We start from the raw sequence: 72,089 nt of genomic DNA, 5'->3' as shown, positions 1-72,089 counted from the left end.
AAAATTGTATGCTGCTTAATAATACTCACCAAGTTTGTCCAATAAGTCCATCTATTGGTATCTTAGGCAGAATAATGTTTTATGCCTACTTATCAGGCCTTATATGGTAGACTTTATAGACCTTGCATGACTCCTTTGAGTTGGGATAGGATTGAGGATAGAGTATCCATTGGATCACAGTTAGTCAAAGATATGAAGCAGCAGGTTGATTTGATTAGGCAATGTCTTAGGTAGGCTCAAGATAGACAGAAAAAGTATGCTGATGCTAAGAGGCTAGTAAAAGAGTACATGGTTGGTGATAGAGTACTTCTGAGAGTGCGTCTACACAAGAGCCCAATCCATTTTGGAAAGGGTTCTAAGTTGGCACCTCAATTTGTTGGACCATTTGAGATACTGGAGAGGATAGGACTAGTTGCCTACTGTTTAGCTTTTCCACCTAGCCTATCACACATCCATGCTGTGTTTCATGTTTCAGTATTAAGGAAGTATATTTATGATGAGTCTCACATTATAGATTGAGGTGCTTTATAGGTGGATTCATACAGACACATAGCTCTAGAGCCAATTTGTATTTTAGGCCAACAGAACCTAACACTTCGAGATAGGGAGTTGGACCAGGTTAGAGTCTAGTGAGATTGTTATGATGAGGTCATGGCTTCATGGGAGGACATAACACAGATGAGAGCTCAATACCAATACCTCTTTGATTAACTCCAGGAGGAGGTTCATGCCAAGGGGGGGAGGATGTGAGGCCTCACCCTATCCCATCATAGCATATCATAGCAATTTATTCGCATTTTAGAAACTTTATATTTTGCATTACAGATACTTTATATTTTGAGACCTTGTTATATGTTGGACTATTTTGGACTGTTACTCAGACTATTTGATACTATGACACACTTTATTTTATGGCAATAATTTACGATGTTAGAACTTATTTATGCTGCTTGATGATTAGTTCCATTCATGTGCTTGGTTGGTTATTTTATCAATGAGTAGGAAGTTATACTTGAATATAATTTTTTTAGATGGATTATATATATGTATGAAAATCATGAAATGTGCAAAAGAGTCATGCAATGTTTAGTTCGATAATGATAGTACTATTTATGCACAATCGTTAGAAATGGAAAAATATTATTCAATTGAGAAATACCTTATGTTTTGATTCAATTATGAATATAGAATTGATTGAGGATTTATATATGCATATGTTTTATTTATCTTGGACTACTGAAATATGGTTTGAGTGTGCAGGAAATATCTATGGTAAAATAGAGAACCAAGACTATACCTTTGTATTAATTAAGATTGCCAAGGTTAGATATAATGAAGAGATCTTAACCTCATTGTTAAGTATTTTACTTTGTGAACGTAATGTGAATGGATGTTTTAGATTAGATTCCTTTTTGTGAAAATTGATTTGCCACTCGTAATGTTAAACGTATATTTTTAGTGTCACTTGACACTTGTGTTGTTATGTGTTTAGTGGCAAGTCAGGTCGAGTCATTGGAAATAGACACCCAACCTTATTCCTAACTAGTTAGAAATGTTTAAGTTTTCATTTGCTTGCATAAAATATATTATGAAGGTTTTTAATTAAATTAAATTTCGGATTTCAAGTTTAGGGTAACTTTAGAGGGCTTTGTTTGAGTCATAGAGTGTTCTTTTAGTGAAATTAAGTTACCTACATGTTAGTACTATATTTTAGGGCTCTAATTTTGGTTTTACTGGAGTTAAAATCTCTTTTCTAACACTTTTAAAATCTCATATCTTAAGTATTACGAAAATAGAAGAAGAATTACCCAAATTCCCACCTTATCTCCAAATAGTTGATAATTCCAACCAAATAGGAAAACTTAGGTTGAGTTAAAGTGTTTGTTCTCTTTCATGATGGAGAAAAATTAGAAATGTTCTTCTTTTAGAGGGAAATTGGAAAATAGGTTGGGTATTCACCCACTTTCTAGCTTTAGAGAATTTTGGTTTTGGAGATGTGGTCCTCGCCAGTGAGGCTGTCCTGGGGTTGCCCCCTTAATGCGTGGAGGTGCTATTTACTAATAGTCTGGGCTTTTGGTGCAACAGTTACTAACTCTATAGTGTCCTCCCCTATTTTTTTCCAAATAAAGAAACTTGCAAGCTACTTTATGATATCAATTAATTTGCTTAATAACTCAACATAGCATTTTTTTCAAACACTTGGCACACATACTACAATATATAGAAAAATTTGAAACTTCTTATTTGCTAATTAAATATTAATTTTTGCCATGTAAATGTGCTCATACAATTGTTTAACATGTTGCGACATATATCAGTCTCGTATTCAACAACTACAATGCAAAAGTATAAAAATTTGGTAGAAGAAACCTGGAATTAGTTGCTATAGTATTTTTGTAGATGTAGTTGGCAGCCTTCCAAACCCCCAAATCAGCAAGAATAAATAATAAACTTGTTGCAAATACTGTTCACGCACTGTAGCAAATTCACTATTCATGTGCACTGTAGCAACCACTATTCACATGCACTGTAGCAAAACACTATTCATCTGCACTGTAGCAAAACACTATTCACATGCACTGTAGCAAAACACTCTTCATCCATACTATAGCAAAACACTAAATAAAACCCAGTGTGTTTGGAAACACTGTTAATCCTCTTGACTATGTCTTTCAACAGCGAAGAGAATGCTAGCAAAGAGGGATTCCATCTTCGAAGCCCGATAATCAGATATCCAGCAACATAACATTAATCTTCATCCAAGCATACTAAAAAGAAGCTCTTACATTTCTTTTATAGTGTTCTCACAAGAGCTCAATCCTTTGTTTTCTTAATGTGGGATAAAACATAACTCCCTTTATGTAACTTATGTCTCCAATGTGTTATAAAATAAAGGGGACTCTTTTAATTTAAATATTTCCCACAAACTATAGTCTATGCATTAATAAAGTTAAATATTTAAATTTAACTTTATAAAATAGCTTTATCAATGCATAACAAATCTTATCAATGATAAACAAGTCTTCGTGTCGATTTTAAACAATTACCATTGACATATCGCTACCACTAGATGTCTAACCATGTCCAAGATGACTTACTATAAATAGTAAGTATGCCCAAAGTTGCTTCAAAACCCCTCAAAAAGACCTGCAACTAAAACTATCTAGGCCAAATGGCCTCTAAGTCCCTTTAATGTCCTGGTTAGCCTACAGGACTGTGGGGAAATAGGCTAATGACAACATCATGCTATGAATGCTAAAAAGGGGACATTACAGTCCACCCTTCCCAAAATTGCTTGTCCTCAAGCAATTTCAACTCTGGATGCTGTAATATATACTCATTTTCCCAAGTAGCATCCTCAACTAGTAGATTCCTCCACTTGACCAAGTACTCCTTAATGATCCGCCTACGAAGCACCCTCTCCTTGGAGTCAAGTATAGCCTTGGGAACCAAGATAATCTTTCCCTCATCATCAAGAGGTGGCAATACTACTGAAGGCACCACATTGTGGCCCAATGCCTTCTTAAGGCGTGACACATGGAACACATTATGCACTTTACTATCTGCAGGCAACTCCAACTCATAAGCTACTTCGCCCACTCTCCTGATTACTTTGAATGGTCCATAGTAGTGTGGTTTCAATTTCTCTACTCCACTCTTCTTGAGAGACGATTGTCTATACGACTGTAACATGAGGTACACCATGTCTCCTACCTCAAAAGACCTCTCAACCCTATGATGATTAACATATTGCTTCTGCTGATTTTGTGCCTTTTGTAAATTTTCCTTCAAGGATTTCATAATATCCTAACACTCTTGCAAAATATCCTTGGCCTTAGGCACCCTACTATCCCCAAATAACAAATCCAAAAAATTAGGAGCATCATACCCGTATAGTGCCATGAAAGGGGACATTTGAATAGACATATGGAAAGAGGTATTATAGTAGCACTCCCCTAGATGTAGCCACTTCACCCAAGCCTTCTACTCTCCTGCAATGTAGTTTCAAAGGTACCCCTCAACCCATTTATTCACTATCTCTGCCTGCCCATCAGTTTGGGGGTGGTAATTGGTACTCGGAGTTAGCTTTGTTCCACACAACCTGAACAACTCTTGCCAAAAATGGCTCATAAACCTACTATCCTTGTCATTGACTATGCTCCATGGCATCCCATGTAATCTAAATACCTCTCGAAAGAATAGCTCTACTGTCTGTACTACTGAATATGTGGACAAAATCGCAAAGAAATGTGCAAATTTTGTCAATCTGTCTACCACAACAAAAATACAATCCCGACCCTATGCCTTTGGAAGGCCTGTGATAAAATCCATGGAAATGTTATCTCACTTCTTCTCTGGTATAGGTAGGGGTTGTAGTAAACCGCCTAGAAAGGAATGTTCTTGTTTTTTCTACTGACACACTAGGCACTCCCTAACGAACTATAGCACTTCTAACTTAAGCCTCTTCCAAGTGAAGCGCTCTCTCACCTGTTGATATGTCTTAAAAAACCCTGGATGTCCTGCTAATGGTGAATCATGAAATGCTCTCAAGATCTTTTGCTTCATGGTAGACCTAGGTACCAAATAAATCCTTCCCTTGTAAATGATCAAATCATTTACAACAATGTATCGACTATCCTGAATAGCTCCTTCAATAACACTAGATGCCCAACTATCCTTGGCATACTCTGCCAAGATCAACTCTCTCCAATCATCCATGACTATCCCAACAACAAATAAATGAGGCCTTCTGGATAAAGCATCTGCGATAATATTTTTCTTCCCTTTGACATAGACTATGTCAAAATCATAGGCCTGTAACTTACTCACCCATTTTTGTTGCCTGTCATTAAGATCCTTCTGTCCAAGGAAATGTTTCAAGCTGTTATGATCTATTTTTACTATGAATTGGCTCCCTGCTAAGTATTTCCTGAACTTAGCTAGCACATGCATGATTGCTAGCATTTCTTTGTCATAGATGTTGAAAGTTCTCTCAACACCTTGTAATTTCCTGCTCTCATATGCGATGGGATGTTTGTCCTGCATGAGGATAGCTCCTATGCCCTCTCTCGAGGCATCACACTGCAGCTCAAAAGGCCTGGTGAAATCTGGAATGGCTAAAATAGGACATGTACTCAGTAGCTCCTTGAACCTGTCAAAACAATACTAAGCCCTCTTTGACCACTTGAAACTATTTCTCTATGTCAAATCTATAAGTGGTGCTACTATCTGTGAAAATCCCTTCACAAATCTATAGTAGAACCCGCAAAGCCCAAGAAATCCCTCGAGTTGTGAAGTGTTCCTTGGCGGTGGCCAATCTAGAATGGCCCTGATCTTTTCTGGGTCAACCCAAACACTTCCTGCACTAATAATATGCCCTAGATAGAGCAACTTTGTCATCCCGAACTCATATTTACTCATCTTGGCATATAATGACTCCCTCTCTAGAATGTTGAGCATTGCATCAATATGATTCAAATGTTCCTCCCAAGTATGGATGTATATCAATATATCATCAAAAAAATCAACACAAACTTCCTCAACTGATCTCTGAATACTCTATTCATACAGGACTGGAAAGTGGCAGGGGCATTAGTCAACCCAAAGGGCATGACTAAGAACTCAAAATGTTCGTAGTGGCATCTAAAAGTTGTGTTCTCCACATCCACCTCTCTAACCTGTATCTAGTGGTAGCCAAATCTCAAATCAATCTTAGAGAAGTAGTATGCACGGTGCAATTCATCAATAAGCTCATCGATGTGTGGGATAGGGTATCGGTTCTTGATTGTCTTATTGTTTAGCTTGTTATAATCAATGCACATCCTCATTTTACCATCCTTCTTCTTCACCAATACCACTGAAGAAGTGAAAGGACTCTTGCTTGGCCATATGTGCCCCATGTCAATCCACTCCTTGATTGCCTTTTCTATTTCATCCTTATATCTCTTTGGATGGCGGTAGGGTGTGATGATGACTAGCTTAGCCCCTTCCTCTAACTCAATAACATGCTCGATTCCCCTATCCGGGGGTCTCCCTAGAGGTATCTCACCAAACACCTTAGTATGTTTGGTTATTAGTTCTTGTACATCAAGTGGATACTTTTGTTCATGCTGCTCTATCATCTCAGGCATTGCTCTGAACTTTGCTGCCCACTGTACCTGATCATGTCTAAACAAACTCTGCATCCGCTTGAGTGACACCACTCGAAGTCTCCCATTTGACAAACCTCTAAGCACTATCTTCTTACCATTTGCCTCAAACCTCATTTCCATTTTCTAGAGGTTAAATGTGAACTCTTCCAGAGACTTCGTCCAGTTCATCCCAAGCACCATATCCTGATCACCAATGTTGACCACAAAGAAATCTCCTATCATGTCATAATCTCCCAAATGAAGCTGCAAGTTGGAGATCTTCTTGGTACTGTTGATTTTGAAGCCATCGAAAACCATCACCTTAAATCCCCTATGCTCCTCTATATGTAGCCCTCTGCATGACACAAACTTCTCATCAATGAAGTTATGTGTTGCCCCTGTATCAATGAGTGCCACAAATATCTATCCACCCAAAGTTCCCCTAACTCTGAAAGTGATGGCCTCCTATATATTGGATAGTCGAGCTATCACGTTATCACTGCGTGCTTCCTCATGTGAAGAATTATCATCATCTCCATCTGAATCTGATGACTGCTCTAAATCTCCATCCATTGACTCTTCGGCTGAAAAGTACTCCATCTGCTTAGCTTTTGCTTTCAATGGACACTTATGTGACAAATCCCAAGGCTCCCTGCAATGAAAACAAAAATTATTCTTCCTAAGATCATTAAGTATCTCATTGTCCAACCTCTTACTTTCCTCCTTAGGTGGCTGAGCCTCTCTATGGAAAGGTTTCATGTCCTTATCTTTCCTCGAAGGGAAACTCTTTGCCTGAAATTTATTTTTAGAAGCTGAAGAGGAATCCATGTCACGGGCTTTCTTAATGGCTTCCTACAAAGTGGGAGGGTTGAGAGCTTTAATCCACCCTCTCAACAGATCAGTTAACCCATCCATAAATAGAACCAATATCCTCTGTTCAGATACATCTGTTACTAACATTGCAAGTTTTTGAAACTTTGAAATGTATGTTTCCAATGATCCCCACTGTTTAAGCTCAGCTAACTCCTTGAAATGGAGTTTTGGATCCTTCCTATCAAAACATTCAATTAGTCTCTCCATAAACTCCACATATGAGGTAATGTGTGCATGACCCATAGTGACCATACCATGATGCCACCACTCGTGTGCTAACCCATCCAGGTGAATTGCTGCATACTTAATAGCTTCTTCCTCAGGCATAGGGTTCAATTGAAAGTATATGTCAAGCTTTTGAACCCAAGCTCTTGCTATAGACTTCCCCAAGCCATCATAATATAATAACTGGAGTTTCCCTACTTTCTTTCGTAGCTCATAGCTCTGGTTCTTGTCATGTCCACGTGGCATATGCTTCATCCGCACATCCATATACTCCCTAAAGGTTATTGGAGCAGTAAAATCTAGACCTCCGGCTTCCCAATATCTCCTCAACTGGTCCTATATATCAGTGATCTAGGGCTCTGGTATGGGCTGCTCTGGAGCTCTAGGAGGAAATGTGGGAATCATGGGCCTTGAACTCACTATCCTAGTTTGCTGGGGTGCATGACCGAAATTGTTCCCAACTTGTTCACCTCCATTATGTGTCCCATCCTTATTATTACCATTCTGATTATTTCCTCCACCCACATTAGCATTCAACCCCATTTGACAAGCCATCATCTACATCATAAGCTCCAATCTCTGACTCTGTTCCTATGCTCTCTGCTCTGCTAATCGCTATCCCTGTGCCAAGGTGTCTAATAATTGTAAGAATCTCTCCTCTCCCTGATCTGGATTGGTATTCCCGCCTCTTCCTAATCCTGTATTCCTGTCATCTCGGTCACCCATATTGTTGTCTTGATCAAAGAATACCTCCTATGTGTCTGTATGACTCGATTCTATGTCCACCTGCACGGATGAACTAGACTGTTCACTCTGCAGGTCTGAAATCCTATTTTGTCTTGCTATGGTATTGCAAAAATTATAAGGCCCCTGTCGCATGCTCAAACATAAATGCTCTAATTTTAGTGTTTTGACATTTCGTCAAATACTTTCCCCTCTATCTGGCTGTTCCAAATTCGCTATAAGACCCCCACAGGATGGCAGGACTTATAGCTCTGATACCACTGTAGTATCTTCCCCTATTTTTTTCCAAATAAAGAAACTTGCAAGCTACTTTATGATATCAATTAATTTTCTTAATAACTCAACATAGCATTTTTGTCAAACACTTGGCACACATACTACAATATATAAGAAAATCTGAAACTTCTTATTTGATAATTAAATATTGATTTTTGCCATGTAAATGTCCTCATACAATTGTTTAACATGCTGCGACAAATATCAGTCTCGTATTCAACAACTACAATGCAAAAGTATAAAAATTTGACAGAAGAAACCTAGAATTAGTTGCTGTAGTATTTTTGCAGATGTAGTTGGCAGCCTTCCAAACCCCCAAATCAGCAAGAATAAACAATAAACTTGTTGCAAATATTGTTCATGCACTGTAGCAACCACTATTCACACGCGCTATAACACAACACTATTCATCCGCACTATAACAAAACACTATTCACACACACTGTAGCAAAACACTATTCATACGTACTATAGAAAAACACTAAATGAAACCTAGTGTGTTTGGAAACATCGTTAATCCTCCTGACTATGACTTTCAACAGCAAAGAGAATGCTAGCAAAGAGGGATTCCGTCCTCCAAGCTCGATAATCAGCTATCCATCAACATAACATTAATCTTCATCCAAGCATACTAAAAAGAAGCTCTTACATATACCAAGAATAGATCAAATCACCAAAATCATGAGATAAAGTCAACGAAAGAAATCTATCTCAAGTCAAGAAATCCATCATTGTTTATAGTGTTCTCACAAGAGCTCAACCCTTCGTTTTCTTAATGTGGGATAAAACATAACTCCCTTTATGTAACTTATGTCTCCAATGTGTTATAAAATAAAGGGGACTCTTTTAATTTAAATATTTTCCACAAACTATAGTCTATGCATTAATAAAGTTAAATATTTAAATTTAACTTTATAAAATAGCTTTATCAATGCATAACAAATCTTATCAATGATAAACAAGTCTTCTTGTTGATTTTAAACAATTACCATCGACATACCGCTGCCACTGGATGTCCGACCAAGTCCAAGATGACTTACTATAAATAGTAATTATGCCCAAAGAAAGACCTACAACTGAAACTATCTAGGCCAAATGGCCTCTAAGTCCCTTTAATGTCCTGGTTAGCCTACGGGACTATGGGGAAATAGGCTAACAACAACATCATGCTATGAATACTAAAAAAGAGACATTACAATTGGGTTGTAGATTTGAGCTCGTTCATCGAATTTTGCAACAACTTAGTTTTTTAGAAACAAGACTCCATTCTACACACTTTGAAAAAAAAAATTGATTTTATATTAGTTTTCAATTATTTATAAGAAGAGCACACAAATATTTCACATTTTTGGGATGTGTCTAGTTAAAAAATTCATTAAAAAAAAAAACATATTATAAAACTACCCGAAAAATCTGGGATAAACTACATAGTGTTAAGTAACTTTTGACTAGAGCGATTGAAGAATTTCGAAAAAAAAGTTAAAATTTTAGGGGGGGCACACTTTGTACTATGTTATTTTTTTTGGAATAAACAATAACACTTTCTGTGGCCCCCTTTTTTGAGACCTAAAACTAAACCATTTTGAAAAAAAATTAGTAGTTTAGAAACTAGATTCAAAGGACTACAACTTTTGTTTTTGTCATAACTTAAAATTTTGAGCGTAAACTATCTTCAAATTCTTGTTGAAGTTCGGAAATTGTTGATTTCAAGAAAAAAAGGTGTCCACTTATACCCCCCTTTTAGCACTACAACTTGGTGCACTTACCCTATAGTTGTGATGTCTCTTTTTAATTTGCATAACACTAATGTGTCGCCTATCCTCAAAAGCTTAATATTGGCTAATGTGAAGTGCTGCATAATAGGTCAAGGGTATTAGAGCTCTTTATATTGTTTAATTCAATAAGGTTGTTGACTCAATTAATTTAATGGGTTGTTGTCTTTAGTTGGAAATTGTTAGTTAGTACCACCATCTGTAGGAGTGACTTTCTCTGAGTGGGGACTAGATGATATGTAGGTTGGCAATGAGGTGACAATGGGGAACAACATTGAAATACATATAATACTTCGAAAAAATAGTTGTACAAATATAAATAAGAATTACAAATGTAACTTTGGCATATTAGTAGAATTGTGAAAGAAGTAAATAGTTAACTTTAAAGTTTAAAGCTCAAACTACAGTTGTAAACACATGCAATGCTTGCATTAAATTTTTGAATTTTGAAGTGAACATTAATAATTAACAATGGAATTGTTGAATTTGAAATTTATATTTTATTAAAAATTTCATATTGATGATTACAATTACAAATGTTCAAAATAATACAATGGAGTGAAGTTTGGGTTCTAATCATTAGAAATCTCCTTATCATTAGAATTGTCAAATACTTTTTCTTGGAAGTGCTATTTTTAGTTGCTTGGGTTGGCAACCTAGCGTCTCTTATTTGCATCTCTCATTCATGTATCAACCTCTTGTTGACGCGGTTCTATGAATATGAATGGTCATGTGAGGAAGTTGTATAATCGTGGGCTTTGGGTGGGGCTCATAGGTTATTAGTGTTTGGCCTTAGGTAAGAAGTTCAGAAAGGCAATTTGGCCATGAGAGACATATAGGGCCTAGGAGATGAGAGTCTCTTGAATGTCTTCAAAATGTCTCAATGCCCTTGGCCTTGTGAAGAATTTTTAGAGACGACAAAAGTGTTGATGGGGAGGCCCCATCAAGTTCTTGTGTCTTAAATATATCCTCATCCTCAAAATGCAAGCTAGAAAAGCTTGCATAATGCTTGAGAATGAAACACTTTAGGCATAATCTTAAGTCCTCTTGGGGACAAATTTATAGGCAAATACATGTTGCAAGATATTTCAGAGTTGCATAGAGATTGAAGGATTGATAGGACAAGAAATTGCATGATTGCATGTGTTAAGAATGCTTCAAAGTGTAGAATTGCATGTTGGGTCTTCTCCCAATGAATTGTAGTAGCTTTTTGCCCTCCATTTGCATGTATGCATTGGGTGAAAATAATATAAAAGTTCTTTTTGGTTAGAGGACTTCTAGATAGGATTATTTTGTATGCATTTAATCTAGGACACCATAGTTGTTTAAGCTAACATCTTGCTAGCCTGCAAATAATAGAAGAAATTAAACCCGAGACAACCATTGCAGAGGAGATAGACACAATATTAGCAATAATTAAGTGAAATAGAAGATTTAGAATATGAGGTTTAGATGCCTAAAACACAAATCCTAATTTCTTGAATCCTAGTAGGAGATAGACACAATATTAGCAATAATTAAGTGAAATAGAAGATTTAGAATATGAGGTTTAGATCCCTAAAACACAAATCCTAATTTCTTGAATCCTAGTAGTCTTGATATCATATTAAAGTGGATAAATTTATTATGACGACTTTGTCTCAATTTATCCTAATTTTCCCCTAATTATTACCATATAGTTCAGTGGTCTCTAGTAGTGTCCAAAAAACTTAAAAAGCATATGTCAAGATCTTAAGCTTTGGGTATGAAGCTGATAATCCAGAACAGCAGCGGGCAATGGAAGAGGATTTATGTTGACTATGAGGTTTCATAGTTTCTGGAGGACTTCTTTGCACTCACTATTTCATGCATCAAGGGTGTAGCCATGCATCACAATATCATAAAGATGCTAGACTTACTTTTTCACCCTTTTTCATCATTGAGGAAGCAGCAAAAGCATTTGAGCATCAACTTTGAGTGGCAATTGGGCTGAGCTTGCAACAGTTGTTTGGCATGGTAAAGGTTATAATTTGCAGAAAATGGTGTCGTTCCATTTTCCCGAGTTCCAGCCCCTTTCTCCTGAGTTCAGATAATTGTTCTTGTATAATGGTTTGGGATCTTGGTTTGTTGGAGATAGCTATCAGCAGGGGATGGACATGGGAAAAGAGCAAAGATATTGCGAAGTCCAAAATTGCATTTACTAGTGGACAAGAAATTACAATAAGGGCAGATCTGTAATGTCTCCTTTTTGACACTGATGCAGAGAATCCATTGCTCTAATACACAGCTACTCAATAAATGCTCTCTTAGTGTTGGAGTAGCATAGTTGGAATTATGGTTATTTTCAGTTATTTCTGGAGGAAAGTTAATTAGTTAAATGTTAGGGATTGCATTGATTCAGTAAAGGCCTTGACAGCTAAATGTTTACAACTGCCTTAAATGGAGAGCCCAATTGGTAGTTTAACTGTGCAATTTGAGGAGCTAGACTTGTCACTTAAGTTGCCTAGATTATGCCATTTGAGGCATGTTTTGGTTTTGATTGTGGTCTGTTGGGAAGAGGAGAATCCTAAATATATGATTTGTGGAGAAGAGAGGATACATATGCTTGATCTTTGAAAAACAAAAAGAGCATTTCTTTCAAGGGTTGGATGATTGCTTTAGTTGTTGTGGCCTGGAGATGGAATAATCGGGGCATATAGATCGAACTTCTCATTGTCAGAAACTTAAGCAACAGACCAGCATTCAAACTGACACTTGGTATACCAGTAGTGGCCAGTTTTACATTTCGTCATGTTTATTAAGCTGCATTAGTTTCTTGAATCTACTCTGATTTATACCAATGTTTAAGAAATATTGAGAATACCAAAAAAGTCTTAAATCTAGAATTTAACTGGTGACAGCTAAGAAAGGGCAACAACTGTTAAACCTGAGTTCACCCTATGCAACCCTCTATGCAAAATAATGTGCCCTCTGCAAAATATTTGTGGAAACCAAAATACTATTTACACGCTATGGTTTACATTTTTAAAATTATGAATTTTTTATTTACCTGGTAGTCCCAAGGCCTAGATTATGAAAGCCTTGAAGCTCATGTCGCTCTAAGTATTGTGTCAGTGACGCATTATTTACACTGAACATTGACATGTTTCTTTTATATTACTTCATATTTTGTGTTTGCAAAAAATCATAATTTTGGATGTTGTATATAGCTTTGAAATTTTTTAAGGCTTTTTAAAATTCTGAACTCTAGCAAGCCTTTTATTTTTTTTGGAACGAATCAAATATTTTGAATCGTTTTGCTTTAGGTGCTCAAGTTTATGAACAAAACAGGCTGGTAATTTATTTAGATGCTAACTCTTTAGCATGTCTTTATCTGGGCTCTATGTACGAGGAGTCATTCTTGGGTACAAAAGGTACGTTGCCTAAGATTCTACTTTTTATGTTTATTTTTTGACTATATTTGTTGGATATAATAATGGCTCTTTTCTAAGTTTCTAATGAATTACGTTTGAGCAGGTCCAAATCAAATCAATACCCAAACACCTCTCTCATTCAAATCGAGGGAGTAAAAACATGAGAGGAAGTCAAATGGTATCAAGGCAAAAGAATGGCCTATATCTACAAGGATAAAACAAAGAAAAATGGAACATTCTTCAAGTCTTTTTAGGGGAAAGTAACTAGACCACATGGCAACAATGGCATCGTGAGAGCGCAGTTCAAGAGAAATTTACCTCCAAAGTTTAATGGTATGCTTTTAGATATTGAATTTGGTTATTTTTAATTCAGCTTGCAGTTTTGTTTCTTTGTCGATGTATTTTGACAATATGAAAATGGCAAGGAGGATGAGTTAGGGTTTTTATGTACCCAAGTAACATATAAGGTACTTTCCACTGGTAGGGAATATTATTTTTACAATGCTGTTGCATGTTTTAGATTTTGCTCTATACTACTTAATGTTTGGTACTCTTAACAATGCAAAATGCAAGATTACTGTAGAGATTTCAGGACCTAGATGAGTTTTCTATTGCCTATAGCTAGTGTTTTTTTGTATTCATTAAAGAATCACTTTTAGAGCTACAAGGGTCTGTCAGTTTTTCTGTAGATCAATTAGATTTGAGATGACGTTTTATTGATGCAAGACCAAATTAGTCCACATTGATTTCATGATAACAAAAAATGTTTGTTCAAGTTTTGTTTCCCTCTGTAAGCATATTTAGAACAGAATACTCGAAAGGTCACTTCTTTAGCCACAAACCCATCTATAATTATGGTGCAGGTTAGAAACATGGGGTCTTGAAGTTTTCTTAGGTGTGAAATCATTTGTAAACTTGGTTTTTGGGTTGATAGTGTTCAGGTTGATAAGTAGGAGATAATTTCCACAGCAAGTCAAATTGTGATATTGCTATTAGGATTTAACTGTGTGATTTTGAGTCAAACTCATTGACGCATGTTTCATGAGTAGTGATTCAACTTGAATCCATCTCTCATGAGAATAAATGGAACACTTAGCACTCATTGGATCTAGGTGATGCTCACAAGGGTGAAGCATGGGGACTTCCCAGGAGATCACCCATCCTAGTACTACTCTAGTATTGATTCAACATGAATCCATCTCTCATGAGATAAATGGAACACTTAGCACCCATTGGATCTAGGTGATGCTCACAAGGGTGAAGCACCACGACTTCTTGGGAGGTCACCCATCCCAGTACTACTCCAGCTTGAGTGCACTTAACTATACTCTTGGGGTTGCAATTAATAGAAGATGATTTTTACAGTCTTCAACAATTGAAGACTCATGTGGAAATATTGAATTGGAGGGCTTGCTTATCATGAATACTCTTACAATTGGTTGAGTTCACCTTTTTTATTGTTGACGTGGCTATAGTGACGGGACTTTCTCAGCTTTTGGTGATTGATTGGCTTACAAAAGGGTTGTGTTCTAATCACACTCTTCATTGCAATCATCCATTCTCTACACCATATAAACATAGGAAATCATGAATACTCTTGCAATTGGCTGAGTTTACCTTTTTTATTGTTGACGTGGCTGTAGTGACAAAACTTCCTCAGTTGTAGTCGGTTATGTTTCTAGCGATTGATTGGCTTACGAAAGGGTTACTCTTTGTTGCAATTGTCCATCCACCATATAAACATTAGGAAATCATTAGGAAATCATGTTGGGGAGAGGAACTAGTAGTTAGTCAATAATGGATCATCCTCTTTTGAATATTTTATCCAATCTCCTCAAATATCTTTATTATATTGTAATTAATTGATCTATTTTAAAATTAAAAAAATTCAAATGTTGATAGGAAATAGACCAATACTTAAAACACATGAAAACTCATAAATGTTATAGAAAAAAAATAAATAAAATTTCATTAATAAGTGAAATAAATAATTTTGTGTCAAACAAAATATCATAGCTATGCAATATATGTGTCACTTGGAAAATAATATGCTCATTTAATAAAATAAAATGCTCACTTAAATAAATATTGATATGGTAGTGAACAAATACTATTCTTATGTGGACAACTATTGTAGTAGCAATGTATATGGATAGAGTAAATCATATTAATAATGTCAAATAACAAATTTAAAAGGTGAACTAATAAATGCTTTGTATTTTCTCATGAAATGTTTGAGAAACTTTGTGTTCAACTACCCATCCATTTGTGTTAGTTATAGGTTGTATTTTATACAATAATGTGCTAATAAATTGTGTTAAAAGTATGTCCTTTTGTTGAATATAAAAGTTATTTGTAACAAATATTTGTGATTAGTAATAGCTATTTGGTCCATTTAAGTTTCATATTTGTTACATTTCATATACTTATACAATACTCTATTAATAACAAATGATATTTTCATTTCAACTATTAGAGATTTTTAGATTAAGTTTTGGTTGAATGTTTAAAAAGTCATTTTTTGGACACATTTCACTTGGTGTGCTATTTTAATGAGTTGAATGACAAGTCACTCATTCAAACTGTAGTTGTAGGTAGTTTAATGCCCATTTTACATTTCTAAAAGTGACTAAGGTCTTACGATATCTCATGCAATAGATACATCTTGATGAAGTTAGCCCTCACATCTATAGGTCTATCTCCTCTATGTTCTTGATATAAGGAACACATTTTGTGCTACATTCATGCAAAGTAAAAATTTATATAGTGGGGCCTTAATCTTACATGTAAAGTGTGTATAGTTGTTTAAATTATTATTAGGATTTGAATAGAAACTTACAATTGTACTTTCTGTGTGAGATATTCTTGTACGTGCAACTTTGTGCAATACTATACTTTATTTTCACCATAGAACTATATGATTGATACATTTATGAGAATTCGATGATGTCTACAACTACTCGCTTTACAACTATGATTAGAAGATGTGGTATTCTATAATAGGGGAATGTAATATTGCATACAAAAAAACTAATATTACTATACACATCTAAGTTGCATGATTTTCATATATTTTTGGCTTCTTGGTTACAATACTTTGAAATTACTCTGTAGTCTCACTTTTGTTATAGATTTTGTTTCACTAGGATATTACTTTCCAATGCATAATCCATTGGTTCAAATTTCTTCACAATTTCTTTTATTCTCTCTATATTGTTGTACATCTCCTTTTTGCATGCTAAAGTGAGCATACATACCTCATTTAATACATATCTTATCACCTATTGCATGCCTTTTTCCATGTGTTCAAAAAATTGTAAGGAGTATAGGCTTTTTTTGTAGAGATTCCCATTAGTTGTGTCACCCCCTTGTTGAATGCTATGGCCCACATTTTATCAATGTGATCTTGTATCATGATTTGAAGTATATATTTGTAATCGAAGTCCATCATTCTCTTGTATCATGATCTGAAGTATATATATGTAATCAATGTCCATCATTCTTTACACTTTGACAAATCAAATTTTCTTCCTTATCTTTCACTAATCCTTTTCTACATTGTTTCCTACTTGCTATTCCTGGGCATGTTGGATAGCAAAAATTGTAAGTTTTTATAAATAGTATTGTTTCCCTTACTTTGCATGGTAGGGTTTTCATTCCTTTTGGACTTCTCCCAAATATCTATGATGGTCATTCTCATTGCAATCATTGATGTGGTATTGGCCCTTGTCTTGGAGGATAGCATATTAGATCCACTTTGCATAGACTAAGTCTTTAGATTTTTGGCCTCTTCTATGATTGGATCTATTGCTAGGGTATTCCTCTTGTTGTTGCCAAAAAATTCCATTATACTCACAAACATGTACAACTTTCATTGCTAGGATGATTGGATCCTAAAGCTAGATCTTTTGCTCTAGATGAGAACCTTCCCTTTCTGCAGCCGAGCGTCACAATATGATATCCAAAGATTTCTCAGGCACATGTTACTCATATGGTTTGATGAAGGGTTGTTCATCACTCCTTATTGTGGATGGTGCTTCTACTAGTGTAACAATTCCCAATGCGTGTACAATTGTATTATTGTTCTTTTTCACAATTTCATTGGTAGGTGTGAAGCGGAACTTTTATGAAGGAATGGAAAGATCACCATCACAATATGTGATCTTAGATTAAACATCTAACACAATTTCAAATATGCTATTCAACTTGTTGTAAACCCTAATCACACCTTTTATTGTCCCCCTTGATATTTGTATACCTGCCTAGCATGGATCTTTTTGGTAATGAACATTAACATCTTCATTGAAATAGGTAACTTGTGTTTTACAACCTTCTTTATTTATTAAATTGAAATTGAAAACTTGGCTAGGTTTGCATTGGCCACTATATTGGTGAACTTCCCTCTTCATTGTTACATGAGCTTTGATGTTCCATGTTGGTTGGAATGGGTTTAGATGCTTTATGGGTGTGATTAGTGGTGACTATTTTGGATGATGAGGGCATTACTATTTTAGGGTCGCACAAGGTATTGACCACAACTAAGACAACATTTTTGTCTTCTTTACTAAGACTTTCTTGCTCTGTTGCAATCAAGGCTGGCTCACCAACAATAACAATTGAATCTCATATAATGACATGCACCATATAATAATTATATATTTTTAAAACTAATTTAAAAATAAATAGATACTTTGGACTATTCCATTCTTTTTATTTTCTATATAAAATATTAACTAAGATCCCAACACTCAAATGCTTGAATATGATTTATTAAAATTTGACAAAGTAAAAATAATCTTATAAAATATCACTTCACACAAGCCTAAATTTAAAGCTAATATATACAAAAAGTACCTTAAGAGCAATTTTCTCTTATGTTGTCCTTCCATTGGAAAGGTATTACACTAATATTTAAGAATACTAATTTACTAGCACTTGCACCCAAAGGAGGTGCAAGGGATATGCTGATAGGTGTTTGATTTGAAAGCATAATTTAAGATTTGCATAATAAAAATAAGTATCACTAATAACCCTTCCCATTGAATATACATCTTCCCGACATCAATAAAATGAGAGAAGAGTTAGTCTTTCATCTAGTATCTAGCAAGCATACTTTAGATCTTGTTTGTTTATTAAGAACTTATTATTATTGACTCCAAAATAATTAACAAAACCATGTTAAGGTTCATTCTATGTACTCATTCACTCTTAATGTGAACACATTTTTTATGTAGATTCTTTCAAAATCTGTAATAGTAGAATATATACTCTATTCTGTTTCGAGCTTAAATTCAAAATTTTAGTTGTGGTTGGTGGGGTATGATGAATGCACTTATATACCAATTCATATTTGATTCATGCCAATTAATGAACAAAGTTAATGTTTAAGAGCTTATGTAGGAGCTATCTATAGATTTGGTTAGGATTGATCCATAATTAAAAGTTTCACTTGTGGGAACATATGTTTGGTATGTATTTCAAGCCAAATATGATTAACCACAATTTGATCATTGATAACACGTGTCTATTAATCTAGTAATAGGTTATTGAAAAAACTACAATTGTAATGATTGAAATTTGAGAAAAAAAAAATGGGGATAATGATCTAGACATGGAGCATTGACTTTTTCTTTATCAAATTATTAATTTCATTGGGTCCCAAAGATTTAATAATAATAGGGGCAATGAGCTTCATGATAATTTTTGGATAACATTGTAAAAGAAGATTGACAAACAAGTGAAATTCATCATCATTTATAATGTGCAAAAAGAGGGGTAAAAATTTATTAAGACAGAAAGGAATACAACAAGGAGAGCTCAACAAGGAGCTCGATCCTGAGCAACAAGATCATCAAATTCTTGCACCATCTCAAAGGACAGTCGCCCCCTATCCCTAATATTCCAACCCGGATCATGACTAGAAGCCCATTTGGCTAAACAATCAGCAGGTCTATTCCATTCTCGCAGAATATACTTGAACCTAATGAACTGAAAAGAGGAAGAGAAGAAAAGAATCTGCTTAACAACAGTGGCCAGCTACCAACTAACATCCTCAAGCTCTTGCGAAGAAAGCATGTTCACCACCACCTAGGAATTAGACTCACAAATAATCTTACTCCATCCCCACAAGCAACACTGTTCCACAGCATATAAAATAGCCTGAGCTTCCATGAGATTGTTAGTATAATCACCCTTATGAATTGAGAAGAAAAATTTAACATTCCCAGAACTACAACGAGCCACTCCGCCAATACCAGTCGGACCAGGATTCCCACGAGAAGAACCATCAGTGTTAATTTTCTGAACTCCACAAGGAGGAGGAGTCCAGTGCCCATCCCGGTTAACCCGATCCTTCCTCTGATGGTGAAGCTGCCTGGACATAGAAGGAAACCTATGAGCCGCAACCCCATCCTGTAGATGAAAATTGAGGCGATTACAGATAGCAAGATCAACCGGATCCATACCCCCATCAAGCTCACACTTCACAAGAATAGTTTCCTGGAGAGAATGTGATATTTTCCACCAAAGATGCAAAACACCAAGCCGAACATCTTGGAATATGCGACGATTCCTCTCCAACCAGATATGCCAAAGCATGAAAGATGGGCCAGCAATCCAAGCAGCATGGAGAGAAGAAGACTTGGAGGGAGCACTACCCAAGCGAGTCCAGAACTCAGGCAAAGAGGAAGCATGCCGACAAGAGCAACCCCAAGCGCTCCACCAAAGGTGCCATATCTGAGTAGAATAGGAGCAATGGAAGAACAGATGGGAGACAGAATCCTCTCCATTACCACACAAAACACAATAAGAGGGGCCCTGAAATCCACGTTTACAAAGATTATCCTAGGTAAGACAACGGTCGTGAGCCACTAGCCACATGAAAAAATTGCACTTGGACCAAGAAACTTTATTCCAGACTTGCTTCCACCAAGGGACCTAAACATCCCCAAATAATTGTCTAGTTATCTCCTGATACCCAGCAGAGACATGATATTTACCAGACAAGGTACCGCCCCAAGCCAATACGTCTGGACCAAGCAAAGAGGAACACTCTCTAGAGGCCAGAATTTGAGAAAGCTCCTGACGATCCATGTCTGTACCCCTAGGAGGCCAATCAGAGGAATGCTTCCATCTATAACCAACAATAGGTCCCAATTGATAAGGAGTCTTGTAATGAGCCACTTTATCCCATCCAGCGGCAAGAAAAGAGTCGCACAAGGGTGGTGAATGGCAATTTTCTATGAAGCAAAGGTGAAAGATATCCCAAAAAATGGGATTTGGCCCCACCACACACTTGCTTAAGTTTGAGCAGGTATAAAGTTATAGTTTTAATAGGTCACCATCCATTTTTGTGTATACCAAAGTTCTTGAGTAGATTACTTATCATATTGGATGAGAACGAATATGGAAAGAATGTGAAAGAGGTGGAATCTCAAATAATTAATGGCACAAAAACCATAAGAAAGAAAGTGGAATTATTTTAGCATAACATATGGATTTTTTTTTAAACAAGAACTATTGACATATATACAAAAGGAGCAATCTGACAACTTAAGTTATTGAAGATTGGACCATGCCCAACATTAAATAAAATAAATAATAACACGTGGACTATTGATATGAAAGAAAGAGTCACTAGTCCTACTATTTGATGTTTCAGGTGTCTGTTCTTACCATGCCAATGAAGAAGAATCTACTTGTACAACAAAGCCTCAAGATTTAGTAATTGGTACAAACAAAGATTTGGGAACAAATTAAGAAGTTCTAGATGCTAAAGTGCTTTAACAAGAACACATATTCATAGATCATATTTGACATAACAAAAAAAAATGTTTGAGTCTGACAATACATAGATGAGAACAATTGAAGTCACAAAATTCAATCATGATCTTACCATAAGCACCAAATCTAGGAGGTTTGGTTTTTTTCACAAGCACAATATGATGTGGTTTTAAGTGAAGGTTGTTGGTGCAACCATTATCTATCCAGTTGTTGTTCTTGAAGCAGTTGCAATTTTGCAACTGCCTTTGAATATGAAAATCTTTTCCTTTAGAGGATGAGTTTTAAGTGATTTTGGGATTTATTCATTTTACCCATAAATCTAAGGAGAGAAGGAAACTGGTCAAAAATAGTTGTCTCTATCATCTTCAAATTTGAATATTTTCCCTACAAATTTAATTGCATTTTCCTAATTTGCGTATAAGAATAAATATAACTAGAAAAGAGAATGCATCACTTCCTCCTAGGAAACCAAAAAGTTTCATTTGAAATGAAGCCCAAAATTTCTAGGAAAATATTCCTAATAACTCTAAAGATTGTTTGAACATACCACATTCTTTGTCTCCGAGCAATGTTCATCCTTGAAATGGTAGCAAAGAAAAATGATGTCAAAGTCTTCATAACAAAGTGGGCAAGTAAAATCTCCTTGTATATCATCATCCCCCTCCAAATCATCAAAGCCAAAGTGCCTATCTATAACAGTACAAGAAGAAGCCCACATTGCTTGGAAACAATAGAAAAGCTCACAAAATTAGAATTCTCAAACGTAAGATTTTCAGAAATTGAAATCATGAACTACAACGTAAAAAATCAATGAAATGTCAAAGAAAGCAATTCACCAGCAAAGGCTATGCATGAATAATCCCCAAAAATAGTCACATACAAAACTTAGACCTAATAGTGAGAAAGAAAAAGGGATTTTCAGTTCAGTGAGAACAACTTGGGAGACATTTAGGATGGATCTTAGGTTTGAAGAAAAAATGAACAACTTATAATTTTAAATTTACCATTAATATTATTACATGTAAATTTTTAAACTTTCAAACAAACTTGCACTTGTACTTTTCCAAAGGAATTCTCTAAAATCAATAAGAAAAATAGAAAGAAATAGTATTACAATGGGAGCAGATAGAGACACAAAAAGAAGATGACAGGAGCATGAGGGTGACAATAATATGAAATGAATAATAAAAAGAATATGCGATGCATGCAGCCAATGGCCAACTACCATGAGATTCATATTGGTTGTCCTTCTCATTCGACTAGCACTTCAAAAATTTATCACACATGCACACACTTTACTTGTTACAACACACAAACTCCACTTCAAACCCACACTGCCACTGCCATTTCCACTTTCCATATTGTGACCGTCCATTCATCAAAAGATGAAGAAGCATAACTCTAGGGGGGGCATTAACAATGGCAATGGAAACCTTGTTTCTTCTGCTCTCTAGTAGGGAAGCAACAAAGAGCAAAATTAGTGGCCCGATCCAAACCATAGTATTTATGGTCATGAAGAATTTATCCTTCATAATTAAGGTCATGAAGAATTGATCCTTCGACCACATGGTGGGCTAGATGAAGTAGTCCAACCCTGAAATCCATGGCATAACTGGACAAGGATGGAATCTTTTTTCTCCAAAGGACCCAAATTAGAGAAAATCTTCTGCACAGAGGAGGTAGAGAGTATGTATCTTGATCAGATGCATTCATCTAGAGCCATGAGGGAACAAATCTTCAACTCCAATGACACCTTTACAAACCCCCCATCCATGAACATATTCATTATGTAGGCCAATTCCATGGGACCCAACATGTCTCACACATTCATGAATGGCTTCCACCTTGTTGTTGTCCTTGTTCACAGTACACTTATGAATAAATGTGCAGTGTTTGATAGATGGTGTTCTTTTTTTCCTTATCAAACACATCCCAACAGGCTCTATGTCTATTCTTGTGGACACACTTGTATGGTGTACCTCAAGATGAAGCTCCATCAATGTCCCCATCAATCTAGCAATGGGGTGGTTCTATTTATGGTACTAAACTCTAATAATTTCCTCTAGATGCCAAGTATTCAAACCTCAAGTTCCATTCTGGGATTACTATTTCCATTCAATCCAATACCTTTAGTGTCAAATAAATTAGCTAATGCATACTGGCCCTTGATAAAAAAAAAATCAAACCCAAAAGAAGCCACACCAATTTCTCTCACCACCATCATTTCCTTCTTTAATGATTCAACTTGGGCAACTTTGCATCCCCCAACTCGCCCAGAAGCTTGTTAATGTAAGCAATAACATCTCCCAACGGAGAAGCTTTTTCCATCTTAGATGCGGTAGGAACCACCACCTCTAGTGCATAGAACCCCTGATTTAACTTCTCTCATCTCTATCTCTCATCTTCCAAATGAGTCAATCACTCCTCTTTTCCATTTGTGGGCCTCCTACCCCTTTTTTTGGGATGTCTCTCCACAAAGCTAGCCTAGGTGCACTCTGCCTCTTTGATGGAGGCCTCGATATCATACATGAGGGGATCCATAGTAATGGGTAGTTGGATCGATGTCTAAAGTTGTTGCATAACTGACATATTGGAGTTCTACTTCTAGGATTCTGCTAATCATTAGGTACATGATAATTCTAGACTATGTGTCCAAAGTTGTTACACTTATAAAACACAATCTATCTTCTATCTTCATAAGGTCTTCCTTCTCTCGATGTCCTTTCTTTAGATCTTCTTCTATCTATAGGGTTAGTATTTCTAGACATTCTACTATTCCTTCTATCATTATCATACGTAGGTTTCCTACAATCAATTGCTTTATGACCCATACCATGACAATTATGACAATACAAATCCTTAACATGACTAAATGACTTATTTATACAATCTCTTTTCGTATGACCTATTTCACTACATGAAAAACACTTACCTCTAAATTAATACTTGATTTCCTTAGGAGATTCCACTTTCTTTTGTTCATCCAAAATCTCAACTTCCTTGTCTTGTCCAACTTCTTTAGGTTTATTAGAAGATTGACTAGATTCAATCTTATCATCAAATTTATCTTTTTCTTTTAGATCTAATCTAATCTTAGATTTCTTTGCAGACATGTTAAATAGATAACCAAGACTAGTCTTATCATAAGTAGGTCTCTGTATTGGCATTAAATCATCAATGTTTTCTCTGCTAGAATAAAGCTTCTCAAGTTGTTGCTTGCATTGAGTTAATTTTCCTTTTACAATAGTATTGTACTTATGAAGTTCTTAATGATCTTCTTTGAATGTTTCAAACTTAGATGTCTTCTTTGCCAAACTTGCTCTAAGATCTACATGCTCAATTTTCAAATCAAATTCAACTTTGCTAGGATCACTCCTCAAAGTCAACTTCAAATTCATAATCTTCAATTCATGCTTCAAGATCTTATACTCTATCTTCAACTTTCAATAGTCATCATCACTAGTTTCAAATTTAGTAGATTCATGATTGGATTTGAGATGTTCAATCTTAGCCTTCAATTTTCCAATGTATACTTTGGAGTCTTCATATATGTCTTTCAACTTATCTCTTTCTTCAGCAAGGAGATCAATTTTTTCAAGTGCCTCTTCAAGGTTCTTCATCAATTGTTCCATATCCATAGGGATCTTACTCAAGTTGTTAAGCCTTTTTCTGAGTAACTGTGCTCTGATACCAATTTTTAGAAATAGGAATTACTAAGAAGGGGGGTGAATTAGTAATCTACAAAATTTAGTCGCTAACTGGAAATTACTTGATACTTTAAACCATACATAACAAAGTAATAAAGTAATGTTGAACAGTAACAATAACCATGCACAAAGATAACTCATAACACTATATTTTGCTAAATAGGGAAATCCTGGCCAAGGGAAAACCTTAGCGGGGATGATACCCACTAGATAATATTTTGATAAATAAGTTCCTTATTGACATTTGATTTCCACAATCCATTGTTAATATGTTTGAGTTTGTTTGGAATTTGATTGTGTAAAAAAAATTTGTGCATCAACGTTTCGGATCACACACCATGATCCATCATTAGGATGAATAGCTAGAGAATAGATACTTATTTTTTCTATTCTCTAGCTATTCATCCTGAAGATAGATCATGGTGTTTGATTCGAAACGTTGATGCAAAAAAAAATTTACACAATCAAATTCTAGAAAATCTCAAACATATAAGTTCCTTGTTAGAGGATGGACCATGTTAGGAGTCAATGAGAAAATTTGGTATAGAGAGTCCCTGTTAGGAGACTTTGAATCCTTGTTAAGAGATTCCAACCCTGTTAGGAGTTGTACCAACCTTGTTAGGAGTTGTAGGATAGTAGATGCAAGATGAGCCCACTACCCAAACATGTACTTTCAATTACAAGAAGAGCTCACTGCCCAAACAAGTAATCAAACATCTAGAATATAGATTCTTTCTCATGTCAATCTCGGAGCATAGAATAGCTTCACAAACATCGCATATATCACTTTCACAAGAGTTTGCATACAATTGTTCAACTCAACTTATCCATGATAGCACACTTGCACAATTGCACACTTTAATTCGCAAGATGTCCTTTGCATAAATATCATGTCTTAACACAAATTATTGCTAGGTCGACTAAGGCCATAATACATTTTTCCAAATTAAAGTAAACATCTAGGATGTTGGTCCTAATTGGATAGGTAATTATTTTGTAAAAAAAATAATTCCTTTCCTTTAATTTCGTTGTTGTGTTTCATTGCTAAAACACAAATATATATTTTCTATATAGTCAATACAGACTTCTAAGGTTATACACATCATCATCAACATGTATACTATCTCCATATAACTTCGCTAGTCATAATATGACATTAGAAAAAAGTTACACACAGAACAATACATTGTTGTATACCAAATTCATACTTAGACAATTTTATGTGTACCAAAAGCTAAGTATCTTTATTTCCAAGGTTTCCTGTAAGCATGTACATCATGTGTTGCCATAAATGACAAAAATTACATATCTTTATTAGCTAGTTGTCAACATATAGCCATGGAATGATCTATCCAGTCTTGTCTCTATCTCCTCCATTTTGGCCTCATTCATGAATGAGAAGTGTTTCATTTCCTTGGAGATCTCTATACCTAAGGTACCCTACATGGTCTAGACTATCATATTTCCTTGATCTATGCTTTGCACATCCATTAACTTAGGCTTATTAGTTGTAGGAGCCATGCTCCACACTGCTAGAGATTTGGAATCAATATTAAATCTTGATCTCCTCTAAAGTCCATCAGCTCCAAATGCTTCATAAGATAGAATTCTCTTGTCTTCTTATCTGGTCAAGCATGAAAGCTTGTTCCAAATCCCATCCAAGCACTAGAAGCATACCACTTCTCTATACTAGGTCTCTAGCATCTTCAAGAGTCATCACCTCACTCTCTAGGTTATAGGCATGAAGCTTGTCAACCAATTCTTACTTCTCTTCATTTGATTCTTTTGACTTCATTTTCAAGACAAGTTCACTATGTTTTATTTTGTAAAGAAAGATTTGAAAATCAATGGATTTGATGAATTCATCATCCTCTATGAATTGCTAAGCTTAGATGATCCTATCATCCAATCTTGATGCTGCCAATTCTAAGCTAGTCAGAGAGTTCTCTACCACATTTACCCTATCCTATATATAATTCTACCTCATATCAAATAAATATTGGTTTCTTCCAGGTAGGATCTACAATGTCCTTTGCTTTACCTTTTCATGTATATGGACTACCTTCTGCTTTTGTTACCCTTGGTAACTCATGATGCTTTAGCAGACTCATCTTCTTCAATTTCCAAAGTTACATCTGGCTCAAGGTTGTTAGGATTCGCCCTTTCTTCCTCTCCAATTGGCCTTTCAGACATTTGTGTTATGATCTTAGCATGATCATTCACCATTTTCCTTATTCTTTGTGGATAATGGATATCCATATAAAACCCCTTGAAATCTAGGTTTGCTTTCTTCATCTCCCTTTCTACCCTTAAAACATCATCAAATTTTGCTAACTTATCAACAACCTCCCCTTCAGCTACAATGTTGAGAATCAAGCCCTCATGTGGTAATTCTTTAGTACTTGGAAACACATAATTCCTAATTTCTTTCAAGGTGTTTCTCATCCAATTGTCTAGGTCATACATTCTATATGGAGTAGTTGACAAATTAAAATGATGAAAGAAAGAATGGATTTGATCCAAGGATTCTTTTCCAATTGAAAAGTCTCCTACTCTAAAGCATCTACATAAAAACATGTGCCTTTATGCACTTTAGGCCCCAAGTAGTCTTTATTTACCATCATCAACTACCACATGAATTCAATGATGACTAGTCTAGGAGGGATATATCTAGGTAATATATGGGGAGGTTGAGGGCAACCATAGATTCTCATGAGGGAAAAATTTGGGAACAAGAATATTTGTCCCCAGTTGTGGTCTAACCTCTTTCTCTCAAGCAGAAGGGCTGGTGTTAACAAATTTTTCAGTATCTCTGGAGCCCTAAAGAAACTAGGGTCTAGCATTTTCATTATTAAAGAGATAATATTATTTTAAAAATGAAACAAAATTAGAATAGTCATAAGAACTATCCCATACCTGTGTCCATAACTTAACTAGTAGCTCTCCATTAGCATCAAAGGTGTGATCAATGAAATCTGGGCTAATATAACCCACATTCTTGTATAAAATCAAATGCATCAGCAACGAATAATGGTGGAATTTAAAATTACCCATCTCTCCACTCTGTGCCAACCCAATATTTTCTTTCATCTTCTCTAGAATATAATCTACATAATCATATTCTCCACCATGATATGATTCCTATACATCTCTAACCATAATGTACTCTGCCCCATACACCATATTAATTAGAAAAGTACCATTTTACTTACAATCAATATAATAAAGATCGTTATGAAGATGAATATGTACATGCATATATGCATCTTGATCCATGAATGGATATATATATATATATATATATATGAATCAAGTAGATGACACATCTATGAAAAGATATTAACTTAGTCCTAAATATTTTTGATTAGGAGGGGAGTTAACTTGCTCTAATTAACATGAACTTGTTTCTAAGAAAAGATTTTAACTTAGTATTAATTACTCTTGGTTAGGAGGGCAATTAACTTTCCCTAATTAGCATGAACTTTCTCTATTTAGTATGATAGGTGTAGTGTAACTCAACTTAGAATTGATAAGTGTCAGTCACACAAATTAATTAGGAGTACATGAATTGACACACCTATCCAAGTATTCTTAAATAGAATGAAAAAATTGATATATTTTATTCCAGTATAGTGAAGTAGCTTGAATATAGTCTAATGAGAATATTTATATCCATAATTATCATTTATTTATATTATATTCTCATTTCAAACTAAATTCAAAACCTTAATTAATTTACAACTCAAGATTTAATAAGAGAAGTTATTACTCATAAACAAAAATTGAAGGAAGTTTTGTCCAATTTGAAGTAACAAATAAAAACATCTCTATGTGTAAACTCAGCCATAGATTTTATTAGTTTAATGAGGATCTTCATCCTAATGATGGATCATTGTGTGTGATCCGAAACGTTGATGCAAAAAACTTCATACACAATCAAATTCCAGAAGAACCAATCAGATTTCAATAATGGATTGTGGAAATCAAATGACACTTATTAAAATATAGTTATTTAACTTTCTAATTAGTTGAAAGGTTACTAATAAATAGATAGGATGATCACTTTTAAGAGAAAATCTTGATCACATTCTTAATAGCTACCATTTTTATAGATAAATATTTAGAGTTTTCAACTTGTCTTTAAGTAAACATAATGGTCTAATACATTTTCCAAATGAGGTTTACTAGAGTAGAAAGTGAATCCATACACCTTTTCTTCCTTACAAGTGCTATCAGAGCTTGACCAACTTTGTTTCTATTTCTTGATTACAATGTTTTTTGAGCTAATCAAGGTCTGAGTGGGAGCTTGTGCAAAGTACTTCATTTTCTATTATTGTAGAATAGTAAAGATGGTAAGAATGTTAGGGAGGATTGATGTGGAGAATTTTTTTAGAACAAAAGTGGTGGATGAAAATGTCTTGAGGCCTATAGATGCAACTTTAGATGCACAACAAATAAAATGGATAGAAAAGCTAAAGGTCTCATAAGATTGTGTCTTGCAGACTCAATTATGATAATGTCCATTAAGAAACTTTTTCAAAGAGTCTTTGGAAGAAGCTAAGTGAGATATATCAAGAAAAATCACTTGTGAATAAGACTTTCTTGAGGAATAGGTTGTATTACCTAAGAATGGAAGAAGGTAGATGAATATTTAAGTATTAGAAAATCATTGATCCAATTTCAATCTAAGATATAATGAAACTTCAAATGTATTTCAAGTCATGGATAGGCTCTAAAACTTGGGGATATTCTAATTTCAATAAAAAGGATTTCGTTGTTCAAGTATCACTATTAAATTCCATTGATTAGGATAAATGATGACAAATTGAAAATAACATGAAGAAGAGTAATTTATTCATTGATTTTACATGTGTATAACAATGTATTAAGAATATTGTGAGAAGTAGAGTCTCATGATCAACTAGTGAAAGAATCCATACCCTTCATTTTCAAAGGTAGTTCTTAAAGAGGTAAATTTATAGTAATGAAAATTATGTGAGGATGCATACATGTATATCTATAACACATGTTATGATTTATATAATGAGCTAGAAACTTTCTAGAGCTCTAGATAACATTCACATTTTGTACTTATACAATGGTAATTAGCTAGGCTTAGAAATAGAAGGCTGATGTTATCATGTCAAAATGTTACACTTTCCAAGTGGATGTGTGGATGAAAAATGTTAGAAATATATATAGTCCTAGTTGGATGGTTGTGTATTAGCATGTTAATGTAGATTCTTGTGTACTCATGTGTAGGCTCATTCACATTTTAGAATAATTTAATAGAATTTGTCTATTTTATTATTGGATCTTTGATATAGACTCTCAAATTATATAACTTAACTAAGAAGTGCATAGACAATTGCCTTGCATATTTATGTAGAGTTATATGAACTAGTGCTTGCAAAATGGTGTGCAATGTCATTCTACTAGAAGGATTTATGTCCAACATATCCTAACATGATGACATGTACATGGGGGAATATTTTAATAGGAGTTATAGATTCAAAAATTGCATGTATAATTTTTTATGATGCATGAAATTATGTATAAACAAATTTATGATACACAATTTGTTCTATAGAATTGATATTGATTCTATCTAATGTGAAACTAAAGAATTTAGCCAATGTATATGTCAACAAATTTAGCCATGTTGAAGCATTGTAAAAGTGTATCTAAACCAATTTGTCCTTTTTTATTGAGATTTGTCCTCATGAAAACTTGAGGTGATAGCATAGAAGGTGAGACTTGACGCACTCTCTTAGGTAGAGTTCTCTCCTTGTTATGCTAAGAATACTCGAGGGTGCTAATAAGGAAAAACATGAAAACTTGTAAGATATGAAACTTGGTGATGTGCATGCATTTTGATAAATTACAAATGTGAAGCCAACGATAATTTATGAAGATCAAGAAATGTATCTATTTTAGGGAATAGATGTTCCAATCTTTAGATTTATTAAACCCAAGTTAAAGGAAACATCAACATGTTGCATCTTTGTGAGTAAGTGAACGTCCTAGTTTTTTTAAATGTTAAATATAGATAAATACTTCATTCTTTGGATGACAATTAGGAGTCCTTTTTTTGAGAAAATTTCATCTTCACATCTTAGTTTTCTATCTCATGGTGTAGAGGAGGATGAAAGTACCAAATTTTTTGTTGAACTTGAATAAACATGTCTAATCACGAATAATATGAGTTAAATCATATACAATTGAACACCATTGAGCCAATTTCTACTCTAGTCAAATGAAATTTTTGCATGTAGAAGTTATGGCTAATATAGTGAAAGTAGGATTACTTATAGTAAAAAACTTGAGTTGCAAAGACATTGTATACAAAAAAAGGTTAAAGAAAAGTGAGGACATTGCAATCACATGAAGAATGTTATCCCTTATTCATTAATGTAACATTAAGTATAATATTTTGTAGTTGCTCTACCAGGTAGCAATAACTCATGAGTAAGCAATGAAATAATGCATACAAAGGTACCCATTAAAGTATGATCCATTCTAATAGTAATTCTATGAGGCTGAAATCATAGGCCTATAATACATTACATTTATTATACCGAGTTGGAAACCTTCCACCCAAACTATGTGTAGATGTTAAATATAGTGGTTGTTATCTAGGATTGCAAATGAAATGCCTAAAAAAGTCGTGCATATATCTGAGATACTTTGAACGTGGATGAGCAGAGTGACATATGTTAGATAATATATGTTGACATTAGGATGGTGTATTATGTGGTTGTGTGTTACCACATGTAAATATATAGTGCTAAACTACTATGCAAAACTTAGTATGAGTCGTACAAAATTTATAACAATATTGTAAAAAATTTCATATTATTATTGAATATTTAATTTCTAGCACCTAAAATTGTCTAGTGTAACTAGTAAGATTGTGGGTATTGACTTGTAGAATACTCACACTATCTAAATTGGTACATGTAGATGTGCATAAGTCCATTTTGTTAGACACATATTGACATGTAATGTATATTGACTTGAATTAAATGTCATGTGCATATTGTAGCATGAGATGCATTAAAATTTTTATTATGTAAAAGTGCATGATGCATGAAATTGTGTAGGATTTATAAATTGCAAGTACCTTTCAAATGCCATATAGAGGGGTCATTATAATTACAATAACTTGTAAATTTGTACAATAGGTCTAGTAAATAGGAAATAAATTATAATGAACATTAATTTCTAAATTAAAAAAATTATATTGTTAAAAAAATGAGTTGATTTAATGTAGTTTAATATTTTATAACAATTTTTAATTTAGAAAATTATGAAAATATATAATCTAACTTGATTAATAATAACATGTATTATCAAAATTTGGTACAATAAAAGTAATTTTAAATTATCTATTATATATTTTAAATTTACTAACTTCAAAAATATGTTAACTATTCTAATTCTAATTAAGCCAATAGGTTGCTCCCGTAATTTACAATTTTCCATTGAAAAGTTGTGAGCCCTTGTTGTACTTTTATATTTTCTAATATGTAACTTATTTTTATGTTTTTCTTCATAATTGATCTTTGCCTTTTATTGGTCGATTTCTAATTCTTGAACATATCTTTTATATTTCTAATTTAGTAAAAATCTCTATTTTATATCTCTAGATTTAATAGATTTTCTTTAGACTTCATTTATAAAATGAATTCTTCCATTCAAAATGGAACAAAGAGATTGTCATTTAATATGGAGGAACAATTTTTTTGAAAAAAAAAATAGAAACCAAGGGAGTTTCCCAAATATTTCTTGAGAATGGTTTTTTTTTCTATCACCTACACTGAGCATGATTGTAGAAAGACTCTCATCTTTGGACATCATCTATGCTTTGAAGAGGAAGGACAAAATCCTCTGTCACTTTGAAAACTAGGCTTCTTCATCATTTCCTCGCAATTTTATGGTATCTTTTGACACCACCGGTTGTTGATAATTTTTTTAGACTTTATTGTAATCAAGAGTTATATCTTTTTTTAGGTCTTATTTTTAGTTTTTTTTAGGGGCTTTTTATTTAGTGGTTGGATTACATTTCCTGAGTTAGTGGTTATCATACATGGTGTTGCTATTTAATCTAAATTCTAGATCTGCCTAGCTTTTGTTGTAAGTTTTACTGTTGTGCTAAATTTAATATGCCTAAGATTTAATATTTTTATAGTTCTTACAAGGTTTCATTTGAGGTCTTTTGATTTTATGAGTTTGATTTCGGTTTTGTGAGGGATTTTTCATGTTTTGTACAAATTTCTACATTTTCAAAGAAATTAAGTATGAAATATTTTATGAGTTGGATTTCAATTTCTTATTTTGTGGTTAATTTGAATAGTAGAAATTTCTAATTTTCCCACCTCTCTCAACAACTTTCATTGGATATAAAAATTTCTATTGTAGAAAATCAATTGAAAAAGTTATTTCTAAATGCATTGCTTTATTCGTACATTTTCTTTCACCTTTTCCATACATTAAATGTTCAATAATAAGGGCAAAACAAAGATTAATGTAAAAGATGCGCCAATTCCAAATCTCAAACAATGTTTTGCTCTCCATATTTTCACCATAGTAAACAATATTGCAGCTTAGATAGCTTAGATATTTTTTGTTACATTCTCTTTTATGTCTAACCTAAAATGGACTGGGCTTGAATGCAAATTTTCTATATTGTTTCATCTCCTGCACTTTATTCTATGGGGCCTGAACTTTATTCAAGCAGAAAGCTTCATGCACATAATGACAACAAAATATCTTGTTGTCTGAGCCCAAATTTAAGGATATATGAATATTTGAATAACATATTATACAATGATAATAATTAAGAATAATAATGAATAGATAATAATAAATATTATAATTACATTATGAAACCAAAGAAGATTATAATATATTCACATTTGAATATATATGATATTAATAACTAATGATAATTATTATAAATTGATTAATAGACTAATCAATATAATATATATTAATGATACAAGAATTAATATAAATGATAATACAATATGGTATTATATTTGCATAACATATATTTAATATGTTATAATAACATACAATATTATATAATGTATTTAATGATATCAAATACCCTATAAAAATATATCAATTATTCAGTATACATAAGCTATGATTACAAAGCACATTTAAATATAAATCAATAAGACAATAATATATCTAACTATTATCACATTTAAATACTATTTAATGAATTGATTGCTAAATTTAATATAATATTGTATCTATTAATACATATGATACAATAGTGATAATAAAATATAAGTATATAAATATAAAAGTAATAGTCTAAATATATTCAAATATCATAGCAACATATAAATATATATTTATTATATGAAATAACATATATATTAAGCATAACCATAACTAATCGATTAATATCTACAAGTTGTGACTATTGACCTCTCTCAACAACATGTATTAAAGAACAAACATAGAAAGAGGAGGATCAGTTTTTACGCCATGGGGAATAAATCATTCGCAATTACAAAGACATGAATCATCACCGAATAGGGATATCCACCAAGTTGCGAGTAGTAAAGAGCCACATTGGAGGAATAGAAGGAGATAGTATCAGCTGTGACAGTACCGAATCCCATTCACAAAATACAAAGCATGGAACGACATTAAAGCAAAGTATGGAGGGAAGGATATACAACTAATCACGTAGAGAGAGGCAATCACCAACTTTAGTGACCCAAGCACATAGAAACAAGGAGTAGCAGTTATCTTGGCTTGGACATACAATTACAAGTGTCATAAAATAGTAACAATGCCATAATCTATTGCCATCGTAATCAAACATATCAAGTAGGACATAACAAACATTGGAAGGTCATCTCAGACCATAACAAGTTCATCTTTGCTTATTAATAAAGTCATACCAAACAAGACAGTCAATAGTGATCAATGAATTAGTAGTATTTTCCTATTTCACGAGAATATTAGATTAGCAATCAGATAGAAATTATCAAACCCATCCAGAGAAAATATGGCGAAAAGAATTTATTTAAAAGAGAAGACGTAGATAAATGATGGACCCCCAATTTGGGTTCATTACACTTGTTCTTAAAATTAGAATTTGGTATACATTTTAGAAATTAAACTCAAATGAGTGTGATTATAGGTCGTACTATTTTCTTTTTCATTTATTATTTTCAAATATAACTTAAAATTAAATACAACTATATAATTACATTTTTTAACAAATGATTTTACTAAAACAAGAGGCTTAAAATAACTTTATAACAACTTTTTTGTGTACCATTATGCCCTTGTTAGTGGCGTAAAAGATAAGTAAAATCTTCATTTCCTTTTTAATTTCCTTAACTATTATTAAATCTTAATGTTATAGTCGGTAGCCATCAGCAGCATCATTATAAATATAAAAAACTACTTATTTAAAATAAACAACATACAAATAGAGTGATAGTTTTATTTGGTCAGTCATTGGTAGTGGCGACTTAGTCCCATTTTTCTTATGTAAAGAGTTTTAATGGTTTTAGTCATATAAGAAAAAAGTTTGTAAACATTGAACAATAAAACAATTGCTGCTTATATTTCGTGTTATAAGAACACACATAACATAACAAAATGCTTACTTATTGACTCTATGGCTACATAGGATCTAATTAGAAAAGGGAAAATACAAAAGAAAAAAACTGCACCACATAATTTTATTGATCTCACCATATTAACGTCTAAATTACAATGAATATATCAATATTAATTGCCTATATTATGCATGAAATCTCAAAAGAGAAAAGTGGAATTAAAAACAATAGATGGCAGTTATGACTGACATGCATGAGCTGTTAATAGGAATCTATCTGAACTAACGGCCTTAATTTGCATGAGAAACGATCCTCAATAAGGCAGTCTTAAATCACCGCCATAGCTAAAGTTAACTACAGGGTTGGATTTAGGGTACACTAACAACTTGCACATTCATACTTGTAATTATAAGCAATGTACTTTTAAAATAAAATAAATAAAATAAAAACTCATTATTACAATGGAAGTGTTCTCGAAGAAGTTGCGGAATATAAATACCTTGGCATCGATTTCAACAAAAAACTAAGCTGGTCTAGCTGCAGGTATAAAAGGACATTAGGTGGATGGAAGGCTTTCTACGCTCTTCAGAATAGGTGCCGTGAAGCGGAGTTGTGGGATTGGAAAACTATTCAAACCTTGTTTGGTCTTCTTGTGCTGCCAGTTGTTCTTTATGGGTGTGAATTATGGGCCAGCAGCACTACTATAGCACAATGGAAACAAATCGAAGGAATCCAAAAGCGCTTGATTACAAGCAAGTTTAAAATTAAAAGCACTGTTCCATATGACATCATGCTAAGTGAAATGGGGGCTGCGCCTATTGAGGCACTTGTTATGGTTCGCCTTTTAAGCTATCTAAAAAGAATCAAAAAAATGGAAGAGGATAGATGGCCGAAAGTTGTCTTTAGTGACACACTATGTAAGCGAAAAAGGACATGGATGCAACAAAACATCAAGTGGATGAGTAAATGGAATATTCATTTCAATATGTGCCCCACAAGTAATAAAGAAATAAAGGTCTTTGTTATGGAGAAATTCTACAAGAGAAATTGGGGAAGTGAGATTGGGAGGAAGAAACTATATTATATAAATGAGTTCAACCCCACTTGTGATCAGCTCGAAAAAGTGTACATAGGAGCCAACATTTCTTGGAGAGCTAAAATTCTTATTGCTCAGCTGAGAACCAACTCTCACCAACTTCGTTGTGAGACCGGGCGTTGGAAGAGGCCAAAGGAGGCTTGGGAAGAGAGAATTTGCAGATTTTGCAATTATGGGAAAGTGGAAACTGAACAGCACTTTATTCTAGAATGTGAGGCCTACAAGGATAGCAGGGATAAGTTTGCGGATACTATATGTGACAGTTCTTGGCATAACCTGTTCAACGAAGAGTACATTGAGCAATTGGGGGGGCTCATCATTAGTCTACACAAGAGGCGAACAGCGCTACTTAAGTCTGCTTGAGTTGTCTTGCTGTCCCATAGGCTATTTTTGGCCTCGTGGATGTTAAAATTTTATCTATCTATCTATCTATCTTAAACTAAACATCGTGACCAAAACGCATAAGCTACACATGCTTACGTTACATCCTTCACTACAACCTATTTATGTAGCTTCTAATATGCAAGATGCCTCTTCTTATAATATATGTTAAAAACTGCTAAATTTGGAGCCCCATAAGACTTCAATATTGAGATTCCTCTGATAATATGTGATAAAGACATTTGCTTTGACCCAGACGGATCTAATTGGGTAGATGGCTTACCAATATTAATTTATCTAATAAACATTAGAAATCCCAATAAATAAGACATTTGCTTTGATTGAAATTCTCTAAGGATTTGGTTTGGGGTATTTAAAATATGATACAATTAAAAAGCATTATCCTCACTTTCAAAGATGTCTATTATTCTCTCCGCGTGGGGGAATCCCACTGAAATGCTGAAAAGATTGGACGGGATTATTCACTTAGGAGTTGGATTGATATTTTTTATGGTCTAGAAAGCTCATAAGGACAAACGCTTCCTTTTTGTTGACAAAAGATTTAGCAATCCTTTACTTTAAGGAAATTAATATTAGTGTTTCGCCCATTACTTGATAAAGAGTTCACTTGGGAGTTAGAAAATTAAATTTGTGGATATTATATTTCAATATTTCAAATTAAAATAATAAAAAATTTGAATAATCGTAAATTTTGTACATTATAATATTTTTTCATTAAATTCTTATTCTTATTTAATATTTTATTATAATAATTTTGTAAATAATATTTATTTTTCTTATGATTTCAAGTAGATTTTATTTTTGCAGTTATAGATAAAAATATAAAAAGAATTCGATTGTTTGGAATATATAGTATGTTTTAAAATGTAATAAATAATATTAAATAATAATAGAAATATAACATTTGTAGAGAACATATTTATTTCATTGAATTTTAATGTAAACATATATGCACATACAATTTATACATGTTTGTAGTATTATAGTCTCATTACGTTTTCCCCCAATATAAATGCACACATTTTCAAAAAGAAATAGATGTCCATTAAAACATTTGTTATCCATTTTTTTAATCTATACATTATGAAAATAATTGATCTCAAATTAGATGTCTTATTGACAAGTATATATTTAACAACTTAATAAATTTATTGAACTCCAATATGAAGAACTAATCATTCAATAAACCCTAATATTGTTCATTCAACTTATTAATTTGACTTAATGCAAAACAACTCAATCCTTTTTCAAATTACATTTGATTTCCAAACCATTAGAAAATACTTTATCTTTTTGAATGTTCATGAACATTTTAAAATATTTTTATTTTTTATTATATATCATCTGATTGGCTTTGTTTTTTGCCATTACATTTGCCTATTCATTTCTATTAGTGTTTTTTTTTTTTTTAATGTCCATTTATATTCAAGGAAACACTTGCTCTCACAATAAAATTACATGCAAGAGAGGGGAACATATTTATACTTATAATTAAATTGATAATTGATAATGTGAAGTCTAGAGAAAAATATGACTTCTTTTTTACAATAAGAATCTAAATGCAAATCAATTTTTGACGTTTCTTATGTTTTTATCATGTTTTATTTTGTTTTATTTGTTTGTTTGTTTTTTTCGATTGAGGGATCAAACCTACGAGGCAACCCAGTGATGCACGAAGTCTGCAAACTACTAACCAATGTAGGCCACCACATAGACTTTTTAGGGGCCCGATACGAGCCCACTCGTGCCTAAAACCTCTTTGTCTTAGAGCCAAGTACTGAGGGTCATCCACACTGTCAAAATCACCTGGGGCACGATCCTGACCTCACTTTGGAGTGGCAAGGTTAAATTGAATGTAAAAAATACACACAACAAGGTGCAAACTCTAGAGCATAAATAAGAACAAAAGAACTGACTTTGTATTATCACCCATCAATACATATTGGCCTTTCCTATGGTTTTATTATGTTTTTTTTTTTCACTTTGGAGTGGTATGGTTTAGTCACAAGTTTTTTTTAAAAAAGTATAACAAGGTGAAAAATCTTGACTAAATATACACTTTGTAGTCTCTCTAATATCTTCCTTGCAACCTCTTTATGATGAGATTGAGATGCAAATGATCTTCCTTAGAATGACTAACACATGCGATATACTCTTTGTGTTTTATAGTTTTCTTGAGCATAAAATATGAATCCTTGTGATATGTTTTTTAGTGTGTATTTTGTTCATATTAGTTTGCTTTAGATGACCTTTGATGCTCTATTGGTATGACACAGAGAGAAAGTCTATCGTGACCTTCCTTTATGTGTACCATAATTTTTTCATTTGTTGTAAGTGTGCTTTTATTTCATCTTTTAAGGATGAAGCAAAGCATTTAGACATTAAGGTATAGATTCTATATCGTTTCCAAAACTCCATTGTATTTTCCCACATCTTTTTCCTCCTTTGTATTGATTAAAAAGATGTTAGATATTTATTACTTTACAATATTTTACATAATATTGTTATCTTTATGATATAGAAAATGGTTATTTAAAAAGACACAAATATTATGTTAAAACAGATAAACAATATAGTGGATGTGTCTATATAAAAATTATTTAATAAAATGATTTGAATAAATAGGTTATAATAATTAAAAGAATAAAAAATTATTTATAATAATAATAAGATATTATTAATAATATAAATACTATTCCTCAATTTAATAATATTAAAAATAAAAAAACATACCTTCAATTAATTAAATAAATGCAACTAATGACTTTTGAAAAAGTCGAAAAAACGCAGGCAACTAATAAATTTTAAATCGGTAAAATAAAATACATGCAACTATCAATTTTTTTGAAATGTCAAAGTAATGAATCTCCACGGCATAGGAGATACACAAAATTTCATGAGAGTCGACATCATACAAAGTCAACATGAAGCTTCTTTTGCTTATTAAAGTCGTCCCCGTTGAATTTATTGAAGTATTTGTTTTGGGGAACTTTTATATTGCCCCTATTATTAAAAGGTGATATTAATTACCCATATAATAGTATGAACACCATACACAGCAGTGAAGTGATCACTAACAAAAATAGCTGCTAATCAATACTTGATTGGATTATATTTTGGATCATGATGTATTTGTTATTATATTTTTGACAAATCAATATGATAAAGATCTAAATAAATTTAAGAATTAAAATGTTATATGTAATATATTATTTTATTCATGGGATACAAATTCTCCTAAAAATATATATGAAAAAAATCAAAGTAAACATGTGCTCTCATTAAATAAAAATTATCCAAGTGATACAAATAGGTCTTTTCATAGTTTTCTTATGATAATGTTATAAAGAATGTAAATGAGATTAGATTAGCATTAAAAGCACACCAAGAATATTTGTATTGAAAGCACACCAAGAACAAGAATAAAGAGACGTCAGTTAAAATTTTGAGAATTCAGAGTGATTAAAACAAATCTTACCTGCAAATTCGAATTGAAAAAAAAATAATGCAGGAAAATTCAACCCGATCCAAATACGAATATAAAAACTTAATGGACAAATCCGGTCGTATGTGGCCATCAAATTCATATGACGAGTCACATCAAGAGGTAGGTAAAATACATAAAAAAAACAATATGCAAGAAAACAGTCTACAGGGTTCTGCTGACGCACTTGTCACAACGGTCCGTACATCGACTTAATTCAGTCATAATAATAACAAGTCTTAATGGAACACGCCTCTTTTGTTTTCTTCGTTCCGTCATATAACACCAAAATCATGCCCACAAAAATCGACTGCCTCATTCCAGAAACGAATAAAAAACATTTGAATTTCGACGTTCTGGAAACGAATCAAAAAATTTGAATTTCAACGCCCAAACCATTTACAAAACATCAGGGAAAAATCAGCAGTATAACAAGCCAACAGCTCTCTCTTCTCTGGTTTTATCAAACAAAAAATTCAACAAACCATATAACAGAAAAAATCTGGTAAATGCCGGCGCCGGCAACGAAATTCTACATTACAAAATCCGGTCGGAGAGCGGCGGAAGACGTCTGAAGTAATTGAGCGTGGAAGAAGGCAGGGGATTTCTGAATTTGGGGTGCCGGAAAAGATAAACGCCGACCAGAATCCCGACGACTCTGAAGGGAGTGACGTAGAGCAAAACGGCAGCGAACAAAGAGAAGAGAAGAAAGATGGCGGTGGCGCGAGGATCTCTCCAGCTGAGCAGAGCCCCAAATCTCTCACCTTGGCTCGCCAGATCCCCCAAAACGGACTGAATTCTCGCCGCCAGCGACCTCAGCCGGTCGTACCTCTTCCGTACGACGTGGTCGCTCCGCGAGGTGGGGAAAGTGTCGAACTCCTCGTCCAGCTCGTCCGCGTTAACTCCCTCGACGCACGACAGACGCGTGTCCATGTGCGGTGGCATGCGCGGCCGGTACCGGTAATTCCAGGCGCCGATGAGGAACAGGTAGAGGAAGACGGTGGGCAGGATGAGATGCGGGTACCACAGGAGGATCAGGTAGAGCATCTGAAACAGCACGGTCGTTAACGGACTCTTCCACTTGCATATCTCGTCGAACCAGCTGATAATGGCGATCGGCCCGGACAGGAGGTTCATGATTCTGAACCAGTTCGCCTTACTACGACGCATGCTCCACATGTGGGTATCGGAATCGAGCATGAAATGGACAACTTCTTGTCTCAGCGCCGGCTCAGATCGGGCCAGTCGAAAACTCACGATTTTCATGGCGGTGTGTCTCAGAACGTCCTGCTGAACGACTCCCAGAGGGTGGAGATAGTGCATTTTCGGTAAGAGCGGCTGTGTGTAGATGTTCATAACGTTGAGGAGAGAAAACGTGGAGAATCGAACCGCCAGCTCGATTTCGCCCATTTTCTTGATCCCCGTCGGGTGGAGGACCAGAAGCGGGTACGAATTCGTGTATATCCGGTCGCTGTCCAGCGTCGAGACTCGAACCCGGACCTTCCCGAGGCGGAAATCCTTCCGAGGCTTGTCGTGTTGTCGTTCTTCGAGCTGCGAGTTGTCGAATACGCCGAGCGTGAGGAGTGTGCATGGGTCGTAGACTTCCCAGGTGTACTGCTCGTTCCATCTCGGATCGAAGCTGTCGACCACGGTTCGAGTCCTGATCCACTTGGGCCCGTATTTGGCGACGCAGTACGCGTCTGTGGAGCCCCGCCCGCCTTTCGATTTCACGGGGAGGAGATTCTTGGCGCCCAGGATGCCCACCTCGAGCACCCCCAATGGCGGCTTCCACAGCTGCTTCGCCGTCGGCCGCACGTCGCTCGTCAGATGCGCCGCCTCATCTAATACATGGTAGCCACCTTCGAAACACAGTCGAAGGTGCAGCCTCCCATTGTATTTCTCCTCCTTCTGCTTCTCCTTCTCCTCCTCTTTCTCTATCTCCACCTCCTCTTTCTCTTTCTCTTTCTCTACCTCCTCCTCTTTCTCTTTCTCTTTCTCTTTCTCTACCTCCTCGTCATCCCCGCTGCCGCCGACTCTCTCCAGATTGAACCAGAGAGAGCTCACCCGCCTATCGTCGACGCGCCGTTCTATTGCATACAGAGAACTCCTGACCTGCCCAACGACGTCGTTATTGCCGGTCACGACGGTCAAGACGAGCTCCTCCTCGAAGGGCTCTGCCGCCACGAAAACAAGATCCTCGTTCCAGAACGGGCACGTGCCGGTACCGGTGCTCTTGCTAATGGCGGCCGGGCGGGTCCTGAAAGACTGACCCCCGAGTTGGGCCTTCACTGTAAGATCTCCCGCTCCCCTGATGTCCTGCGCCTCTATGACGTTCACGCGTAGATACCAGAGCTTGGGCGAGAGATAAACTTTAGACCGCGTGTGGACGAGAAGACCACCCGTATCAGACTGCCAGGCCTCAGGAAACGCCTCGTCCGCCTGCGTGCCCATCCAGACCGCCAGCATGAGATCGCCCTTCGCCCCTTGCCCCTCCAGCCTGTACCATTGCGGTGCCAGGGGGCTGTCTGGCGGCACTCTCCTCGGAATCTCCTGCAAGTCGAAGGTCACCAGCCCTAAAAAATCGTCCTTTTTGAGGACGTCTGAATCCCAGAGACTGATCTCCAAGGTCGACGAGCTCAGCTTGTCTTTCGACAGAGCGAAGACCTGATCCCAATGGGGATTCAGGTTCTTCGACACCGTCCGCGTGCGGATTGTGTGGTTTCCCACTCTGATCTTCGCGTACGGGTCCGAGCTCCCGTCGAGATCCCTCGCCGCCAAATCCCTCGCCTTGATAACTCGCACGTAGAGATAACCCATCGGCTCCACTAGATCGTACGTGCTGTTTCTGTCGCCATTGATGACGGAGCCCAATGTCTCCGCGGGGTAAGGCTCGGGGAGTTGGTCATGGTGGCGGAAAATGGCTTGCTGCTGGTACTTTGGCGGCGGTTCCGTCAAAACTACCACCTTGGTATCTTCTTCAGCAGATTCACTAGATTTCTCTTCCGGCGGGTCGGGACTGGGATTAGGATCAGGATTGGGATTTTCTTCCTTTTTCTCGTCTTCCGCACCATTGTCATCGGCGGGGGGGCCCTCTGGTTCTGAATTGGGAGCTTCTTTCTCGTTTTCGACGGCAGCAGCAGTCTCGTCCGCCTTCGCCTCTTCTTCTGGTTTGGAGGCTTCTCCATTATCTGGCTGTTGGGCTTCTTTGTCATCCTCTTCTTCGTCGAGATAATATATCTTGAGACCCAGTTCGCCTTTGACCCGAGAGAAGACGCTCCTCTTGTCGAGCGGGTAATACACGAGCTTCTCGGACCCCTTCTCGACGAAGCTGCTGCCGTAGATCTTCAAGCGGCCAAGAAAGTTGCTCCTTTTCGCCTGCTTCTTGTCGTTGTAGACATTGATTTCCAGCAGCTCGGAAGCCATGGTTGCCGGATCGTGGACAACGAACTCCAGCTTCTCGTCCCATTGCGGATTCAGCTCCTTCAATTTGGTCTGCGTGCGAAAGCGCTGCCCGTCGAATTCCGCAACCACGAAAGGGCTCGAAGTGCCCTGCCCGTCCTTGGGCATCAAATTGTGCGCATTGCAGACTTCTACCACCACTTTCCTGCCCATCAGTTTTTTCTGATTGCGTAGGTCTTCCTCTTTTGGCTTTCTTCGCTTCCCTTGGCGTTAAAGGCCGGCAAAGCAATGCGGGGGAATACGATTCCTATTCTTGGTAGGCGAAACGAATCAATCTTGCACCTCGGTTCCACAGTCCCTGTCAAGCCGACGTAATATTGAGGAAAACGAGCCTTTGAGAGATTGGATAGGGACGGGGGTGAGGGGGATTCAGATTAAAATACAAGGAAAGGGCGTGTGCAGGTTTGTGCACGTGCCAACGACTAGAAAAACAGGGAGCGCATTAAAAAGGCTGCGGATGAATAGGGGGAGAAAGTTGAAACGACTAGTGCGCATTCCGAGGGGCCTTGCATTCCTCCAAATCTCAACGGAAACGAGGCATGCTTTCCATCCGTCTCACGCAAATCTTAAACCGCAACGTATCCTTTGCCGGTGGGGGACCTGCCTTGCCTAAAATATTCTAACGACATCAAAATGTGCATGGCATGATATTCTCCTACGTCATGCTTAATAAATTTGCGTACAACATCTCAATTAATACACTGCGTTTCCAACAGACTTTGTCGCCTCCAATGTAACGGTCAAGAAATTCAACCGTTTTTCGAAAAATACGACCATCAAATTCAATGGCTATCGCGCCGGCTAAAACCTTGCGTGAAAGCAAGGGATAGATATAAGTAGTCGGTCTTTCTTAATCGGGAAGTTTCGGGGTCCCGATCAGGGAGGGGAATAACCTACTGAGAATTAAAGCGACGTGAAACTAATCCAACATTTCACGACCAAATGTGTCCGTTATGCTGCACTACGTCGAATTGTGGCGACGCCATGCAAGCCATGCAAGTCGCATTGAATGGATCAGTAGTATTGGGTGGGCCCCGAGGCCCCATTGCTGAACGTCCAGAAGCCGCCAAAGTTTTTGCTACAGCGAATCCGCATCATCGTCTGCGCATTTCGAATCGAACTGTCTTTTCAGTTGTATTGTGCAAATTTTGATATGTGAAGATCGAAAACTTGATTACTAAGGAAAGAACAGAATTCTGGTGGGGTTGCTTGTGTGTTGGAAGCGTGACAGCATAATACAAAATGTCGCCTCTTCTATAGCCGATTGAGAGTAGGAAAGATTTGCATGCTCAGGTCTTTCCACATATAAAATCAATTATTTATTTCGTTAGCAGACCAGTGTAGAACCGGTAAATGGTAGGTGCCCACTGCAAATGAGCACAACAAATTATGTGCTGGTAAAGTGCTGTGATTTTTGGAGATTTGATGCAATCCACGTTCCATTTTTTTCTTGGTGGGGAATATGAGAGCTATTCTGAACACTAACTTTTTTGCAGTGGTCCATAAAACCCAACTTTTATTCTCTTACACAGTTTTGAGCGTGCAAGATTGTCATCTCACTTTCTGTAGCTTTCTCTAGAATTATAGAGGAAAAAAGTGGTTCATTGTTTTTTCTCCTTTCCCCTAAAAGCCTTGATCATGGAGGAGAAAAGTGCATTGTTTTTTTCACTTAGAGGCTTCCTTTCATAGATTTTTTTTTTGAAGTGTGTTCTGTATAGTTTGATGCAATAGTTAACTATTCATTGAGATATTTAGAAGGTATTAAATAGGAGTCGACAAGTATATATTAATCTTCAACAAAATAGTACATATGGAGCACATTCTCTTTATTGATTATTATTATTATTTATATAGTTTTTATATGTGCCAAAACAATCTATAGAAAACTCTTTATTTAGGCCTCATGTCTCTTCCTTTCACAATAGACACATGTAAAAGGTGACTATATAATACCATGGGAAACAATGTTATGAGTCAATAAAATGACATGAATCAAAGGATAAAACTCATCAAAATAAATTTTTCCTATGAACTCCCCTCATGATACAATATTTAGCTACACAATGTGTCACCTTCAACTCTAGTTGAGGTGTCAAAGGATCAAGGTGGGACCCTTCAAACCTGATAATAACATTCATAGGATTGTAATTAAATATCACATAACTCTAATAGTACTTTACATCAACAATCAAATATCAACTACAACTTATCTATGGCTCATCTAACTAAGTAAACTACATAACAAGATAAATACATATCCATTGCTATACCTCTAACCAACCACATATCCATTGTTATACCTCCAAATATCCACATATCCTTCCCAAAACATCTGTGAATTCTTTATATCTACTATCTTGCTCAAAATACTATACTAACTAGTACTAAAACAAGCACTTAGGAACAACTAAAAGATGCCTAAAAAATCTCTTTAACATCTAGCCCAAGGCTTCTTACATCTAGAATGAAAACGATTTTATTAGGATTTCAGTACATGAGTAATATCTAGTTTATAAATGGGCTATAAAATATTACCAACCAAACTCGCATAAAAATTATGGCCAGTGTACTCAATGTCAATTGGTGTAAAAGAAAAATCAACAATTACAACCTTCATTTCTATATGAATAAAAGAATGCGCTAGTTTACAAACTTTCATCTACAAAGAGATCATTAAATCATGTCCTTGTAATACCTTAAAGTGCTCTAGCTATGCCAAGTAGATCTCCTCAAATAAATCCCTCGATCTCTATATCTAACCATTGAACACCAAGATTAGATCAAATAATTTAGAAGGTGTAAGATTCTCAACATGAGGGAATATCAAGCATTAAAATCTATTCCAAAATCTAAAGAATTAGCCTCAAGCCACTAAATGTGGCCTATACTTCTCAAGATTATCTTCAAGACTTGTATTTCCATAACCCTAAACAAATAAATTACAAGATGAAGCAAGACAAAGTGTGCATCTAAAAATGGGAGCTATAACTACTAGGTTTTAATTATCTTTTAGATTATATATTGCAACAACTCTATTCCAAGAGAATTTAGACATCATAAATTTGAGCCAAGTTGAATTTAAGTCCTATTTTGTATGTTTTTCTAAAAAAATTCTTATGTAAGAGTATTACTATGTAGGAATAATTGTCTAAGTCAAAATTTGCACCAAAAGAATGTTTGAATGATTGAATTCATCATCACAAACTACAAGTTCTATTGACAGAGGGTAATCCCCTTACAAATTCAACCCACACTCTGATACTACTTGATTAAGGGCCACAACACCCTTACAAACTTATACACAAAAATATAACAACATGGAGACAAAGAGAGAGCCAAAATACTCCATAAAGAATAGATTCACAATGCTAAAACATACTTTCTTTCATATGCTTCCAAATATTTAAGCATGTTTACAATGTTCTCAAATGTTTGAGGATGAGATCCTTGCAATTTCTTGAGGATGAGAGATCCTTACAACTTCTTACAAGATGAGATTATTACAACCTATTAGAGGATGGGATAATTACAACCTCTACAAGATGAGTCTGCTACAACTTCTTCAAGAAAACAAAGACCCTTACAAATTCTTATCTGCCTTGCTTATATAGGAACTTTCCACCCAAGAGGTTACAATCACAACCTTACAAATGTTTATATGCCTTTCTTATATAGGAACTTTCCACCCAAGAGATTACAATCACATCCAATGTGAGACAAATCTTGGAACAAGTAGATATAACTAACCTTCTACAAATATTAAATGAAACCTAATATGATCCTATAAATTATAACTAAATGATAAGTTACAAAAAGTAATTTTATATTAAATTTGATTCTTTTCAAAATCACTTTTTTCACTGCTTATTATATTTTTTTGGGATTCCCTAATTTTTTAGATCCTCTTTTGTTTTGATAATTTTCATTTATAAAAAAATCCTCTTTTACTTTGTTTCTTCTTCTTCTTTTTCTTCTTTTCTCTTTTCTCTTCTTCTTTTATCATCTATCTCCTTTTTTTGGATGATGCAAGATTCATATTACACCATAAATTCTCTTGCATCAAACACCCAACACAAGAAATGTTTTGTGAATATGTCCATTCCCAAAATAGAGTCTTAAACTCCATAAGTAAAATTAGTAACTTGAATCTTTTTTTTTTTCCTATTCCAACATCTAGCTAGAACACATATTCTTCCCTGACAATGTTGTACTACACTCAACGTACTACATATAAATTCAATTTCATCATAAATCAACTCCCTCTTTCAAGTGTACCTCTCATTCTCTTCCAATCTTGTAGATTTCAACACACCATTTTTCGAACACATCCACCAAAATGCAACTACATTAAACTCTAAAATACCATACAAAGGTTTCTTTGCATACTACATATTCCTAGCAATATACTCTTGAACTAATTCACCCATAACATGAAAATCACCATCATTCTATTTCACTTCAATAAAATAATAATATCAAATTCAACATCACATGATTCATTAAAAATTACATTTTCTAGTGCAACATCTTCTTCTTCATGTTTCATGGTGACTACTACTCCCTTAGGTAAGTCGTATTCTTTCTTATTCCCTTGACTCAAAGTGATCTCCTCTCTGAGAATGGGTTCATCTTTACCAGATCTTAATCATCAACTTCATTTACTTCTTTCATGCCTTCAACAAGAAATTAATTGTTTCACTTCTTTGACCTCTAACCTATTGGAAATGTAAGAGAGTAACTTAGAGGGGAGGGGTGAATCTGTTACCACAAAAACAAATCCTTGTCCCTTATATTTCTCTACAAACTTTCACTTATCATGAAATATTGAATGATGCAGCTTACTGTCACTCAGTTAACATAGCAATCTTAAGATTTCTTAATCAATTCTATTTTTTAGTAACTTAGTTGCAAAAACATAAAGCATAAGCAAATAATCATGAACACAGATGACACCAAGATTTAACATGGAAGTTCTTAATTTGGGAAAAACCACCTTGCAACTAGTCACAATAATTTTCACTCTTATGAAGTGAGCCTTATTAGGAGCAACCCTATTAAAGGTTACAAAACGTACTATCAAGTATGACTCTATTAGAGGATTTAGATCACACTGTTAGGAGTGGCTTGGTTAGAGGTCTTCAAACACTTCAATCTTGAAATGTCACCTTGTTAGAGGATTTATAAATGACTATTAAGTCAACTCTATTAAGAGATTTCTTTGTTGCTACAATGGTTAGAAAGCAACAACAATTTGACCGGATTAGTGAAACAACTATCTTTGTAGACTTAGATCTTTGTTCTGGCTTGACCTTTGGATCCTTTCTAATCAAATGTTTCTTTGCAACTTATCTTTCACACTTTTATGCTCTACCTTTTTGCCTTCGCTCACATATCCATTCTTTTCATATTCTACTTGTTACCTTTTTGTCTTCTCAACTTGACCTTTCTTATATATCATAAACTAACAAAAGTCAGCTTGAATACCCTTTCAAAATATCAATAAACATCTAAACACTCAACCTCAATTAATTAAACATTTGACAATTTTATTATATTGTTAGTCGGTCAACACTAGGATGAACACTCGGTTGACACTGTGACTTCTTCATTGCCCAACCACTCAGTCAATAGTGAACTCCTTTGATGTCCAACCACTTGGTCAATATTGTAAGCATGAATCCTTTCATTAACCAATTTCTCAGTTATTATTGGAATGTCTTCATTACTTGACTACTCGGTTAATACTAAGATTTACAAAGTTAATATTGCAAATTCTACATTGCTTGGTTAATACCAACATTTGTGTAAACATCAATGAAAATATACAATTAAAGAATTGATTCCAAAAAGCTCCCTCTTTGGCATTGATGGCAACACAACATGCCAACATAGACTTGATAAAAGTGTAAGCAATTAGATAATATCCTTAGTTTCATTCTTATTCTCATCCATACTAACTCCCTATGAGATTCTGCTTGGATTTGTCTCTGTTGCTTTCCTATCACTGCCCTTAAGTCATTTTTCTCCCTCTTAGCTATACATTCCATCATCTAAATATCAAGACTTTCCCTCTTTCTCATTGATACTGAACTTTCTTCAATCTCCCACATGTTCACACTAACTTCTCCCTCTTTGACATCAATTGCCAAAGGATATAAACACTGAAATTATAGTGTACCTTTTGTACTGATTCATATGCAATATGTTATGTATTTCATTGCATCAACTTGATTGATCTTCAATGGAGCTTGGTTGATGCCACACTATACTTTGCTTTTAGTGAGCATTAGATAGGGGAACAACCCCTAGTTTACCTCTTAGATACATAAATACATCCTTAGGTAAGTCTTTGGTAAATATATCTTCTATATGCTCCTTGGTGGTCACATATTTCAATCTCACATCTTTAACTTGAACCAGTTTCGTTAGGAAATGATATTTGATTGCAATGTGTTTTCTCTTTGTGTGTATCACTAAATTTTTGGATATATTGATTCATTGGTTCATTGATTTCTTTATTCATTCCTGACATCAATTTTTTGATCCACATTATGTTAGAACAATTAGCTACTACTGCAACGTACTCTGCTTCTACTGTGGGTTGAAAAATGTGATTTTGCCTCTTGCTTGTCCAAGATACTAGCCTCTTTCCAAGAAAGAATGCTTCTCTACTAGTTTTTTTTCTATCATCAATGCTTCTTGACCAATCTACATCAGTAAAGGCTCTTAACTCAAGATTTCCTCCTTTCTTATACCATAACCCATAATTTTCAGTTCTTTTAGATATCTCAAAATTCTTTTGACTTCCATGATATGAATTTCTTTAGGATTAGCAAAAAATCTTGCAACTATGCCAACTATTAATGCAATGTCAGGTCTAATGTGAACTACATATTGAAGTTTCCCAATCATTGATCTGTAAGTAGTTTGATTAACCTCCTTTGAATCATCATTTTTTGAGAGCTTATGTTCGATAGACATAAGTATTCCAATTTCTTTTGAATCTTCCATTCCAAATACTTTCAAAGTTTCCTTGATATATTTTGATTGAGTGATTTATATGACATCCTTCATCTAAAGAAATTGTAGATCCACAAATAACTTAATTTCTCCAAACATAGACATTTCAAATCCTTTTTTCACTACTTCAAAAAATAATTTGCATAACATTTCATGTCCACCAAATATGATATCATCCACAAATATTTTTGCAAGTAATATCTTGTCTTGTGGTCTTTCCTTAATGTCAAATTGCTATTATCATTTACCTTTTCAAAACCAATTTTCACCAGATATCCATGTAGTCTTTCATATCATGCTCTATAATATTGCTTTAATCCATATATAGCTTTACGAATTTTACATACCATGTTTCTTTGGCTTCGATCAATGAAACATCCAAGCTGTTCAATGCAGACTTCTTCTAAGACTTCATTCAAGAAAGTTGATTTAACATCCATCTGATACACTTTGAACCCCTTTTTTGTTGCATACTCTAGAAGCATTATGAATCCTTCAAGTCTTGCAATAGGGGAAAATTTTCCCCCATAATCAATACCTTATTCTTGAGAATAATCTTTTCATACTAGCCTTGCCTTGTTTCTTGTTACTTCTCATTTCTAATTCAACTTATTTCCGCATATCCATTTTGTACCAATCACATTCTTATCCTTGGGTCTAGGATCAAGAGGCCATGTTTTATTCTTCTCTATTTTCTCAAGCTCTTCATTTATAACTTCTATCCAAGTTTCATTCTCTTAAGCATATTTTACAGATCTAGGCTCAAATTGACTAAGAAAACATGTACCTTTTAGTTTGTTCATTGTTAATATGCCTTTTGTCTCTCCTCCAATTATTTAATCAGGTGTATGATTCCTTCTAACATATTTGGGAAGTCTTGGATCTTTCTTTCTTTGCTTTGAACTTGGTTCACATGGCTCTCCAAGATCTTTATCTTTTTACCTGGGATCCTCTAGCTGATCTGGCTATAATTTAGGTGCCTATGTCTATGTATCAAGTTGCACTGCTTGGGACTTGGGTTGCACTACCTGGCACTGCAACTCAGGTGGAACTAAATTTGACTCAAGTGCCTTTGTCTATGACTCGAGTTGAACTACTAGTGAATTGTTAAGTACACTTGATTACTGATTGGCTTCAATCTTCTAAGGTAAAGTACTAGGTTCTTCTTCATAATAGATGAACTTTTTGTAATCTTCAAGCTCTTTGCTACTCTATTCTTCACTTCTTTCTACAAACTCATCAATCTTTGCATGGGAACTTTTTATGACTTTTTGAGTAGTAAGATTTAGACATTTGTATGCCTTGCTTCTATTGGAGTACACTAGAAATATTCCTTCATCACTTTTTGCATGATTCTTTCCTTTCCTTACATCTTTTAAGATATAAATTTTTCTTCCAAATACTCTAAGATAACAAACATTAGGCTTATAACCATACCATAATTCATAAGGTTTTTTGTTTGTACCTTTCTTCAATTGAACTCAGTTCAATTTATGAACTATTGTACTATTGATAGCTTCTCTCTGGTATTTTGGTGCAACATTCTTCTTTTTAAATAGTGTTCTTGCACATTCCATGATGGATCTATTTCATATTTCTACTATTTCATTTTTCTCTAGACTTCTAGGTGTTGATACCTATCGTTTGATTCCTCTTTCCTTGCAGAACTCATTGAATTCATTTGAGATGAATTCTCCTCCTCTATCTAATCTCAGACGTTTTAGATTCTTCCATGTTTCTTTCTCAACTCTAGCCAAATACTTTCAGTTGGCTTGTATTAATTCTCCTCCTCAATCTAATCTCAGGCATTTTAGATTCTTCCCTGTTTTTTTCTCAACTCTGGCCAAATACTTTCAGTTGGCTTGTATTAATCAATTAATTAACAAAGCTAATTTTTTGATAGTCAATTAGCTCTAGACTAGCTACTCGGTTAATACATAACTTCCTTTGATGACCGACCAAAGTTGATTAAAACTAGCTTTCTTCATTGACTGGCCAAGCTCGGTTAACACAAACTTCCTTCATTGATCAACTAGTCTTGGTTAACACTGACTAATTCTTGACTGATACTAGAATCTCCTTTAGTACCTGACTAAACTCGACTTACACTATGCTCAGTTAACGCTAGACATTTGTGTAACATCAATGATAATATATAATTGAATAATTATTTTCAACAATATTTTCTCTTAAAGGTGGGGGTGTATTTCTAAACCTTCATTCCAAGTACCTAAGGTTCATGATGTAACCCTTTCCATTCTTTGGTGGATGCTAAAATGTAAAACAAGGATGAGGACATATATAAATTGTGAGAATCAAATAAATTCCCTAAACATTCATGCAACTTGTCTGATATCACTTGTCCCCAATCTAGGAACTTTTCCCCTCCCAACAATTCTTAGATGAGAAATTACATTGAGTTTTTTGAATAAAAGGAGTATGGATTAATTTTGACCCGGTTAAGTAGTATAACTATTTCCCTTACTTCAAGAATCAAATTCTCTCTAGCTAAAGGCTTGGGTAGGCTAGAACCTCCTTTCTGCAACTTTAAGAGCCAATTCATAGCTATAATACTTCTGTAGATAGTTTTGTTTTCTTGGAAGATGGAATATGAGTTTTAAATTGACCAATCTTCATAAGGCTCTCTTTCAAGTATACCCATTGCATCCATCACCACTTCTCTATTATTTTTTACCTACTCACTACCATCATCTTTGTGGATACACCATTTTTGTGAGTCATATTTATTCATACACTCCAATACCATGATGATACTATTAGAAAGGCTCCTACTTCAACTAGACCACTATTAACTAATTTCTTCATCATTGAACCTTTTAGGGGATTCTTCACCTTCTCAAGGAGTTCCTCCAAGTTGGCTTGCACCATGGAGGTATCACTTAGCTCTAGGAGAGTGCTTACTAAACATGAGGTTCATCCCAATTTAGGAACAACATGTGTCATGGTTTTACTAGAAATTACAAATGATTACAACATAAAATACAAATTTAGCTAAACAAAAGATAGAGTAGCCAAAATTTTCCTTACAAATAAATAAAAATTGAGGAAAGGTTTAGAAGAGCTCACCTTCAGGATCCATCATGGGTAAAAGCATATATATGTGTCACCGTTTGTGATACAAAAACCTATTTTGGTCAAATCTCATTTCTCTATCAAAACTCAATTTTTTTCAAAAACTAAAAATACCCTTTTATAGATCTCAGATTCAATATCATCATTATATAAATTTTTGAGTTTTTTTATTAGTTATAATATGTTATAATCTCAAAATATTATAAGTTGATATTTCAACATTTCAGAAGATGCTCTCTCAAAAAATGAAAAAAAAATAGTAAATCATATCAAAAAAATAAAAAAATAATATTTACCACTAGGGGAGAGAATCCTCTTCATGAATATGTAATTTTTTTTTAAGAAGGTATAGATTTGATAGGGAAGTTTTGATGGGAGGAAAAAACTGTTGGATTCTGACAAGGTCGAACTTGAGTACTTATAACAAAGAAAATATACATCAAAAATAATTATTTCTTTTTTTGTTCACTAGCTATACATGTCATCTATAAACTATTTTCAAATCAGAACAAAAAAGGATGATTTCCACATACTTGTTTGACGGGAACTACATCCTATATTTTTTATAGTTAAAAAGGGACTTCAAAATAAAATAAAATGAATAAATTCTTAGTTTAAAAAATTATAAAAATTATAGGCATAAAATTCATACAATTCTACACATTTCATCAGTTTACATCATCTTCATATTTGAAACACAAATACCATTTTTTTTGTCATTAATGTTGAACTGTCACATTCTGATATCATGTTTCTTTATAAAAGGTGACATAGTTTTGTGCTTTTACCCTCATATATTTTTCAAAATTGCGCATACTTTGCGTAATTAACTCTGCTACCTTCCACCACAACCCTTAGTTCTATAATAACTTTAATTTTACTTTCTTTGCATGTAATGATGAAAGTAACTAAGGTCGATATATATATGATGATAACTCATTTGTTTGTAGGGAGGTATTTTCTGAAAAGATGATAATTTGATAGGGTAATTAATAATACATCCTTCACACAATGGTCTCACTTTTCAATTATTATTTATAATGATAGAATTTACACTTATGGTCAATCAAAATATTTTTACTTGTGTGTATTTCCTCAATAGTACTTGTACTCATTACCTTCATTATCCAAGTATGGGAGAACCTTGAATCATGAATCTTTTGAAAGAGCCATGAGTTCATGTGTTCAAGTTTCAATGACTATTGGCAATGGGCTAACACCAAAGAAAAACTAAGAGTCGAGACATATGAATAGATAACACGCTAATGATAATGGAGACTTTAGGTATGAACTTTAGAACTTTGAACCTTTACAAAGAAGGTTCAAAGTTCAAGTTCAATCAAGCTTAAATTTCTAACTTTACATTTTCCCTTGAATAATTAAAATATAGAGACCGATGGTAGAGGTTGAACCCAAAGTTGTGAACCTTAGGAAGTTCAACGAGAAAGTAGAATTCAATAGAAAGGTTATAATTTAAAATAACTTTAGGATAACTGGAAGACATAACTAGAATAAACATGAAAATTTTCAAAAGGAAGATGATTAAAAAAAAGAGGAGACCCAACAAAGGATGGGGATAAAAATCCCAAAGGCCCATCCACATCAGATATTTTTAGGGAAAGGTCAAGAGATACCTCACAAATGTCAAGCATAGGTTGGGGTTCATGATGACACCTAAGATCTCTTCCCTTTCTATGTGTAAGGAAACTTGCAATAAAAAAATATAACCGTTTCCACATAACCCATAATAGATCTAAAATAAATATGCAATTAAAATCTGCATGCAAGAGAATAGACAACATACCCACAAAAATGTGACACAAGATATACCCGAGGGAAAAAAACCTGGAATTCAATAGAAAGGTTATAATTACAAATAGATTTAGGATAACTGGAAGACATAACTAGAATAAACATGAAAATTTTCAAAAGGAAGATGATTAAGAAAGAGAGGAGACCCAAAAAAGGATGGGGATAACAATCCCAAAGGCCCATCCACATCAGTTATTTTTGGGGAAAGGTCAAGAGATACCTCACAAATGTCAAGCACAGGTTGGGTTCATGATGACACCTGAGATCTCTTCCCTTTCTATGTGTAAGGAAACTTGCAATAAAAAAATATAACCGTTTCCACATAACCCATAATAGATCTAAAATAAATATGCAATTAAAATCTGCATGCAAGAGAATAGACAACATACCCAAAAAAATGTGACCCAAGATATACCCTAGGAAACCCTCATCGAGGGAAGAAACCTAGCCTCCAAAAGCATCCATCGTCATGTATTATTCAACAAAAATACCATTGCAATACAACCATGGAAGCTTTCAAAGCCATAGCTAGAACCAAGCAATCCATGTGAACAAGCATGAATCCACACATCCCATGCCATGCTTCCAACCTTCACAAATGCTCCCTTGGCTAACCTATCAAGCCTTGTCTCGCTCAACTCTTTCCCTTTTTGCCTTCTTCTTCACACCAAAAACTACCCTTCTAGTTGCTTATATAGTAGCAAGTCCCACAAAACCACCAAGTGGTATTACATAAACCATGTGCTACCTAACTCATTGACCCCACATTTAATATTGGAAATTTAATTCTTTTCCCCAATATTAGATAATTACATGAAATATTATCACAATGTTACAATACAGTTCTCATCAAGTATATCCCATAGAAATCTTTACATGTTGCACGTCCATCTAGGTGCAACATTACATAATAATAAAAAATTACACAATATAACAATAGTATGCAATATGTGCAACACCCATTATCTCAACACTATGACTCCCCCAATAGTTTGAAGGGGATTTCTACAACCTTCTTCCATTAAAAATCCATTGTCTAACATGAATATGAAAGTACCACCTAAGTCCTCATTCATGCTTGTGCTTCTCCATGTATCTTTCATATTAATGTTTATTTTATTCCATTATTTCATATTGCATATACTTATTATTGGTAGGATTCTACATTATATGTAGTCCATCTCATTTCCTCTCCACTATCACTATATAAATTATACAATTTAATTTGAAATTTGAAAATTATAAAATCTATCATCCATCACATACTAATAAATATTATTTTTTATTAGGGAGGCCTTACATAGGGTGCCTTATAGAAATACATTTTAATATTTCAAATCTTGAGGGTTATCTATATGGAGAGAATTTCACGTTTGTATGCATGCTTTTGAGCATGGTTAGAGGCTTGTTCATTAGTCTTAATCTTATAAATTATGATTATTATATATATGTTATTACCTTTCTTGTAAGGTATGACTTCATTTTTTTTTAAAGAAGGCACCAATATAGAGGGTGAGAAGCCAACACTTTTAAATTATATTATCTCTAGATGATATTAGCTTAGGAATAGTTTATTTATTTTTCATGATTATACAATCCAAAAACCTATAGTGTATCTCATATTATCTTAAGAATTAATTAATTATTACAGGTCCATGGTAGCACATTTTCTTTTCCTACATGTGTACCTCCTAGGTATAGAGATTCGCTTATGGGGATAAAATGTTGATATTTTTTTGTATGTGCAAAGATGTACAAATTTTCTTATTGAAGTTCGCATAGGACTATTTTCACCTAGTGCTAACACAAATTCAAGGACAAACATTGTAGTCCATAGCAACTTGGATATGGTTGTTAATGCCTCATGTACACTTTTAATTTCTCTTTGATTCTCATGATAAAGACCTCATAGAACAACCCAACTAACCTATAAAATGCCTAAAATTTAAGATGTTCCCCACTCTCAAGATTTATCTAATTTTATGTCATTGTCTAATTAGAAGTCAAAGTAGTCAGCTAGAGAGATTTTTTTAACTAATGGTGTATATAGGATTTGTGGAGAAGGAAAATTGCACCAATCTTGAGACCTGTTAGAGTCTCAAAGGATTAATTATCCATTGTGCCACCTCACTTATATTATTTCTCTAGTGAGCTATGGGATCAAGACACTAACATGGTCAAGAGAATTGATGAACTAAAACACTAAATGTAAATATATTAAAACAATAAGATAATTAAGATGCTAATTGCAAGTAAATAAAAACAACTTGAAGAAAGTAAAAGATTGTGATATTTTGATTAAACTAAAATCTAAAAAGGAAATAAACATGGCAAAATAGCTAACTCTACAATCTCATTGACCTAGAGAACTGCGTAAGTCAAGGACAGTAATGCAATTTAGGATGAATAAATAACACACATTCATCTTATACAAGAAGAGCGTAGAGATAATGACATGAAACTAAAAAATAAACTAGAAATTACATGAATATAACTATGTTGATAATATAAAATAAAATGATAATAGAAAATATGATTATTCTATGAAAATCATAAGAAAGGGGAGAGATGATTTCACAAAAAATAACCTTGATTTGATGCAACAAAAAACCCACTCTTCTCTTCATATGAATTTTCTCACACAAAGACAGATAAATTTTTTGGGTGTTTGTTTCAAGACCTACCTTAGTTAGATACCTACTCTGGAATTTCCACCTCTATAATAACTAGATGCAAAAATAATGGAGACATATAATCATATGGACAAGATAAACAACACATATGCTAGAAAGTGATAAAGAACGTGATATGCTATCAAGAACACAAATGAAATGAAGTGTAGACACTCCCCTCAATCATATAGAATGTAAGTGATTAGATGATAAAATAGAGAGTTCCTAGAATAGAACAAAATTACACTTTTAATATTTTATAAATGATAAAATAGAACAAAATTATTTAATAAGTATATAAATTTAATAAAATGCGTTTATAGAATTATTACACTCTCTTCACACACAGACCCGAAAGGAGAAATCAATTTGTTTAAGGGGCTATCAAAAGGGGAAACTTAAAATCAGTTTGCATCATTTTCACATTGGAAGGATGAGAGAACAAAAAGGGTTGAAACTGTAGCCAAACATGGAGAAACTTTGGTTTTGCGAGTTTTTTCTGCACTTGGATCTTGTTCAGACATCATGATTGCTGGTTGGATGCCATGAGCCATTTCCTTCACAGATTTTCTTTGCTATCCGTGAGCCATACTTGGTTGTTGGTTATTATTTTTGGAGCCATATTTGCTGTTATGGATGCCATGATAGCTGGGTCTTTATTTCATGGCTTTTATTCTCTATGTTAGCTCCTTCTTTGTTGTTAGTCTTCATTTTTTGTTGTTGTGCATGTCATGATTGCTTTATTTCATAAGCATTTACTCTGTTGTTTCTCTGTTTTGAATGCCATGAGTGGTTGGAAATGTCGTGAGATATCCATGCTTTTCTGTAAGTGCTTGGACTGTTGTTGTTCCATGTTGTGAATGTTTTCTTTTCATCAGCATTTACTCTATTCTTATGGTTGTTGTAACTATTGTTGTGTCGTGATCTTCTATTCCACTGCTTCTCGTGAGCTCTTTTTATTTATTTCATGGCTCTCATTCTCCATTTTGCTAATTACAATAGAAAAACATGTACAAATCACAAGACCAAGGCAATTCATATAGTGATGCACAATAGATGTAGGAGCTTGAAGAAGCTCCTAAATGTTTTTTCTTTTTCCAATATTTTGATCTTCTATGTCTTCTCCATTGTCATTATTTAGAAGTGGAGTTTATGAATCCTTTGAAATAATTGGCTCTTCTCCGTTGTTTTGCATGTCCTTTACATTTTGAAATAGCATGAATCTGATCATAGGCTTTGTGATAAATCCAAATACCATTGTGTTGAAAATTACAAAAATTATGGTGCTTGTAATCATAAGAGCATGGCCTTGTAACTTTGTAGTTCCTGTTGTTGTAAACTGTTTATAAGCCAATGTCATTGAAACTAGACCTCTCATTAGACCAGACCACCAATTAATGATCTATTGTTTAAACTCAAGTTTGGCATAAGTGTTCTACAACAATTTGATGACCATGAAATTAGGAAGACAAATGTTTCTCTTCCAACTAAAATTAAGCTCAAGAGAATGATACCAATTTCAATAGATTTAGTCAAATTTGCATTGTTTTCCATTTATCAATATCCAATGCATCCATGCCCACATAATCTAGTATTGCTTTCAATGTATTATCAATATCCAATGCATCCATGCCCACATAATCTAGTATTGCTTTCAATGTATTTTCCACACTATAATAGCATTCTTGTACTGCATACTTCATATAGTCATCTCTGGAAATTATATCCCAAAGTTTAGCTTGTGAATCCTTGCATCCTGCAACCAAATCTATAGCCAGAAATACCTTGCTAGCTAGAAAAAATAGGGGCCATTATACAACAGGTATGTCTTATGTATTTCCTAAGATAAAATGTAATTTCATTTCCCTATTTGTAATAAAATCTTCCTTCATTTTATAAAGTTCTTACATTTGGGGTTAATTGTTCCATCCAAACAAAAAGAAGAATCTTTACATGTTATTTCTTCTTCCAATATTTTGTGGTAGGATGATAGTACTTGTCCCCGACAACCATTTGCAAGTCCATGTTTGACTAAAATCACTTGTCCTTGCAACTTTTATCAAAACTTTCAGCTTAAACATTGGTTCTAAACATGTTTCAACATCAAAACAAAAGGTTTCAAACTATAACAACTTGTCTCTTTAATGTTTGTTTATCTGATGAAATAAAACTTACTTATTTTTATGAAACCTTTCAGAGTTTGGATATCATTTCTTTTTCTTTTTCTAGAAACAAACCAATAGTATGGCTATATCAAAAAAATTGCATTTTCTGAATGCTCCATAATACATAAGTATTTGCATTTTTGCATTATGAAATGATTGCTTATTTCTTTTATATTTGTACACAAGGATTTTACTTTTGAAAATGTTGAACAAAGAATCCTTGTTTACATAATTCTCTGCCTAAAATTGATATGAATCTCCGCTAACGAATCTTTGGTAATTTTTTTATATATAAAACCCTGTAGTGTTATTTGTGTACATATATATTGATATGCTTGTTACTTCTGGTTACATGCTGAAAACTTTATCTCTAATTGTGCACTTGTAGACTTCCAATCCCTCCATGATTCAACTGAAAGGTTTCATACTTGTAATTTATGTATGTCCCTTTGACAATCTCCTTGTGTCTTCAGTCAGCTACTTTGGTTCAACCAAAAGGTCCCATACTTGTAAAATATACATATGCCCCCTCAACGGTCTCCACATGTCTTCAGTCTTCGCCTCTACATGATTTGACTAGATGGTTTCACACTTGTATTTTATGTGTGTCCCTTCAATAGTCTCATTAGTCCTTCAGTCTCGGCCTCTACAAATCTCAATTGAAATGCTTCATGTGTGTATCTTATGCATGATCCTTCAACAACCTCAAACTTCATACATGTATCTGCACATGAAACAAAATTATTAGCATAAAACCTACTTTGTTTTCAGATATTTCTCTTGCTTTTCCATCCTTTTATGAAGTTATCTGAATAATTACATTGTAGGAACACTAAGTAGTGCAGAAATATTTGGAATGGTTCCTATTGCTCGGTTCGTATGAACTAACCCCCGTCTTTACATTTGCAGGTGTATTCAAAGATGGAGATGTGAGCTCAAATCTTCGTCAACATTCAAATCAATGACTCTTCCACTCAGGCAATAGAGGCCTTTCCCCTTATCTCTCCAGTACTTCTACGTTTATGCAATGTGTTTATTCAAATATTGTATTAGGAGCTACCATGACTTGTGTGGTAGCTGAATGCATTGTATCAAGTACTGTATAAAATTTGAACATTTTGTATCTTATGAAACAATTTTGAAATATATTTCAATAAAAGTGTGTTATTTTGGTGCTTGTATGTAAATTGAATTAAATGGATCAATTTCTCTTGTTTATTGATATTTGTACTTCATATTCTACATCCAAACCATTATGTAATATGCATGATCAACAACTTAAAACACATAGTGTAGTATATAAGCAATTTTAACATAGCAATTTAGGAGGTAGGCTAAATTGGCAACATTTTTGGGGACCTCTTAGGGGTGTTTGCCTACTAAAAAGTAATAGACTAGTTGCCTTATGCATATCCATTGGGCACAAAGTTATCTTTGACATTTAGAAAACATAACCTTCTCAAAACTTAGAAAACTGTCAAACTAAAAAAATTGAAACACGCTTGCTAAAAGAAACCCACCACACTGAACTGAACTAAAACTAAAACTAAAACTAAAAACTTGAACTAGATCTGTAAGTTTCCATAGGATTCCATAGTTGTTCATTTTGATAATCATAATGTAGTGGTATCATAGCAAAGAGATGTATATAGTTTCATTTTATGATCTCTTTTTCGTGGCATAAAAAATGTATCTTGGTTGTGAAGACTAACAATTGTTGGTTGTTATGACAGCTTGCAAATTTGATTGAAAACATACTAAAAATAACTATAAAACTCAATTGTAGAACTTGAAACTGTACCTTGTGTCATAACAGCAACCCGATGTGTCATTTATGGTTATATTGGGGTGATATACCAGCTATCTTAGAGTGACCACACGTCCTATTTGTTGGTATCTTTATATTTTTACAGCAGTATATCAGTCAAATATGATGATGAATAATACATCATATTGCTATTGTGGCTCAAGATACTATTACAAGACTACTATAACTAAAAATCAGAACTAGTACTTGTTTTTTCTAAGCTTGATTCAAAAGAATTTGTATCGGCAATATGCATGAATGTTTTCTTATTTCTTTATAGTTGAATGGCTAAAAACTATACCATGTCATTATGAAACTATTATGAACACATGAAGTATGTATGGTTCAAGGCATCATAATCTATTCCATGCTTTGTGTGATATGTACCTCATGCATTGATGGTAGATTGATAATGACGTGTTGTAATTTCCATTTTTATTACTAAAAACTAACAACTTATAACACATTGAATCTTCAATCTGAATGTGCTGAAACAACACTTATTGAAATCTAAAAAAATTGAATCACACCTATATTCTATTGTGCCGAGGCACTTATTTAAATTTAAAAAATACCTCAAAAGCATCACTTGAGGTGAATCCCATTATGATATACAGACCATCCCACATGGCATCAAACTTCATATGTTTCTCAGGCCTACTTTTCAATTCATCCCATTTAAATACTATGTCTCCTAGTTGTAAATTCTTGGAAGATGCTTTCTTATCAAATGTTCTTTTCATCTAAGCTTGATTATGCTCAATCTTTTGCAAATCACCTCTTCTTTTCTCCTCTAATTCAATGAGTTGAGCCAGCCTCACAATCATAGGCTCTTCATCAATCATGTCTAATTGATGCATAAAATCTAATGCTAGACAATCAACTGAGATAGGTAATCTAGCTTCTTTACCATAAACCAACATATAAGAAGACATACTAATTGATCTTTTAGGAGTTATTCTATCAACCCATAGTGTTGATTTCAACTTTTCATGCCAAGAATGTTGATTCCCTTCTAATGTCTTCTTTATAATATGAATTTAGTTCTTGTTAGTGGATTCAGCTTGCCTATTACCCTATGGGTAGTAATTTGATGAAGTATTTAGATACACGTCTTTCTTAACAGCCCATTCTGCAATTTGGTTTCCTGTAAATGCAAGTGCATTGTCTGAAATAATTGAATCTGGTATGCCAAATTTGCAAACTAAATCATCATAAAAATTTAAAACAACAATTTCATTTGCATCTCTAAGAGCCACTACTTCAATACACTTTGTAAAATAATCAATGGTTGTCAATACCCACTTATGACAAACACTTGAAGGTGGGTTAATGACACCAATAAAGTCTAGACCCCATTTCATAAATGGTTGGTCCACAAGAATAGGATGCAAGGGTAGTGCTGCTAATTTTCTCTTTACCAGTAAAAATTGAACATTGCCTACACTTTCTTACCCAAGAATGTGTGTCTTCAAACACACTTGGCCAATAATAGCCTGCCTTCATTACTTTAAGAGCTAAAGCTCTTGTGAGAAGTGGCCTCTAGCTGGCCCTTCATGAAACTAATGTAAAATATGCTCAATTTGATCTAGTTTAATACATCTCAGCAAAACACTTTGCAATTTTTTCTTAAATAAAATACCATTCATCAAATGGTAAGGAATAGCCTGCAATCTATAATACCTCTGTTTTGACCTTTCCAAACCTTCAGGACAACATCCTGTTTGAAAAAAATTAATCATATCATCTACCCAATCATTCTGAATATTATGGACATCAGGTTGTTCATCATCTAGTAAAGCTAAAATAGCATCAGCATCACCAATTAAATTATTGTCTATGTTTCTAGCAAGTTGTTCACATAAACAGTTGTCTCTTACCAACTTAGTTACTTTAATCTTAATGTCATATTCCATTGCTTTTGTAATCCATCCTGCTCTTTTAGTGTTTAGATCTTTCTTTAACAGGAAATCTTTAATGGAAGGGTGAGCAGCCATTAGCTTAATTTTATTATTTGAAAGCATATGCATGAACTTTTTCAAACTTCTTACGACAACAAGAACATGTTTCTCAACAAACGTATAATACAGTTCATAATCGTTAAGTCCTTGACTGAAAAATGCTAATGGTTGTTTAAAACCTCCATCATTCTATTGTACTAACATGGAAACAATGCTATCAATATTTCCATAGGTATATAATATGAAATCTTTTGAAAATTTTGGGTTTAACAATGTAGGAGGAGGAGCTAATGCTTCTTTTATTAGCTAAAAACTATGTTTACCTTCTTTTGTCTAGCTACAATCCATAACCTTTCTTAACATAGTTGTTAATAGCATTAATAATTCAAAAATATTTGGAATGAATCTCCTCACAAAGTTAATTCTACCCAGGAAACTTTGAAGTCCATTTTAATGAGTTGGAACTAGTAGAGTGAGAATTGCACTTACTCTTTTAGGTTCGATGGTAATGCCTTCTTTAGAAATAATAACTCCAAGCAACTTACCCTCATGGACAAGAAAATAACTTTTCTTTGGATTCAATGAAATACCATATTCCCTGCATCTCTCAAATATCACCCTTAAGTGTTGAAAATGATCTGCAACATTCTTTTTAAAAAATAGTAATATCCTCAAGATAAAAAAGTACAAACCTATACATTAAGTTCAAGAAAGCCTAATCCATTACTTTTTGAAAAGTTGCACCTATATTTGATAAACCAAATGGTATCTTTTGATAAGTCATAGTTCCCCATTTGGTTGTAAATGTTGTTTTATATATGTCTTCTTCCTTAACCAAGATCTAGTTATAACTAGAGAAACCATCCAACAATGAAAACCATTCTGAACCTAAAACAACTTGTAAAATGTGTTCCATTGAAGGCAAAGGATGTCTATCCTTCAATGAAGCTCTATTTAAGTCACAAAAATCAACACACAATCTGATTTCTCCATTCTTCTTCTTTACTAGAACCAGATTTGACACCCAAGATGTAGGCTTAATAGGGAATATAATATTGCTCTCAATTAACTTATTCAACTCTTTGATCATAAGAGGCTCTAAGTTTGGATTTATTGGCCTCTATTTTTGTCTAACTGGTTTTGCACCAGGTTCTATTTCAATGGTATGTTGAGTAGTATTAGGATCAAATCCCTTTAGATCTAAAAAATTCCAAGCAATAATATCATGGAACTCAAGACATAAATTAAATAAAGTTTGACGTTCTTCAGGAGTACTTACCTTTCCAAGTTTCAACATTTTATCCTTTGCAATTTCAATTTCTTCATAGTGATCTTCTTTGATTTGCAAGCTAGATTTATCCTTTTTAAATTGATCATCAATATTAAAAATAGATTCTAAAGTTACTAAACCTTTAGGCATCTTGTTTGTCCTTAATTGAATGATCTCATCATCATACTGATCTTGCAATTTCTATTGGTTAGGCTGAGAAAATTCAGCTTCTCTTAAAAGTTTAACAATATGCTGGTCAGATTTGAAAACTTGCCAACTTTTAGCATTATTTGGTACAACAGGTCTGACAATAACTTTTACATGATTATTTCCTTTATCTTTACTGATTTCAAATAGTATATCATATTGTGCACCAATTTCAACAAGTATGTCAACGTGTTTATTCTGATTTCTAGGAACAGATTGCAAGTTAAAAGCTTCAAACCCTTCAACTAAATCCCACACAACATGCTTATAACTTTTCAATAGACCATTTTTAGTCAAATGGATGCCTCTAACTTGGTTAACAATCAATTTAGAATCACCAAAAACTTGTAAACAACTGATACCTCACTTTATGGCCCATTTTAATCCATTCACAAGCACTTCATATTCAATAACATTATTGGTACAATTGAAAGTAAACCTAAAAGACGCATAATACTTTTCATTCACTGGTGAAATCAACATACAACCTCCTCTTGCACCTATTTTGCTATGTGAACCATCAAAACACAACTTCCAAACAACATTGTCTTGTTGTCCTGAACTTAAATCTATATTTTTCATGACATTTGGTAGAAAATCAATAGTCTCATGAATAACATAATTGCCTAGAATTGGTTCTTCAACCTGTTCTTCCATAATCTTAGCATTTTCATTAACCCATACATCCAATAATATATCAGGACTATTGTCTATCTGTGTTTTAGGCTCATGAAAAAAAATTATTTCCTCTTGATCAATAAAATAGCTACTATGTCATTTTTAGTACTGATAATATGGTGTTCAATGCAATCCTTTGCAATAGGTTCAAATGGAGTTGTGACCTTAGTGCCATACCTAGTGCAGAAAAGCATATGAGATCAATTTGCAAATAAATAACCTCCTATGTTGGTAGTGTAATCTCGTGACAAACATATGGAAAATAGGGAGGCAAGTTAATGATGTAAATATCCATAGGGACTAAAAAGCTAGGACAAGAATGCAAGGTCAAATCGAAGTTCCTTATAACTCCAACTATTTCAATAGTTGTCCCATCTAGTTGAACTATCCCTTTCTCAAGTGGCTCATATTTGAGGCCTAATTGGTCTACAATTTTCTTTGACATAACTAAGCTAATAGCACTATCATGCAATTATGAATAAGGTACTTGCCTATTATGACTATAAATTTAAAAAGGTGGTGGTTTCACTAGCTTGGATGGTTGTTGGTTTGTATTGGCATTTGCAGCCATTAGGACTTTAAGATTTTGGTGTGTTAAGGTATCATTAGACAAGGTAAGTGACTATAATGCTTTCTGTAGCATATCTTTTTGACCTGGGAGTGCTAAAACACCCCACATAGAAACAGGAACATGAGTCTTCTCCAAATGCTCAACGATATTAAAATTTTGTGTACTAACCTTCAACTGACATTTTGGTACAACAAGCTCCTTTTGTTGTTGTGATGGTTGTAATTTTCTGAGCTTGCACTTGTTGTCCTTGTGGCACATATTGTGTCTTTTGCACATTTGAAGGTCCAAGTTGAGTATTAACAATGTTAACTTCTTGTTGTTTTACCTTATCAACTTGTTCTTCTGGTTTAATAGTAGGCTGTTGTACCTTATCAATCTATTGTTGATCATTTGTAGCCTAGGTCTTTGACCTTATGCTCGCTACTATAGGTCTCCAAAATTGGTTTGAATCAAAATTCGCTACTATAACAACTTCATCTTCATTAAAATTCATTAGAGTAGCATTCAGGTTACCTTTTTGCTACATTTTATCATGATGAACTTCTCCTTAAATAGTGACTTGTTTTCCTTTAAGAACATCTTGTCTTCTTGCCTGAAGCACATGTGCACAATCAAGCCAAAAATGACCAATGTTATAAGTATTGCACCACTCCTCATCATGTCCATAGTTGATTTGAGGAACAAATACCAACTCTTTAGAAGTACTAAGATTTGCATAATTCTAGGGCTGACTAGCTCTTTCACCATAATTTATTTGTTGTCCTTGAGCTTGCCTTGGTTGGTTTGATCCTGAAGCTTGATTAGGCCTATTGTATTGACCTTGTTGCCTCTTCAAGTTTGTTATTTCATTTCCACAACTTTGCAAAGTGCACATCGTACTATCATTTTTCTCCATTAAGTCCATTTTTTTCTCTTTTAACTCTCTGATAGGAGTTGTAGCAATGTGTTCCTCTGTTGCAACTTGCACACTAAATCATGCTAATGCTAGCATAGGTGAAATGATAGCTAACGGTGGTATAATAGCTACTACAACTAGCTTTATTTTTGTAAAATAAGGCATTCGAGGCCTAGGAGGTAACTTGTCAGCTTGTATCAAGTTATTTTTAGCTCTTGCAATGATATCAAATGCATCAGAAAAAGTATGCCCTCCCATAGACTGTATCATAACTAAAATATCACTGTTAAAAGTCTTCAAATAAAATAAGAATGCATAGTCATTAGAGGGTTTAACATATGCTAGAATTATGTCCCAAGTTCACTGAAAACAAAAGTTAAAATAAAAAATATGCTCATTAGGATTCCTTTTGATGGTAGTCAATGTAGACACCTAAATTTGATTACACTACTAGGTAATCATATTTAGTCATCTCCTAGGAAATTACTAATTAAATATTTATTATTTAATTAATTAATGTCATCCCTTAGTTTATTTATTTATTTAATTAACTATAGTCCAATTGATAAAATCAAATGATAACCCAAAATCAATTCATCAATTAAATCCTTATTCCTCTATTAAATTAAATAAATTCTCAAATCTATTTAATTTAATCCCACATCTCCCATTTTATTAAATAAATCATTTAATAAATTATCCAAACCACTAAAACATCTCTAAACCCTATCTTTACCCTTAATCGAACCCATTCACCCATTCTAACCTCACTTAGCCACCTAACTAACCCATCCCATCAAAGCTAAGCCACTTTCCCTCTAACCCCCTTTCTAAACTAAGTCTAATCCCCTTCCTAAACATGTGCACAACTTTAAGTAGGGGTTAAGACTTGCTACCCCAAGCCAAAGTCAACAAGTCTCCCTTATCCTCTTCCATCCCTATCCAATATCATTAATGGCTCTTACATGCCATTAATGCTTCTTAAATGCCTCTTACATCCCTCTTACACACTCATCCTCCCTCACTACTCCTCTTGACCCTCCCTTTTGACCACCCAATCCCCTTGTGACACTTGTCACAAGGCTAGAGCCCTAAACAAGCACAATCCATGTGCTTCCCTTTCAAAGCATCTTAGCCCTCCCTCACCATTCTTCCATCCTTGCATCTTGACCTTCCATTTCACTACCCCATAGCCTATAAATAAACCCCTTCCCTCTCACAATCCATCATCAACTTTTATGCAAACTTATAATGCCCCACTAACCACTACATCACAACCATTTTACACCATCATAATGCTAAGATCCATCCACACCTCCATTGTTAAAACCCTCACCCATCTACACACTTGGTAAAAAAAACCTACCCATTGGAAGCTTGAGCACACTGTGAGCATACATCCCTTATCCATCAGGGACATATCTACGTCATCATAGGTTATACCCAAGGAGCTTACCATTTTTGGTTTGCCTTCCTTATGGTGATAACCTCATCCTATCATAAGTGTTAATTGTTTTAGTTTTTGTATATGCTTTTGTTAGTATTAGTATTCAATATTACACTACTAAATTAGGTGATATAGTCAACTGTTCAACCAATGAGAGATTATCAAAATTATCCTCAAACTTGTTATTAATAAGCTTCCTAGCAGATCCCATGAAGCAATTAAATTTACTACTAAACTTCAAAACCAAATTAATATTTTTCATCTAAAAGAGGCTACTAATAATTTTAAGGCTACATCCTCATGTTGAACTTGATGCAATCCACAAACAGTAGCTATATCTCTAATATGTTCCATTGCTAAAACATGATTTTTACCAGTAAAATATGGCACACTTTTTAATTTTTCTAGTGGAATATCACGATGATCAACAATTTGTAAAGGGCTACTAGCACTAAAAGCTACAAATGACAATTTTGGGTCATTTGATGAACTGGTGGTACTTTTTGTATTAAAAGTGACAATAAAGGTTGGTTAGGTTGATTTACCTTTCGCTGATGTGTTTTTAGACTTCCAATAGTAATTGGAGTACCACTTGTGGATGATATAGAAGAAAACTAATCCCTTGGTAGTTCCTCAAAAATGTGCAATTCAGATTCAAAATTATCAAGAACACTCAAATCTGAACAAGAAAACTAATATCTTCAATAACTACCTTAGATTCCTCAAAATTGGTGGATTGATCCTCAAATATAGGATTTTCAAATGTAGAGAAATCTAATTTAGATGATGAAGTAGACCTTCCTCTTGCAACTCGTGTTGTCTTCCCCATCTTGTTGATCGGTTTCCTCTTCTACTTGACTACAATTCTTGATATATAAATCCTTCTATGTTTGATCTTGTGGGAGTTCTACTCATTTAGAGAATCACCAAAACTACAGTTGTATCTGTAATAAGCCTTGAAAATAGAGTCACTAGGTGATGATAAAAATACCTTGAAAATGGCTAGAATAATGTTGTTCACACCAAACCAACAATAAAATCTTGTAATTTAGAGAACTGTGAAGCCTTTTAGGGTCCCACTGGGTGTGCCAAAAATTGTTTTTCAATTACGATTGTGCCTATAGTGAAATGCAAAATCTAGCTATCCTATTGAAACATGGAAACTCTCTCGGATGGTGGGTTGTCCTAAAATGAGATATGAAACTCCAAAAGTTAGGTCGGTTCCTAAATAGTGATCACCTAAAACCTAAATTGTATGTGGAAAAAGGGATGAGAAGTGAATAAAAATAATGAATACTAACCTAAATGATGTGATACACCAATGACTTGTATGCAACTTCAATTTAATTAACACCAATTACCCAAGATACAAATGATTCACAATACCCAGACAAGCATGTAACTACAAAAGTGAGTCTAGGCAAGGACCTAGAATCTTCTTGCTTTGAAAGGAAAATGTAGGTTTTACCAATTTTTTGCAAAAGGAATAAGGACACAAACAAAGATCTACAATTACAAGCATCAAGGTTATAACAGGCAATAAGGAATATAGCTTTAATGAAGGACGAACACAACATAAAAGAAAAGAACCCACAATATTGCACAAAAATCAATGATAAGGAACCATTGAATTTGCATAACCAATGCTGAAAAATCTCTGCTATAAAGTACTCTTACAATCAACTCAAAAATTTGTAATGTGCAAAAAATATGAGCCTAAAAGAAGATACCTCAAAAATGAGGTGAATGTACAATAAATAGAGCTCAAAACCCTAATTTAGATGTCAAAAATATGCATGGAAAAATGAGTCAAAACTAATCCAAACTATGAAGAAATTCCTAAAAACTGCTCTCAACCACCTATCCAACTAATAGCCAACTGAAAATTGTTTCTATCTCCTTAAAAGCATGCACAAGACCCTATGTCAAATTTCAAAGTCTAGCTAAAAATATAGCATGTCAATCTCATCAATAACCATGTAAAAATGCATTAAACGGGCTCCCATAATGAACTACATGCAAAACTAGCCTTAACTACTCAATAACATGTAAAAACTAGCACAAAAATGTTCTCACCTGCATGAGAACAAAAATTGCCCCTTATTTGAAAAATAGCTCCATGTGACATTTAGTTAACAGGAGCAATCCTCTTCTACGAACTAAAAGACTCCCTGACGAACTAAAAGACTCAACTGAAAGTCACTTCATATCTAAAAATAGACTCCCAGCTTCATGGTTATCTTATCTTTTGCAGCTTCATCCACTTGTTCCCCTTTTTTATATATATAATAATTAATATTAACAAAAGCTTTGTAATTGTAGCCATTTGATATATTAATTTTATAAGATTTATGCAAATATTTATCTTTTATCATATTTATCAACATTAATGCATTTAATAAGTATAAAATAATAAATATTATTATTTAATAAATATTAAACATATTAATGTTGATAAATATGATAAAAGACAAGTATGATAGAACATTTTATAAATTTTTATATATATTAAATAATAAAACAGAACAAAATCATTTAATATGTAAATAAATT

At 34.2% G+C, this 72,089-nt stretch overlaps 1 protein-coding gene across 1 annotated transcript; it reads right to left on the bottom strand.

The window, feature by feature from the left end:
* Positions 1-40,833: 40,833 nt before the first annotated feature.
* On the bottom strand, positions 40,834-44,515 carry LOC149570667 (multiple C2 domain and transmembrane region protein 5-like). Its single transcript, XM_089823212.1, has one exon. The coding sequence runs from the start codon at positions 44,089-44,091 to the stop codon at positions 41,017-41,019; it is 3,075 nt and encodes a 1,024-aa protein (XP_089679338.1). The 5' UTR covers positions 44,092-44,515; the 3' UTR covers positions 40,834-41,016.
* Positions 44,516-72,089: the final 27,574 nt, after the last annotated feature.

This window comes from Cupressus sempervirens, chromosome 3 (genome assembly GCF_028749045.1).
Source record: "Cupressus sempervirens isolate cs-2001-9-10 chromosome 3, ASM2874904v1, whole genome shotgun sequence".
NCBI lineage: Eukaryota > Viridiplantae > Streptophyta > Pinopsida > Cupressales > Cupressaceae > Cupressus > Cupressus sempervirens.
This window is presented reverse-complemented; position numbering and strand designations above follow the sequence as displayed.

What these genes read in the sequence shown, in the direction of transcription:
- LOC149570667 (XM_089823212.1), bottom strand. Translation starts at nt 44,091, where the DNA reads ATGGGCAGGAAAGTGGTGGTAGAAGTCTGCAATGCGCACAATTTGATG.